The sequence below is a fragment of the Medicago sativa genome, chromosome 2 (assembly GCF_051527215.1).
Source record: "Medicago sativa cultivar Bolivia chromosome 2, Bolivia_mono, whole genome shotgun sequence".
NCBI classification, from domain to species: domain Eukaryota; kingdom Viridiplantae; phylum Streptophyta; class Magnoliopsida; order Fabales; family Fabaceae; genus Medicago; species Medicago sativa.
Genome location: NC_140750.1, coordinates 16842862 through 16908910, shown reverse-complemented (window position 1 = coordinate 16908910; position 66049 = coordinate 16842862). Strand labels below are relative to the sequence as shown.

General features: G+C 33.2%; 3 protein-coding genes, 1 long non-coding RNA gene and 1 pseudogene across 16 annotated transcripts; 2 read left to right on the top strand and 3 right to left on the bottom strand.

Annotated features, from left to right (window-relative positions):
- Nucleotides 1–10779: 10779 nt before the first annotated feature.
- Nucleotides 10780–20809, top strand: LOC146945036 (endoribonuclease Dicer homolog 2-like; annotated as a pseudogene). The gene is made up of 23 exons (XR_015026209.1): nucleotides 10780–10802; nucleotides 11171–11264; nucleotides 11359–11536; nucleotides 11670–11783; nucleotides 12230–12364; nucleotides 12493–12577; nucleotides 12695–12759; nucleotides 13041–13065; nucleotides 13465–13577; nucleotides 13738–13866; nucleotides 13957–14077; nucleotides 14173–14468; nucleotides 14554–14714; nucleotides 14809–15027; nucleotides 15183–15397; nucleotides 15530–15780; nucleotides 15870–16264; nucleotides 16398–16501; nucleotides 16663–16856; nucleotides 17605–17814; nucleotides 18440–18847; nucleotides 19374–19649; nucleotides 20215–20809. The product of XR_015026209.1 is annotated as an endoribonuclease Dicer homolog 2-like (transcript).
- Nucleotides 19344–26308, bottom strand: LOC146945035 (uncharacterized). Of its 6 annotated transcripts, none has more exons than XM_085743423.1 (6): nucleotides 26146–26308; nucleotides 25321–26013; nucleotides 23625–23717; nucleotides 21747–22592; nucleotides 21510–21668; nucleotides 19344–20983 (listed from the first exon to the last, which is right to left on the bottom strand). In XM_085743423.1, exons 3-6 carry the CDS (start codon nucleotides 23691–23693, stop codon nucleotides 20747–20749), a joined length of 1311 nt encoding a protein of 436 aa, XP_085599549.1. In that variant the 5' UTR covers nucleotides 23694–23717; nucleotides 25321–26013; nucleotides 26146–26308; the 3' UTR covers nucleotides 19344–20746. The 6 variants fall into 6 exon arrangements, with proteins under 6 accessions (XP_085599549.1, XP_085599550.1, XP_085599548.1 ...); XM_085743424.1 differs by having other exon boundaries at nucleotides 25321–25563; XM_085743422.1 differs by having other exon boundaries at nucleotides 25321–26308.
- Nucleotides 26309–27375: 1067 nt separating this feature from the next.
- LOC146945034 (uncharacterized) lies at nucleotides 27376–28329 on the bottom strand. Its single transcript, XR_015026206.1, has 2 exons — nucleotides 27938–28329; nucleotides 27376–27593 (listed from the first exon to the last, which is right to left on the bottom strand). It is a non-coding gene; the product is annotated as an uncharacterized LOC146945034 (long non-coding RNA).
- Nucleotides 28330–47386: 19057 nt separating this feature from the next.
- Nucleotides 47387–56695, top strand: LOC146945033 (endoribonuclease Dicer homolog 2-like). 4 transcript variants are annotated; one of them, XM_085743414.1, is made up of 22 exons: nucleotides 47387–47613; nucleotides 47991–48081; nucleotides 48176–48353; nucleotides 48474–48587; nucleotides 48955–49089; nucleotides 49229–49313; nucleotides 49431–49495; nucleotides 50188–50328; nucleotides 50488–50616; nucleotides 50705–50825; nucleotides 50921–51216; nucleotides 51302–51462; nucleotides 51557–51775; nucleotides 51931–52145; nucleotides 52278–52549; nucleotides 52639–53033; nucleotides 53160–53263; nucleotides 53425–53618; nucleotides 54040–54249; nucleotides 54414–54821; nucleotides 55347–55622; nucleotides 56185–56695. In XM_085743414.1, the coding sequence occupies exons 2-22, from the start codon at nucleotides 48005–48007 to the stop codon at nucleotides 56521–56523; spliced, it is 4134 nt and encodes a 1377-aa protein (XP_085599540.1). In that variant the 5' UTR covers nucleotides 47387–47613; nucleotides 47991–48004; the 3' UTR covers nucleotides 56524–56695. The 4 variants fall into 4 exon arrangements, with proteins under 4 accessions (XP_085599540.1, XP_085599539.1, XP_085599541.1 ...); XM_085743413.1 differs by having other exon boundaries at nucleotides 47988–48081; XM_085743415.1 differs by having other exon boundaries at nucleotides 47387–47892; nucleotides 47988–48081.
- A 4404-nt stretch (nucleotides 56696–61099) lies between these two features.
- LOC146945032 (uncharacterized) lies at nucleotides 61100–64152 on the bottom strand. Of its 4 annotated transcripts, XM_085743418.1 has the most exons (4): nucleotides 64020–64152; nucleotides 62901–63749; nucleotides 62253–62411; nucleotides 61100–61568 (listed from the first exon to the last, which is right to left on the bottom strand). In XM_085743418.1, exons 2-4 carry the CDS (start codon nucleotides 63747–63749, stop codon nucleotides 61332–61334), a joined length of 1245 nt encoding a protein of 414 aa, XP_085599544.1. In that variant the 5' UTR covers nucleotides 64020–64152; the 3' UTR covers nucleotides 61100–61331. The 4 variants fall into 4 exon arrangements, with proteins under 4 accessions (XP_085599544.1, XP_085599546.1, XP_085599543.1 ...); XM_085743420.1 differs by lacking the exon at nucleotides 62253–62411; XM_085743417.1 differs by lacking the exon at nucleotides 64020–64152 and having other exon boundaries at nucleotides 62901–63982.
- Nucleotides 64153–66049: the final 1897 nt, after the last annotated feature.

Genomic DNA, 66049 nt, shown 5'->3' with positions numbered 1-66049 from the left:
ACAACAACAAAGGAAGCCATCAGCTCTTGAGGAAACTATGATGAATTTCATGAAGATGACTCAAGGCAACTTTGAAGAGATGAAGAAGAGTCAAGAAGCTGAAAGAAAGAACAATGAAGCTTCTAGGAAGATGCTTGAAACTCAACTGGGGCAATTGGCTAAGCAGTTGGCTGAACAAAACAAAGGCGGATTCTCAGGTAATACTAAAGATAATCCTAAGAATGAGTCTTGTAATGCCATTGAATTGAGGAGCAAAAAGGTTTTGACACCTTTAGTTCCAAAAGCTCCAAAGAAGGTTGATGAAGTAATTGAGATAGAGGAGAATGATGTAGTTGAAAAAAATGTTGAGGGTGTAGTTGAAAAAGAAAAAAATGATGAGGGTGTAGTTGAAAACGAAAGGAAGAAAAAAATAGAGGGAGAAAAAAGTGAGAAGTTAATTGATGAAGATTCAATCTTGAGGAAGTCGAAGAGTCAAATTTTGAAAGATGGAGATAAACCACAAATTGTTCCATCATATGTGAAGCTTCCATACCCTCACCTTTCAAAGAAGAAAGAAAAGGATGAAGGCCAATTCAAGAAGTTCATGCAACTTTTCTCACAACTTCAGGTGAATATTCCTTTCGGTGAAGCCCTTGATCAAATGCCGTTATATGCTAAGTTCATGAAAGACTTGTTGACTAAACGAAGGAAGCCTAAGGATGATGAGAACATTGCACTTTCTGAGAATTGTAGTGCTATTCTTCAAAAGAAGCTACCACCTAAGCTGAAGGATCCTGGTGCTTTTACTATCCCTTGTTCAATTGGACCGGTAGACATTGGTAGAGCTTTATGTGATTTGGGAGCAAGTATAAATCTGATGCCACTCTCAATGATTAAGAAGCTTAAGTGTGGGGAACCAAAACCAACAAGAATGACCATTACTTTAGCTGATCGGTCGATCTCTTATCCCTTCGGTATACTTGAAGATGTACTAGTCAAGGTTAATGACTTGGTGTTTCCAGCGGATTTTGTGATCTTAGATGTGGCTGAAGATGAGGATATGCCACTCATTCTAGGAAGACCTTTCCTTGCAACTGGCCGTGCTTTGATTGACATTGAGAAAGGAGAGCTAATGTTGAGATTTCATAAGGAGCAAGTAGTGTTTAATATATTTGAGGTCATGAAGCACAAAGATGAAAATCCCAAGTGTTACCGGATTGACATTGTTGAAGAAATAGTTAAAGATGACTCTTGTGAACATCAACCAACACACCCTCTTGAACGTGCAATTGTGAATTCTATAACAAAAGGTGAAGATGATGAAGATCTTGAAGTAAGTGATTGTGTGAAGCAACTAGCAGCAAGCAAGCAAGAGTTGGGTCCGGTAAAAATAGAAGAATTAATGGGTAAGCACTCTATGGATGCTCCTATTTTGAGTGGAGAAGGAGAGAAAAATCCAGAATTAAAAGAACTCCCTTCTCACTTGAAATATGTTTTTCTCACTAAGGATGCCTCTAAACCAGTAATCATCAGAAATACCTTGACACCTTTGGAAGAAGAAAAATTAATGAGGGTGTTAAGAGACAATCAAGGAGCTTTGGGGTGGAACATTTCTGATTTGAAGGGTATTAGTCCAGCTTATTGCATGCATAAAATACACATGGAGGCTGAATACAAACCGGTAGTTCAACCTCAAAGGAGACTTAACCCAACAATGAAGGAAGTGGTGAAGAAAGAGGTGCTGAAGTTACTAGATGCAGGTATGATCTACCCTATCTCAGATAGCTCATGGGTGAGTCCAGTTCATGTGGTACCCAAGAAAGGAGGAATGACGGTGGTAGCAAATGAAAAAAATGAATTGATACCTACCCGCACCGTCACTGGTTGGAGAATGTGTATAGACTACCGGAGGTTGAATACCGCAACAAGAAAGGACCACTTTCCATTACCATTCATGGATCAAATGATTGAGAGATTAGCTGGCCAAGCCTTTTATTGCTTCTTGGATGGGTATTCGGGGTATAATCAAATTGCAGTGGCTCCGGAAGATCAAGAAAAGACTGCCTTCACTTGTCCATTTGGAGTGTTTGCTTATCGAAGGATGCCCTTTGGGCTGTGTAATGCGCCGGCAACCTTTCAAAGGTGCATGCTTTCCATCTTCTCTGATATGATAGAGAAGAACATTGAGGTATTTATGGACGACTTTTCTGTTTTTGGTAAGTCTTTTGATCAATGCTTGTTCCATTTAAATGCTGTACTTAAAAGATGCACCGAAACTAACCTTGTTTTGAATTGGGAAAAATGTCATTTTATGGTAACTGAAGGTATAGTTTTGGGGCATAAAATAAGTGCTAAAGGCATTGAGGTAGACCAAGCCAAGATAGAGGTTATAGAGAAACTTCCTCCACCAATCAATGTTAAAGGAGTGAGGAGTTTCTTGGGGCATGCCGGTTTCTATCGGCGGTTCATAAAAGACTTTTCTAAAATTTCCAAACCCCTCTGTAACCTCTTAGTCAAAGAAAATGAGTTTAATTTTGATTCTGAATGTCTAAATGCTTTTTCTTTGATTAAAAACAAGTTGGTGACTGCACCAATAATCATTGCACCCGATTGGAATTTACCTTTTGAACTTATGTGTGATGCAAGTGATTATGCTGTTGGTGCAGTCCTAGGCCAACGCAAGAACAAATTTTTTCATGCAATTTACTATGCAAGCAAGGTTTTAAATGAAAATCAAGTTAACTATTCCACAACTGAAAAGGAGTTGCTTGCGGTAATCTTTGCATTGGAAAAATTTCGTTCTTATCTAATAGGCTCCAAAGTCATTGTTTTTACAGATCATGCAGCTCTCAAATATCTCTTAACTAAAGGGGATTCAAAGCCTCGACTGTTGAGGTGGATCCTATTATTGCAAGAATTTGATCTTGAAATTCGTGACAAGAAGGGAGTCGAGAACGTGGTAGCTGACCACCTCTCAAGGCTGGAGAATGATGAGGTAACAAAGAAGGAGAAGGCCATCAAGGCCGAGTTCCCTGATGAACAGCTGTTTGCTATTGGAGAAAGACCTTGGTTTGCTGACATGGCAAACTTTAAGGCCGGCAACATAGTTCCTGATGATCTGACCTACCCTCAGAGGAAAAAGTTCTTCAAAGATGCAAACCACTACTTGTGGGATGACCCATATCTGTTTAAGGTAGGTACTGACGGTTTGATTAGACGTTGTGTTGCAGGTGAGGAAGCACATAGTATCATGTGGCACTGCCATAGCTCAGCTTATGGAGGCCACCACAGTGGAGAAAGAACAGCTGCAAAAATTTTGCAAAGTGGATTCTGGTGGCCCACCCTTTTCAAAGATTGCCACGACTTTGTCACAAGATGTGACAGATGCCAAAGGACAGGTAACATATCAAAGAGGAATGAAATGCCCCTAAAAGGAATCATTGAAGTTGAACCATTTGATTGTTGGGGTATTGATTTTATGGGACCATTCCCTTCCTCTTACTCTTATCTCCATATTCTAGTCTGTGTTGATTATGTCACAAAGTGGGTTGAAGCGATACCATGTGTTGCTAATGATGCCAAAACGGTTGTCAACTTCCTTCAAAATAATATTTTCACTAGGTTTGGAACCCCTAGAGTATTGATCAGTGATGGGGGGAAGCATTTTTGCAATAATTTTCTTGAAAATGTGCTCAAAAAGTATAACATTAAGCACAAAGTTGCAACTCCCTATCACCCACAAACTAGTGGTCAAGCAGAGGTTTCAAACCGACAGCTGAAACAGATTCTGGAGAAGACAGTTGCGTCAAATAGGAAAGATTGGTCTAGGAAATTAGATGACGCACTGTGGGCATATAGGACAGCCTTTAAGACCCATCTTGGGTTCTCACCCTATCAGTTAGTATATGGGAAGGCATGTCATCTTCCAGTCGAGCTAGAACATAAAGCTTATTGGGCCATTAAGGCCTTAAATTTTGATCAAGTAGCCGCTGGTAAGAAAAGAATTTTGAAACTTAATGAACTTGAGGAGATGAGGCTTAGAGCGTATGAAAATGCGCTCATCTATAAAGCCAGGACAAAAAGGTATCATGACAAAAACTTAGTGCCTAGGGATATTAACTGTGGACAGCTAGTTTTGTTGTATAACTCCAGGTTGAAGCTGTTTCCTGGGAAGCTCAAATCAAAATGGTCTGGACCATTCTTGGTCAAAAGTGTGTCACCATATGGAGCTGTTGAACTAGTGACACCTGAAGGAGATCGAAGTTTCAAAGTAAATGGACAAAGAGTTAAACCATACCTAGGTGGTGACCTACCAAAAGGAAGGGTGGCACTCATTCTGAAGGACCTCTGAGAATCCTTAGCAGTCAAGCTAGTGACGATAAAGAAGCGCTGGGTGGGAGGCAACCCACTACATGTTATTTTCAGTCATTTTTCTTTTGGTGTATTTTCTTTTTATTTTCTTTTTAATGTCGAAGTCCATTGAACTTATTTCCCTATTGTAATTGCTCCTGCACTTGTTTATTATTAATGAATTTGTTTTGTTTCATGTGACCTATTCCAGTTTAGTAACAGTTGTTTGATGAAACGGTGTTCCAAAAGTTCTAAAGGAGGGGTGACTTGATTCAAAGGCGAAGTGTACGGCGTTGCTAGGTAGTCACATACTCCCAGAAATCTCAGCCATAAGGTTCATTGCCAAATCTTGTTTTTCAATTTACTTATATTTAGATTAGTTTTCCATGCGACTACATTTCTAGAACTTGCATTGTTTCTCTATTATTGATTGGTCTCTGTCAATTACACACTGAGGCAAAAGTGCTTGGTCCTGTGAGCCTTTTTGAAGCCTACCCTGTTTTAATTTGTTAAATTTATCCTTTCTTAACCAATTGTGAGCCGGTAGGATTAGAACTTTTTGTTCGGTGACAAACTACATTACAAGCCTAGAAACTTTTAGGACTTGTCCCTTAATGTATTTTCTGAGTTAAGGCATTGTAGAATGTTGCTAAAGATTAAGTTTGGGGTTGCTATTGGAATTTGCAACCAACTAAGTTTGGGGTGGGGGTACTAGAGAATTAGAGAAGAAATATGAAATTGACATGAAAAATACACACAAAAATGGTGTATCCAAAAAAAAAAAAAATATGAAATTGAATGATGAAAAAGGGACAAAACAGCTAAAATCCGAGTAACTTCAAACTCGAGTGTCCCTAAATGTTAAAAATGTTCTCTAGTACCTTTGCATTGATTGTATTTCCACAAGGTGAATGAAGGAAGGAATGAATTTTGTGCTTTAACTTCCGTAGGAATGCCTAACTCAAATTTTTTGTAGCCTACTTATCCAAATATATCCCACCTTTCACCTAAGCCCCGTTATAACCCTAAGACCTCAAAAGTGTGTAATGATATTGACTTTGATTGATATTTAGAAACTTTTCAAGCGTATGGTAATATGTAGACCTGCATGTCGACTGGTAGAACCCTGTTTCAATTTGATGCGAGGAGTTGTGAATTGGTGGATGCGAACAAGTCAAACTAGCTCATCTTTAGCTAGAAGGAGAATGAACTTTTGGGTACTATCGTTTTGTCAGGTAACTGTTATTTTACTGTCATTTGTCACTGTTGCAAGCAAATTCCTTGAGGACAAGGAATGGTTTAAGTTTGGGGTTGTGATGACATCCTGTCATTACGTAATATTAGGGACTTATTGTGACATTTTGATAGAGTTCTCATGCAATTTATACTGTTCTGGAGTGCAATAAGCTTAAAATTTGAAGTCTGTTCGAAGGAAATCGCGCCACGCCAATTTCAAGCCGTGCTGCGATTTTTGAAGCAAAATTACATCCTCCCTGTTTGAGGGAAATCGCGGCACGCCATAATACAAGGCGCGGCGCGATTTTGATGGGTCAGGCCCATAACTTCTATAAATACTGCACTCAAGCTGAAGAACAAGGGTTACGATTTTGGAGAGCAAAGTGCGATTTTGAGACATCGGAGACGGCTAGAAGGGCGATTTCTTCATCCTTTTACCAATTCATGTATGTTTTAATTATTTCATTGATTATGCTATTTGTAAACTCGATTATGAGTAGCTAAATCGCTTAGAGATTAGATCCGAGATGAATCTTTGTAACCCTAATTGACACATGTTGCTGTGAAACTCTATTTTGTTTATGAATTCAATTCTAGTTTATTCAATTCAATTGTTCTTAATGCTTTTTATATCTTGATCACATATAACTTGATTTTGTGAGAATGAATGACCACTGACCATGGCTTTCAACTTAGACCTAATTGAATTGTTCTAATAAACAGGGTTAGTCTAGGAATAGATAATCGTTTGTTAGTGATAATAGGTTAACGTTCGGTAAAACCTTCAAGAATTATTAGACCACCTAAGGAATTAGGGGCTGTAGTTTAAGAAGAGGGTCCTAACTCAAGGGATTGATTAGGGCTATTTTGTTAATCATCGTAAATTAGAAAAGGATTCATAACAAATAGGTGCAGTAGACCAATTAGGGGAACTTAGAGGATTCGACGGATCTGATCTCATCTTTCTCTCGTATTATATTAATCAAATCTATTCTCTTTTATTTGATTTCATAAAATCAAACCAAATCTACTGCCTAGTGGCAAAACAAAATAAACTTTACACATCCTAATTATATAACGAAATTGAATTATTGAAGTTAAAAACAGTCCTCGTGGGATCGATATTTTTACTACTTCGATAGTATTTGGTGCACTTGCCAGAGATCTATCACTCCTCAACTGCATCATTCCCTTCTGGATGATGCTCTTGGTGTTGCTCGCATGAGATTGTAGTTTGTTTTTGTTTTTATCATTTCTTCTTAATAAAAAAAAAAAACTAGTTTCAATTATATAACTTGAACCATAATGTTCATCAGTTTAGATTATACTATCTGAACTCTTTCAAGATGTCTTGAAAACCGATTTTGTTGATTTGTATATATGATTTTGATTGTTTCATATATGGGCCAACTCCCGGACCGTGTTAGAGGCGACACATCTATAATTACAATATCTGCAAGGCGAGAGCAGTTACATCATGCCTAAGTGGAGGGTTGGGTGAGATTCTCATGTTGTGCATCTCTCAAGGTACTTTGCATAGTTTTGCATATGTCACATAAAGGAGATGCACATATGCACTAATCAACTAAAGAGATAATATTTGGATGACTTTGAATTTAGATGATTTTGGTGATTTTATTGTATTTAAATGACAGATAAATTGATTAAAATTAATTATTTTGATGAGAAAGAATAATTGATTAGTAAAGAGATATAGACTCACTAAAAAAAGATAAAAACAAAGTCATCACACTTAAAGTCATCCAAATAAGAACCAAAACAAAATACACTCACACAAGTACTCTCTAATGGCGTCAGACCACATAATATACAAAATATGAAAATACAATAATTTGTCGTACAACTCTCAAGGAAGATGCACATGGCCAAATACGCACACATAGAAATGTTCTATACTCGTGTATTGTGCAACATTCTGTCTGCACATGTTTTAAAATTTAAACTATATAATAAAGGCTTAAATACGTGTTTAGTCCCTACAAATAGGGCTCATTTGAATTTTCGTCCATGTACTTACTAATCCTTTTAAAACTGAGTTTTGGACCCAATACCATTTGATTACTTATGTGACACATGATTAGTGACGTGGTGATGATGTGGCATAATATGACTAGGAAAGGATATGGATGACTACATTTATTTGACTTCCATTTATGCATAAATTTTGAATTTATTTTGAATTTGCTTTAAAAGTTTGAAAATAACAACTCTGAATACCTTTTTACAAGAAAAAAACAAATTCAGAATAAATTCAAAATTTACGCATAAATGGAAGTCAAATAAATGGAGTCATCCATAACCTTTTCTAGTAGTCAAACAAATTAGGCTAAAATCGACTTCGTTATCTTACTCTCGACCCTCTTATTTATTTGTCATTTTACATCATTCATTTACTCAATTCATTAGTTGCATAACACATAAACCCTACCTTTGCGCCGCTCGTCCAACATGACTCCACCGTGTGCTTCTAAACCATCATCGTCCACAGGTACCAACTTTGTCTGTCGCTTAATGTTTTTTTTACAAGCTTCCCCTTTCCATGCGCCTCTTTTCCATTTGTTTTACTTTTTTTAGGATTGTTGTTGTTATTATTGTTTAAATTTTGAGATCTATATACTTTATATTACTTCTTGGATGAAATATTTTTTTTAACTCACTTTGAATGATAGATTGTTGCAAAATTTGGTACCAGCAAAGGATCTGCAGGGTTTAATGTGCAAAAATGATTGTTCAAATTTAAGGTTCTTCTCGCATTTTCTTTTAATCAATTCTCATTTCAAAAATAAAAATAAAAATTTAACAACTTATTCAAAACAAAAAAAAATTGATGTATTAACTAAAGGAGAATTTGGGGGAGGATGGACAAAACCCTCAATCATTCAAATCCCTTTCTTTGTAATGTAGCCACACGATTGGTGGTGTGATTGCCGCGTCTTCACCACACAAAACCCCTTTTGAGGCTTAAAACGCAACCACTGACATCACCACGTGCGAGTTGATTCGGCTTCAGCGCAGGTTAGCTATATCCGAGCTCGTTTCTGGATCCATACTTTGAGTCGAGTTCATTTGGTTTTGTAAGCAAGGGATCATAGCTCAGATCTATATGTCCTTCTCCTTCGTCGTCGCGTTACTTCGTCATTTCTCCCCCTTTGGATTTGTTTCGTCTGATTTGAGTTTGGATCTGGGTCTCTCTCTCTCTCTCCCCCCCTCCCTCCCTCCCTCCCTCTCTCCCTGGTTCAAGTGGTTTTCAAACAATTGTTATTGGTGGCTCCACTACGCATATTAGTTATGCACAATTATTTTATCAGAGTCACTCTTTATGATTAACACTAAGGATTGTTGGCTAGAAATGGTTATACATGCTTGTTGTTTCGATGTTGTGAGTCCTATGTGTGTGGATATGTATCTGTGTTGGCGGTCAGACCCATTCTCCCCTTTACCGATCTGGATTCAATGTTTGAAACGTTCACACATCAAAACACTTGGGCTAGCCTCATGGTGTTGGCTTGAGACCTTGGAGTATGCTCCTCTCAAGGTCTCGTGTTTGATTATCTCTAGTGTCAATTTCATTGCGCTAGTTTGACTTTTTAAAAAAATGTTCACCCATCTCTTTTTTGCAATTTCGTTTCAAGCTCGTGTGTGGATATCCACTCCATATTAGCATTTGTGTTTACCTTGTTGTTATATATTACTCCGTCCGAAATGAAATATAAGCAACTAAAGTAGTTGAAAAGTTGATGTATATGGACTAAATTTTTAACCATATACCAACTATCACTTTTGCTTATATGGACTACATTTTTACCTTTTTTGGGCCGTTTGTTTTTTGTTTCCATCGAGTCAAACTTTATGTTTCCCCAATTTCTTTTACTATTTTCCTTTAGTTTAATCTACTAAAGCTGTAATAGATCCATATACATCTCATTTTCTAAACAAATTTCTTCACTAAATAATCAGTAAAGACTACTTAACTATGCCTTAATTACCGGTGATACTCTCCTCCCTTCTCAAATTGGTTTGTCACATAAAATGAAGGAAAAATTTGAAGAGAAATTGGTGAAGAAACATCCACAGACAAAGCATATGACACCACAAAACCACAAACAAATAAAAATTTCACAAAAACAAATATAGATATACATTTGAATTTGTTTTTTTAGAGGGCCCAATTGAATTTGTTGTTAATTTAATGTCTGCCATCTTGAATTAGTATTAACAACATACTCTTTTATCACGTAATTTGGTTCTCTTTAACAAATAATCATAAACAAATAATCATAAGTATCTATATTTTAATATCAGACATATCTTAAATATATTTAAAGAATTATTGTATCCGTTTTAAAAGTAGTGTCATTTTAGCAAGATAAAATTGCTACAAAATGAATGTCATTCTCACTTTTCAATATACTATTAATTACTTTTTTCCAACCTTAAAAGTGTCATGTCCATAGACAACATTATTGCATTTCTTAATATATGTGTAACAACCTTAAACGACACTCATTTTAAAATGGAGAGACTATTTCTAATTCTTAGTCATGATACAAAGTTTTCACTATTGTTTAATACTAATGTCTTTTTTTGGTGGTGGCCGGGGTGTGAACCCCGAACCTTGCATATTTTATGCATTGTGTCCATACCAACTGAGCCAAGTTCACGAGGACTAATGTCTAATGTTCATAAAAAAAATCTATTAAATACATATTTAAATTCTCCTAGTCCTAGTCGAACATAATTTTTTTCTCATACCCAAAACCCATATATCCAATCTCCTATAATTTTATTTTAAGGATTTGAAATCCTTAATCATTTGAACCGTTGGTTAGAAGTTTTATCAATTAATCAATGTATGCAATTTGAACAGCTATACTCAAAAAAAAAAACAGTAACTTAGTGACGAAGTAATACAAAATTAGTAGTGTGTGACTGTGTATGATCACATCACAAAGGAATCCAATTCGAAATTCAATTCAAGAATCCAATTCCTCACAACACAACACAACGTGTAATGTGTATGCATTTGTTTCTTTGTTCTTAAATTGTGTCTTTTGAAAACAACTTCAAACGGTTCTATCTTTTGCCTTTCCTCTTCCTCTAAGGAACCCTCTTTCTCTTTTTCTATAAAGATACACTCTTTATTCATTAGGGTTTTTCTTATTCATACGTATCTGGGTGGTGGTGGTGCTTACCACCCATTTCATTGCTTTCAAAAGGTAAAGGTGGAATCTTTTTCACTTTTTCTCATGACCCTTTTCTTTAATTTGTCTTTTGGTTTCTGGGTTTAACTTATTTCTTCCTTCAGAACAAGAGAGAGAGATTTGTAATTTTTTGCTTTTATTTAAGATCAGAGTGACTATTGCACTAACATTTCAAATTGAAGTTGTGTCTGGTGTCTGACTTGTGTCGGTGTTTGTGTCCAAGTCGTGTTGGTGTCTGAGTTACATTTGATCACTTCTATTTTCTTAAATTATTAACGGTGTTTACAAGTTAGTGTTGTGTTTGATGTACATGTTACTGTCATTGATTCATCTTTAGAGTAGTGTATTTTGATTTTTGATGATTTTTTATTTGATTTATGTAGTAGATTCATCAAAGACTATGGAGGAAGCTCTGGTGGAAATGGATGACTTTGATGAGCAGCAGATCAAGCCTAATGCACTTCCATTTGCTAGAAAGTTAGTTTTGTAAAACAAAACCCTTTTCATTGTAATGTTGATTGCTTGGGTTGATGTTTTGGGTTGTTGAGTTTTTGCTTTTTTGTTTGTATAGCTATCAGCTTGAAGCATTGGAAAAAGCGATCCGTGAAAATACCATAGTGTACTTGGAGACTGGTTCTGGAAAGACTTTGATAGCCATCATGCTTCTTCGAAGCTACGCTTATCACCTCCAAAAGCCTTCTCCTAACATTGCTGTGTTTTTGGTTCCCAAAGTTGTTTTGGTTTCTCAAGTATGTTGCTGCTACTTTGATCTCTTTTATATAATTTTGCATATTTGAGATACATTGTCCGATGAATGAATGATTTTTATGTAATGATCAAGGATTCACCGTGCTTGTTTGTTTGTTCACTGTTGTATTGTAGCAAGCTGAAGCTTTGAGAAATCACACTGATTTGAAAATTGGAATGTATTGGGGAGATATGGGTGTTAATTACTGGGATGGAGATCTATGGAAAGGAGAAATGGAGAAACATGAGGTGAGGGGTCTCTGCATTTCTATTGCGACTAATGGATGTCCTTCTTATTTTATATAATATTAATCTGGTTTGTAGAACCATATTCTATTTGTTTGTCGGAACTCATGTTTATCTCATATAAAATAAAATACGAAATATTCTTCTAAACTTATTTGTTTGTACTATGCAAATTCCAATAGAGCAAGAAATAGGCAATTTTCTTTATTAACTTTGTGTTTATGTCCGCATCGTCTTGTATAAAACAAATACATACCTAATGAACCAACTAATATTGCTCTTTTGGAATTCATTCCTTTCATGCTCTCTTGTATTCTGTTTTTCTAAGGTTTGATTTGATTGACTTGAATATACATATCATCATTGTTACTATAGTTTTAGGAAGATGCGTCTGAATTTTATCTTTCGATAAGTGTAATTACTGTTGGTAATGCTTTTGAATGTTACAGGTGCTTGTGATGACTCCTGCTATACTGCTTTCTTGCTTGAGGCACAACTTTATCAAACTGTCAATGATAAAGGTTTTAATTATGGATGAATGCCACCATGCTGCGGGTAAACACCCATATGCTTGTATAATGACTGTAAGTCGTATACTCTTTAGACAACTATAATAACATAGCGGAATTCGAACAAATTGATATTGTTTGATGAAATACTATTTAGTACAAATTGTTTGAAGTGGTAGTTACTTTTGTCTGATTATGTGCAGGAGTTTTATCATCATCAATTGAAATCTGGTATCACTGAGCTTCCTCGGATTTTTGGGATGACTGCATCCCCAATTAAGTCGAAAGGTATACAAGACTAGAGAAAATTTCTATTAATTTCTTGTTTTTCCCTGCTTACTTATCATTGTCAGTTATTCTCTCATGTTCAATTTCCTTTTTCTTCACTTTTATTTTTTAACACAGCTGCGAATTCTGAATCGACCTTGTCCAAATCTATTCGGGAACTAATGACTCTAATGCATTCAAAGGTTGTTTTTATTTTCTTCCTCTCTGTGTACAATTTTTTCTTACTCGTATGCATTTATCGTGTTCAGTGGCAATACTTTATCCCCTTATCTTCTTTGTGAATATCATCATAAGAAAATACATTACAGAGCCTATGATAGGGCCTACTGTTATGCATGGATGCTCAAGTGAAAAAAAAAATTTGTGTAAAGATGTAACCAAAAGATAATGAATGATATATTTTCTTAGTTGTTATTTTATTTGCCTTTTTTTTAGTTGTTATGCATGGATGCTCAAGTGAAAGGTTTTCTTATGTAAAGATGCAACCGAAAAATAATTAATGATATAGTATTATCTTAGTTGTTATTTTATTTGCCTTTTTTTAGTTATTTCTAGTAGTTACTTCCTTAGTTTATTCCTGTAAAAATATGTAAAACTCTGCAAATATGTGTCTATAATGAGACCACACACCTTGTATTTATAATGGTTTTGCAATAAAGTTCATTGAATGCTTAATGAGTAAGCACTAGCCTAGGAAGTTGTATATTCTTGGAGTAATAACAACAAATCTAGGAAGTTGTACAATTAAAGTAATTTCTTAAGATTCTTAATTTTAACAATTCCTTTGTGAGTATTACTCTTTTGTTTTGAAGCACAACTCAATATTAGTGTTTGGTCTTGCCATGTTTTATTTCTCTAATATATTTCTCTAATATATCTGTTTTATTTCTCACAGTTCATACCAACATCTACCCCAAAATTCCGGTTTTACAGGGACAATGGGATTTCATATACGGTATTCAAAGAATTAGCCAAAAGGCTTAACGAGTTAAAATGACAGGTGTGTACATTTAAGCAAATCGTTAATGTTCAGATATATAGTTCAAATTAAACAAAAATTTATCTTCATGTTATGTCACTGACTCCAAATTCTAGTTGTGCATATTTTTGTCCAATTTTAATTGATTGTTTCCTTGAAATGGGTGTATTCTGTTTTTCAGCACGAGCGTTACATCACAAGTTCAGATTTGACTAAATCAGCTGTCCAATCTGCTCACAAAAAAATAGCAAGGATTTTTGATGCCTCAATTTTTTGCTTAGAAGAGCTTGATATTTGGTTGGCTTTGAAGGTTCTTGCCCTTCTGCTACTGTGACTTTATGTGTGTGACTCTATTTATGTTCATGTCTGCTTAATTGACATCAACTGTTTTTTGTGATAGGCTGCGGAGTCCTTATCTTCCATTGAAATTGAAACATTCATATGGGGTATCTCTGGGGATCAGATTGTTAAAAAATTTAGTTCAGCTACTATGATGACACTGCAAAGTTGCTTACCATCTGGTAATAATTCTACAAGCATTGAGAAAATACATGAAATTTTACTTAAATCTTTTGTTTGCATTCTTTTATTAATTTTTAAAAATGTTCTTACTCAGATCCTCAGTGGACTATTGGTGACAATATGAATTCCAATTTGGAAATGGGGCTATTGACCTCCAAAGTATGCTGTCTTATTGAATGTCTACTTGAGTACAAGGGTTTAACTGAAATGAGATGCATAGTTTTTGTGGAAAGGGTCATAGCAGCTATTGTCCTTGAGGTTCTATTGAACGCTTTGCTTCCAAAATACAATAGCTGGAGGGCTAAATACATTGCAGGAACCGGTAGTAAACTGCAAAACCAAACTAGAAAAATTCAAAATGAGATTGTGGAAGAATTTCGTAAGGGATTGGTATGCTGCTTTCTTAGTTAATCCCTCTGTATTGTAATAAAGCAAAGACAATTATTACTTATTAAGGAAATATTTTAATCTGTAGGTCAACATAATTGTTGCAACATCAATTCTTGAAGAGGGTTTAGATGTCCAAAGTTGCAATCTGGTTATTAGATTTGACCCATCTCCCACGGTGTGCAGCTTTGTACAGTCCCGAGGCCGTGCCAGAATGCGAAATTCAGATTACATATTGATGGTAAAAAGGTAATTATTGTGTTATTCTCCTTAGTATTGTGATTTCTAAATGTTTTGCAGTAAATTCTCCACAAAACATCTTTATTTTGTTCCAAAATTACAGTGGCGATGCAGTTACACTTTCTCGATTAGAGAAATACCTTGATGGTGGGCAAATGATGAGGAAGGAGTCCTTGCGTCATTCTTCCCTTCCATGTGAGAGTCTTGAAAGTGATCGATTTAACGAGCAAGCTTACCGAGTTGCAAGCACTGAAGCTGTTGTTAATCTTAGTTCCAGCATTACTTTGATATACTTATATTGCTCCCGTCTCCCTTCAGATGGGTTAGTTCGTCTATTGCTGCCCCCATTCCATATTAATCTTTCTTTGATTAATAATAATAATGAACCTTAAGATATGCTTCTTTTGCATTAATCTGGTCCTCTTCAATTTTTTATCCCGATCTTCATCATTCACCTCAATGGGTTTAAACTATCAGGTACTTTAAACCGACTCCGATGTGGGACAAACAAAAAGGAATATTAAATCTTCCTAAGAGTTGTCCTATACAGGCTATTCATGTACAAGGTGACACAAAGTTCTTAAAGAATATTGCATGCCTTGAAGCATGCAAACAGCTTCATAAGATTGGAGCGTTGACAGATAATCTCGTTCCTTCTATTGTCGTTGAAGAAGCAGAGGTGGAGGAATTTGGTAACTTTTTGTGCCTTCTATTCATTTTGCTTTTATTATTGCCTTTCATTTTTCAAACTACTTGAATGTAGAATTCTATTTAACCATATAATAATTCTCTGAATGACATTGACATCAAACAAAATCTTACAGGGAAAGAACCATATTCCGAAGAACAACCAAGTTATGTTCCATTTGAATTGGTGAATCGCATGTCGAACAGTAGTAACACAATCTACTATTGTTATTTAATAGAGCTAAAACAAAATTTTAGCTATGATATCACTGTGCATGACATTTTGCTCGCAACTAGAGTCGAGCTTGATCCAGAAATGTGTTCCGACAGAGGTAGTCTGGCCGTAAACTTGAGATACATAGGAAACATTAATCTCTCACCGGATCAGGTATCTCTCAAGTATTTCTTTAATTGTATCAGACATATTTGCAAGTGTTGGGAAAAGTCAAGACAATTATGATTTGTTTTCTTTTCCAGGTTCTTTTGTGTAAAAGGTTCCAAGTTAGTATCCTTGGAATTCTTCTGAATCGTAAAACGGATAAAGAAAGTCTTTCAGAAAAATTCTCTCTGGAAGATGATCTTGAGATAGATTATCTCCTGCTGCCGTCTATTGCTATCGAGGAAACACCATCTGTTGATTGGTTAACAATCAGTTCCATACATCCATCTGCAATTCAGTGTCGGTATCATGGGGCCAAGATATTGACTGAGAAGGGTTTTGTTTGTGGTTGCATATTGCGAAATGCTTTGATTTGTACTCCTCATAATGGTCGTACTTACATCACCACTGATATGATGGAATTGGACGGAAACTCACCTCTGCAAGTAGGGGATGGTGAAGTTACTACTTACAAGAAGTACTTTGGACAGAAGTAAGTTAATTTTTGTGGTAGATGTTTACTCTCAACTCTCAAGTTAATTTATCAACTCTGGTGCCTTATATATTATCCGGTCAATTTATCTATTTTGGTGCATTATTTTAATTTATCCTTTTCTGAGTTTCAGGCATGGCATTCAATTGCGTTTTGAACATCAACGCCTACTTAAGGCAAGACACGTTTTTCCAGTAAAAAATTATTATCATGGAGATAAACAAGCGAAGGACAGAGGTTTGAGCTTCGAATTTTTTAAATGTTTTTTCCGGTACTTTAATCTTTCCTTAGTGGTGTCCATAATAGCACGGAAGATTTAGTTTCTTCTGTTGTCGCTGTCCAAATACTAAAACTATTGATGTGTAATCTGATCTTAATCCTGTGTTTTTCTTTTTCAGATGCAAGCAAGACCTTTGTTGAATTACCTCCTGAACTCTGCTCTATAATCATGTCACCAGTACCACTTAGCACGCTTTATACATTTTCATTTATTCCATCGATCATGCATAGACTTGAGTCGTTGCTTGGTGCTTATAACTTTAAAAAGATGCATTTGGATTATTGCCCACAAAACAAGATTCAAACATTCAAGGTGGGCTAGTTTTTTATTTCTAGTTTTTTTTTTTTTCCAAGTAAAGAATTTTGTATCTATCTCTGAAGCATGGGTACTCCAAACACGGAGAAGTACCGGTACCGGGTACGCCCCCGTACCGGGTACGCGTATGGTACTCGTAACTTAGTGCCGAACCATACCTATTTTTACTTGGTTATTTTGTCGTAATTGGTGCAGCAAAAATGTACGGGCGTTGACAAAATAACCAAAATTATCTTTCTTTTGATGAAAATAGTAGAGGGGATGCATTAAAAAAAAATAAAACTCAAGCAATATGATGATAGAAGTGTAGTAATTAACATGAAAAAACATTTTTTTTTTGTTTTATGCCAACGTACCCATACCTTCATTTTTTAAAATTTGCCGTATTACGTACCGGTACCAGTACCCTTACCGGGTAACGTACCCGTACCTATGCATCATAGGTATCTATCTATTGATTGTCCTTAATAGCTAAAAATTTGTAGAGAAAACATATTTTTTTTCCCTGCATTTTTCTCTTACAATAATTTGTTAATAATGGAAGTGGTTCTGAAACAAAAGTTGTAGTAGAAAACACTAAACTCTGGACGTTGAAAGTAAAGAGTTCATTCTGCTCTACTTTTATACTCCACTGCCTTGGCTAATACACACTGCATATATTGAGAAGACACTTGGTTTTCTTGTAAGTTGTCAAACATTTTAAAGATATTTGCACTGATGATGGTATCGGCATTTTGCATTTTAGGTATTGGAAGCAATGACCACAAAGTCATGCAAGGAGACCTTTCATTATGAGTCACTAGAGACACTTGGAGATTCTTTTTTAAAATATGCTGTTAGCCAACAGCTCTTTAATATGTATCAAAATCAGCACGAGGGTCTTCTTAGTGTGAAGAGGGAGAAGATTATTTGTAATGCTGCGCTCTCTAAGTTAGGCTGCGATTTTAGACTTCCGGTATTCTTTCTCTCCCTCTCTTTCTTATGATATTCTTCAATCTTTTATGCTTTACATCTCTTATGAAGCTATCTTTTCAGCATTTTTCATATTTTATTTGATGTTATTTCATAGAACGTCTATCTGTATATAAATACTTCACTTGTAAGACTGATTTCCCATATAGTTTTATTGAGATATGATGTAATAAATAGAATATTTGATTGGAATATTATCTCCCTTATTTTCTTCTATGTAAATATATTCTTAATTTCCACGTATATATCTCTGATGTGATTAGTTAGGTATAAGGCCACATTACATTAATCTCTATAATCATGGGATTCTCTCTGTACAATTTTTTGTAAATGCCAAATGTTGAGAGCTATTCTTTCCAGCTATTTAACACCAAAAACATCATTCTCAACTAGTTGGTGACAGTTTGTAAAAGATTATAATTATAATTAGAATTTGGAACATGTACAATACTTACCATACCAGGCAACGTGTTCTCGAACTGTAATGCTTATAAAATGAGGATTATGTTGAATCAGTTGGCTATTCATTCTGCCTTATTATCTTGAAACTAAACTTGTGGATAATAATATTAGTTGTGTTATTGATTATCTATTCTTCTGAGTTGCAGGGCTTCATACGGAATGACCCTTTTGATCCGAAGACCTGGATCATTCCTGGAGCTAAATCAGGAAGTTTCAAATTAGAAGAGACAGTTTTCAATGGGAGAAAAATATATACTCGCGGAGATAGAAAATTGAAACGGAAAGTTGTTGCTGATGTTGTCGAAGCACTAATTGGTGCATTCCTTAGCGCTGGTGGTGAGATGGCTGCATTGTTGTTTATGGATTGGATTGGGATCAAAGTGAACTTTAATATCAATCCATATGAGAGGCAATTCATTGCTTGTCCCGACACTCTAGTTAATGTCAGATTTCTAGAATCCCTATTGAAGTATTCGTTCAGGGATCGTTCTCTATTAGTAGAAGCTATGACACATGGCTCGTACATGCTTCCTGAAGTGCCTAGATGCTACCAGGTACGTACTATTGTTATTATTCTTAGTATGGAAACAAGACATTAGCAGATATGTATCAATGTAAGACAAAGATTTCTTCAACTTAATACTGATTAGCTTACATTTTTTCAAGTCTTGATGGTCCTTTTTAAATATTAATCATTCACAATTTTCTTCATGATTAATTATGTTTTCCTCTTAGGGTCAGTTTGGATTGGTTTATATGAGTATATCTACTGGCAAAAACACTTTTAAGATTGTTTATGAGAGCTTATGGAAACAACTTATGACATGGTCATAAGTTGTTTTCAGCTTATCTGCATAATCTCTCCAGGATAGCTTATGAAAGCAGCTTATAGCATATACATAAATAGTTTCACTTTATTATATCTTTTGTCATAGAAATAGTTTTTACATAAGTACTTGTATGATAAAAGTTTATGATGTAAGCGCTTAATTAAGTTGTTTATCTAAATGTGGCATTTTTCGTGTTACTTATGTTTTTCTTTTGTCCCACTTTTTGTATGATATATTCCTTTTCCTGCAGAGACTTGAATACTTGGGAGACTCGGTGCTGGACTATCTCATTACCATGCATTTGTATCGAGTATATCCTGGCATGTCACCTGGGCAGTTAACAGACATGAGGTCTGCATCGGTGAATAATGACTGTTATGCAATGTCTGCCATTAAGGTTGAATTGCATAAGCATGTTCTTCATGCATCTCAAGAGCTACATAAACATATCGTAGCTACGCTTGATAAATTTGACGGTCAGTCTTCATCAAGTTTTGGATGGGAATCCGAGGCTACATTCCCCAAGGTTAGTTTGTCAAAATCTTTGAATAATGTTATTACTGTCAAATTAGTGTTTTAACACTACTTCAAAGTGAGGTTTTCTATAAAATGTACAAATTCATGTTTATCCTTAAATTTTGTGCATCCTTAGAGAAGATACCACCGCTATGGAACACAAACTGCATTTATGCTTTTGTTTTTAGTTTGATCTGTGCTATTTGGTATGGAAGTTTTTCTATTGAAGCTGTTATGAGTACCTAAACTTTACTTGTCCGGTCCGGTGATTGTGATCAAAATATGATATGTTTACACGTGTAATCTATGTAGCACCAACATATGATTATATTCAATTACTTCATTTTCTCAATTTATTATCGATATGTTTGTGTACTGTCTGGTGTTCATATCTGTGTTAGTGTTTCATGGCTTGTAATAGCTTTGCCTACTTTTTTAGGGTCATTAGTTCTTTTTGATACATAATGTAGAGATGTAAATGTTATTGGTGCGTTTTTCTACTTTGTGACTGTGATGACCAACTAGAATGTGGAAACTGTTGCAACACCAATTAAGAACATTCCTATTGTTTGCAGGTACTTGGAGACATCATAGAGTCTCTAGCTGGTGCTATATTTGTTGATTCAGGATACGATAAGGAGGCTGTGTGGAGAAGCATAAGGCCTCTTTTGGAGCCCCTTGTGACACTTGATACATTAACGATCCATCCGATTAGAGAATTAAATGAACTGTGCCAAAAAATGAATTATACTATGGAGGTGACCTTGTCCAGGAACGACGGCGTTACTAGCTGTAAAATCGAGGTAATTGCGGATGGGGTAATTCATGAGTTCGAGTACAAAGGTTCTGCCGACAAGAAAACTGCCACAAGACTAGCCTGCAAGGGAGTTTTGCATTCCTTGCAATTGAAGTAAACACAAGAAAAGTGATATACATAACTTGTGTATATCTAAGGAATTGTAGAAGCACAAGGATGTAATTTTTTAATTGTGGTATTAAGATTTCATGAAAAATGATAATTGGCAGCTTAGCTGAAAATTTAAATTAAGTTTGATAATATCAAAGTAATCCATTGTATAATTCTGCATACAAAGAATGATAGGAATGTTAAACATGGTAACGTGGTAGCTTTTCTGCCACCAAGAAATAGAAAAGTCCCATTACTCCAGAGTGTCTTATGTTGCTACTGTAGTTACTCTCTAATGTTAAAGTTTCACCATCAAATATCTTGATAGAACCTGGTTTAGGGTAACATGTTGACATTCCTACAACATATCCTTTTTCATTTCCTGCTCTCCTTCCTTTTCCATACTTTGGAATTGAAGTACATATAACTCTTCCATCCTGACATTAATGTCACAACCAAAATTTCAAAACTTTGATCCAATATTTAATTAAAATGATAAGAGTACAAAGAGTATAAGTAATCAAACGAAGTAACAGTAGCATATATAGTCTAATTATAAAGGTTGATCAAATTAATACAAAAGATCAAGACGTCTAATATGGGGGAAACTGCAAATTTAGAAAACATTTTTATTTTGAGAAATTATTTTTATACAATTGGTTTTAGACAACTTTTGTGACAACTTCTTAATAAGGTAACAAAGTTCAAATAGATTGTTAATTGTCCTTGGTAGATGATTAAGAGAAAACTTATCAAGTGTCAACACAACTTTATCATTCATGATAATATAGTTAACTACCTATTTGTACTTCGTTAACCATCTAAAAATTTGTGGTAAAAGTTGAACAATTTAATTTTTTAAATAACAGAACTTTTTTTTATTTTTAAGGTATGTATGCACCATGTCACTAGAGAGTAGTAGTATTCAAATATTACCAATGATTGCAATTATTTAATGTTCACCTTTCCATATAGAGTTGATGCAATTGCACCTGAATGTTGATGACCAACTCCATAGATGACATAACCGCCATTTTGCATTGGGAAGCTTGCTCTCTTGACATCAACACAACCACTACGATTCAAATAACTTGTGCTGCAAGGTTCTACTTCATATTCAAGCTGTACACATAGCAAAGAATCTCAATTACTCACACATGAAATAGAATTTTATATAAATTATATTTTGATTTAGCTTACCTTGCAATCATGGTTTAGTCTCTTTCCTTTGGACTTATCTGAAATCTTCAAAGTATCAGTCACATCAAATATATAAATCTTGAGAGGTACCATAAACTTTTCCCAATTAACCCACTTAACAGTGTATTTCAAATAAAGACTTTGTTTTGGTCCTAAAAACCCTTTACTCAGCTTACACTTACTATTATCAGGACAACATTGCAAACCACCTTTATAATTTGGACTCAAAGCTTCTCCATTTTCATCCTTTGTAACACTATACAAATCACACTTACACTCAGTACACCCCATTCTATCTTCCACACCCCTAGTATCAATAGCATGAATATTTATAAACCATTTTTCCACATACCCTTTTGGAATTTCTTCAGGATTGCCAACTTCTATGCCATAAGGGTCAGGAATATATGTATTTGTGCCTCTTGTTTCAGATCCAAGACCATAGTACTGTCCAAAGACATTCTCTTGACAAAATCCATTGTTTCTTTTAAAAATAATACCTTCTTGACTATTGTTTGTCACATTTTTAGGTTGGTGGTATCTTACAACAATCCAATGATGTAGGTAAGTTTGATGGAGAGGCATTGAGTTCCCTGATTCATCAACTACTTCAGCAAAGAAACTCTTGAGTGAAATATGACCTCTTGGAAAATCAACATCCATGAATACTTTATTTGCGACAGATCCTGGACTGAGTTCAATCTTAGGTGAGAAGAAAACTTTTGTTTGAATATTTTTTTTGGTCTTCCTAAATGCAGCTGATGAGAATGGTATGTTTGACAACAACACTAGTGCTAGGATTGCCCATGAAAGCTTCCTAGTTTGTGATACAAACCTCATGTTGATCTGTTTATACAAAACAATTAATTAAAAGCAATTGCATATAAAGAAGGCCTTAAGTTAACCTTGCCAAATATCTTTGAAAAAAAAAAAAGTTAACCATGCCAAATTTGATATTCACTTACGAAGTAAAATGAAAACATATATAGATTTGACTCCATTATAGTAAATATTTGAAGGGATCATTTCACTTTATAAATTAAGATTTTTAATCTGCAAATAAAAAAAGTAAAAGAAGTAAAATATGTAATTATGTTTTTTTTATTATAACTAATTGGTATGTTATTTTTTACTCAAAATCAAATTTCATTTTGAAGGATGGTGGATTTGGATTATATAGTGGAACAAACTATACACCCTTAGATTTAGTAATAGTAGCAATGAGTGTTGCAATTGCAATGACAGGAAAAACTTCAGAAATAAAATGTAAAAGAAACTACCCGTTTTATAAAACTATTATTTTTCTGAACCTATGTCTTTCTCACGCGTACTATTTGTTTTTTCTTCAAAATGCCCTTTGTTCGGATTCTATAATCCAAAAGGTATTTCGGTTTCCAAAATCCGAACGCCGCCTATATATAACTCAAAATCATAAATCTTACTTATTTTAACAGTTTCATAAAGTTTCCTTAAAGCTTCTCTCCCACAACCCCAAAATCTGAAACTCCCTCGTTGGATGATTTTTGAAGGTTTTTTGCTCAAAACTATCACATATCAAGCCTCTTCAAACATCAAACACAAGGTAAAGTCTCATTCCCTCGATGTATCACTATTGGGTTGATTTTTTTTTTTCATTTACTGAACCTGTTCGGATTTTACAATTCAAATCAGGTTGTTCACTGTTCGGATTTTAAAATATGAAGTGTAGTTTGTGCTGTTTTTGACAATTTTGTGGATTTTTGTTAATTAGATGTGAAACACCCCTACTAGAAAATTTCCTAGAATATCTAGCATGAGTGTTAAACTCGGCATCGGGTACATTAAAATTACAATAAATAAATATTCTCTGAACAAGTCATAGAATTTCTCGCATATTACCTCAGAAATAGTTCCACTAGCGTGTACTTTACATAGTCCAACTACTTCTGCTTCTTCATCACGAGCCATCCTATCGTATTACAACTTGTATATCTGAAATAAATAAAAAGGGATTGGGGTGAGACAAGATGTCTCAGTGAGTTCCACCTATCCTAGGCTGTAGGCAACCTCGGGGAACCTAGGATCGCCATCTGTTTCTAAACTTAACCCATTTTGGGTTTATACTATTTCATTTCGCATAACTGAGCGATTAGGGAATAACTAGAATCGCTGTCTGAAATACTACTTTAATTATATAATACATGTAGTCATAGTCATAACCTTAATCATAAACAAAATCTCCATAACCATAATAATAATCATGTATATATCTCCAATATATCATACTCTTGTATAGCTTATACTTTGACATACTTATCTAGGTATGTCACTGATTCTTTTCTAATATCAACTAGTTTCGGCTAACTAAGCCGGAGTTCCATAACTAAATTTCCTCATTTCCAACTATTGGCAAAATTTCTATGAAATATTTCTTCGCAGCTAATTCATTCTACACATAACTTTCATATTAATATGTGTATGCCATGTTAGTAATTATGTTGGAGGGTCCTTAGAATTTTTCCTTGGTTCCAAAATTTTATTTTTGTTCTCTTTCAAATATTATTCGAATAATTCTTGACTTAAAACTTTATATCATTAATTATACATTTCATTCGTTACTATGACCCGTACGTCATAGGCTACATTATCTCTCGTTGTAGCAAACGGATAAAAAGTTCATTACTATAACCCGTACGTCATAGGCTACATTATCTCTCGTTGTAGCAAACGGATAAAAAGTTCATTACTATGACCCGTACGTCATAGGCTACATTATCTCTCGTTGTAGCAAACGGAGTTTTTTCAATATTCTCATTTCTTTCTTTCTTTCTTTTTCTATGAGCATGTTACTCATTTCAATTTTTATCCTCATTTCCATTTTTCTGTGAGTTTCTATAATTCACTGTGAGCATATTACTCATAGGTTGCATTTCAAATTTTCTTTCAAATCATTTCTATAATTTTATACATCAATTGTCTTGATAGAATTTCCCTCCAACATTTATACTAGCATAAACATACTTATTAACATAAAAGAGGTTTTAGGATACACTAATAAGGATACCTAATTCAGAAATAGTCATTCCACTATCTCATATTTATTATGTTTCAAATGTACCATTCATATGGCATAATAGTCATGCTATAATTATCCCAACTTATTCTAATAATTCATAAACATTCCATCAATCACCATCTTAATCCAATTCCAAACAAGTTCTTAAATTATATATACACATATCGTATAACTTTATATGTTCTTTTTATTACTAATCATCCATATACTTCTTTAAATCCACTTACTATCAATGTCAAATACACAAGTAACAATATCATTACTAATAAACTCTAACAAATCATCTAATCTACACACTAATACTCATATAGGACATTTCACAAACATCTCATATGCATATTATGAATCATAATTCTTTAATAATGATGATGGTTCTTACTACCTTCAAAGTGACACGTATGAGATGCATATAAAATAAATTACTCAATCTAAGAGAAATACCACATCTGAACAACTAAAATAATAAAACATATGCTTGGATTTATGGTTACCAAGTTATAAAACTAAAGGGGAACTCACCTTAACATTTTCTAAAGTCTCCGCGCTGCTTGAGTCCTAATTAAGCTCCCGGTGTGCTCCGTAAGCACTTTTATCCGAAACATCTTAACTATAGCTTATGGCTTCTGCGTGTTCCGAATTCATTACAAACTTCAATCCGCACAACCAAACACTTATGAACAACTTTTAGATCATTTATTCAGCAACTTAAACTTCAAAATCGCTTATTTTGCACTTTCCATGCCAAAACCCGTATAGCTTTTTCTGCAGATTTTCAGCACTTAAGTCCAACTTCTAATGCGTTTTCTGAATTCATTTCTATTCCGAATCATACAAATCTTATATCCGAATTGAAGGGAATTAAGCGTACAATCTAAATATCCAATAATCACTTCATTCTGATTTACACAGTAAAAGATATGACTCGAAAACAGAAGCTGTCCGAACAGCAATTGCAACAGCTTCTAATCCTACCCGAAAACAGCTTATGACTTTTTGGCTTCTAGATTTTCATTCCAAACAGCACCCCAACAAATTTCTGGTGGTCCTAATAGCCCAAAATACATAATCATTCCAACTCAAAAGCTACAACTTAACTTCTTAAAACAGCTTAATTTTCTTACCTTGTAAAACTCCAATTTTACACATACAAGCTTCTAACTTTCTATCATTCTTCATATCATGTTTCTAAATGCCATTACCACACATAACCATCTTCAAATTACACATAAAACATACACCAGAGCTTGAATTAAATAAATTTCCATGAAAAGGAAATTATACACATGGTGTGTGTATGGTGCGGTTCATAAGGGAAAGAGAGAAGGAATGAATTTTGTCACTTACCTTGTAATTATACCACTCTTGAGTCCCCTAGAAACAACAAGGTTATATGTGATTTCCCATGAAATTTGAAAGAGAAATTAAGAATTGGAAAGTTGAAGGAGTGGGCGGTTTATGTGTGCAAAGATGGGGAAAATGTTACAGTGGTAGAAAGGTTGTGGAAGAAGAATGTAGAAAATTGTGGATTTTTCCACTTAAATAATCTTGAGTGGCAAAATTACAATTCTGCCCCTTGCTTAAAAAAAATCTTGAGGGATATTACAAGATGTATCTATGAATTTGCATGTTTAAGACATGAAGCACATTTGAAACGAAAGACCTATCATGTAGTAGTGGATCTTGAGTTTTTTTTTTGGGGGTGCCAAAATTTATGGAATATATATTTAGTTGTTTCAAACTATAGTTGAAATTATTAACTAGTCTAATGGTCAGTTTTTGCTTGAATGCAGTGTACGGGCGCAGGTTTGATTCCCCCTCAAGAACGTTTTTCTTAATAAAATTTAAAATAATATAATAAAATTAAAATTAAAAATAATATAATAAAATAGAAATATAAAAAGGAGATGAATTAGGACTCGAAGACGTGACATCCAGAAGAAAATCATATTGCTTATCCACTGTGATAGAGGGATGTCATGGCTCCCATGGGTCTTAGAGAAGATCTGTCACTGCTATCATGCATGCTTCTGTAAGGCAAGACCGGATGGCGAGGAATGAAGTGGAAGCGAGAGTGGGCTTGCACGAGGGAAGGGGCAGGGGTCGTCGTGCGGATGGCTCCAGACCATCTCTGGTGAATGAGCTTGATCCCGAGCAGCACCAAATGGAGGAGAATGACGTGAAGGTTGAGAATACGGAAGATGATGAGTTGTGTAACGCCCTCCTTTTTATTTAATTATTTTAAATGAGTTTTGGAATATATTTATATGATTAGTGTGATTTATAAGATTTATGTGATTGATATGATTTTAGAGAAATTTATGAGACGTTGTGACTTATTTTAATGTTTAATAAAATAAGATTCGAAAATAAAATAAATATTAAGTTGTGGGGTTATTTTGTGTAGAAATATATTTGTTATTTGATGAAGAGATATATTTGTTATTTTCATAGTAGTTAATAGCGGATAGCGGCGCGTAGCGGCCGACCCCAAAAATGCTATAGCGGGATAGCGCCTAGCGCTATGACCGCTATTTCATCACTTTTGTGGACAAATTATATAAATAATACTATAAATTATAAACAAACATATATCTAATATAAAATTAAATATAACATTCAAATCTCATGACACATTCATAAATCACAGTAAATCTTTTTCTTATCATTCAAATCCTTCCAGTGATTAAATTGCCAAGCAATGTTGAGATTATCACCGGTCCGCTTATGTCTTTGAGCACATGAGTCAACAGACATAGAGTTTGATTGAACACCAGAACCTGATGCTGCCATGACTGTGTTGTCCACAAAAACAACAAAAATAAGGAAACAGAGAGCAGAATAGAGGATGAACAAAACAGTAGAGGAAAACAACAGAGAAAGATTGAACTAAATGTGTCCTGCGTCTGAGAGTAGAGTTTATCATAGAGATCTCACAGATAACCGAAGTCATTTGTGTTTTTTTCAATCATTCATGAGAAAACAGAGAGGAAGAACAAAACAGAGGATATGTTTATGAACAGATTGTGATACGTTTATGAACAAAACAGAGGAAGAACAAAACAGAGAGGAAGAACAAAACATATTGTGATATGTTTATGAACAAAACAGAAAGGAAGATTTATAGAAGAGAGCAAACCTGAGGAACGGCGGCTGTAAGGAGAAGATGAACAGATCTGCCGTTTGATGCGGTTTTGAGAAGATGAACAGTGAGAAGATGAGATGCGTTTTTGAGATGAGAAGATGCGGCTGTAAAGAATGAAAGAATGAAGAGAGAAATTGAAGTTATTAGGGTTTGACGAAAATGACAAAAATACCCTTGTTTTTTTTTAAAAACCAAGGACAAACTTGTATTTTCAGGTAAAATGAAATAGCGGTGCTAGACTGCAAAACCGCTATGCAGTGTTGCGGCCGCTATTGCGCCGCTATCTCATAACGCTACGCTATGGCTTATTGCATAGCGGTCCGGGACCGCACCGCACCGCGCGGCCGCTATTCGCCGCTATAGCGCCGCTATTGACTACTATGGTTATTTTGTGTAGAAATATATATATTATTTGGTGTAGAAATATATTTGTTATTTTGTGCAGAAATATATATGTTATTTAGTTTAGAAATATATTTGTTATTTTGTGTGGAATTATATATGTTATCTAGTGTAGAAATATATTTATTATTCAATGATTGAGGTATATTTGTTATTTGGTGTTAAAATATTATATACATATATATTTTGATGAAATATGCTATTATTTGTTATATGGTGTATTATTATATATTTAGTGGAAGACTATATTTAGTAGAGAAATATTATTTATTAGAATATGAAGATTATTAGTGTGAGTGGATTTGGGGGTTAGAATATAAAGAAGAATAAGTTGTTGGGACTAAATAGATTTGGGAAGAATATTTTAGTATTATAAATAGAGAAGCTTAGGTTGGAAAAAGTTTACCTTAAACCGCTTTTTGGAAAAGAGGAGAACAAGAAAGAAGAGAAGAGAAGAGAAAAGTCAAGAGAAGAGGAGAATACCTTAGGAAAGAAGAACGCTGCTGCTGATTCAGGAATTAATCTAAGGTGAGGGTGAGACTATCTTGCATTAATATTAAGTTGTTAAATCATTAGATTGCATCTAACAAGTTGGGGAGAGTTTGTGAGAATTTGAGAATTAGGGTTTTGAGAGAGATTTGATGATTAGAAGATGAAAACTTATTGAATTGATGTAGAAATTGTGTACAAACCTTAGATAATCATTAAGATGATAATTAGAATCAGTTTTGAGGTTAGCACCATGAGATTAGGTGAAACTTGAAGAAAATCTGCATTCTGCCCGAATTTTGATATTAAAACCTGTATTGATCGGTGCGGAATTGGTATTAGGTGTAAACACGAAAGTTGTAGGTATGGATGTTAGCTTTCTAACTCCGTTGGTCTCACGTCAAAACGATATATAGAACTTGAGTTATGGTCAAATTACTGCACGTAGGTCACAGTGAATTTTTATGGACTTTCAGCACAACTTTTCCGAATTTAAAATGAAAACTGGTATTGATCGGTACAGAACTGGTCTAAGGCGTAAACATGAAAGTTTTAGATAATTTTGTTAGCTTTCTAGTGGCTTTGGTTTGACGTGAAAATGATGTTTGGTCTTTGAGTTATGATGAAAATACTACAGGGAGGTCTTAACAAAATTGTACGGTGACAGCATTCTCTGTTTCATGTTTTTGCGTTTTGTTCATATGTTTCTGTTTTGAATTGATCTTTGTTGTAAACATGAAAGTTGTTGATATTTGTGATACCTTTCCAGTAGCTTTGGTTTGACATGAAAATATGTTGTGGATAATTTATTATGTTTTTACAAAGATACATAGTGAATTATTGTTGATGTTTAAATATGATGTTATATGATGTTGTTTATGATTGATGAATATGATGTTTTAAGATGTTGTTTATTATCATTTGATATTGTTATATTATGATATGACATGAATTATTTATGTGATCCATATGTTGTCAAGATGCTAAGATGTTAAGATGTTAAGACGTTAAGATGATATGAAGTTGTTAAGTCGTCGAGTCGTTATGAAGTCGTCAAGTTGTTAAGATGTCATAGATGTTCATGAAGTTTCTAAGACGTAAGATGTTGAGTCCATGCATACTCATTTATAGATGAGGGCTCATGCCCTGGAGCTTTTGCTCAACCACGACGATGGAGCTTTTGCTCAACCACGACGATGAGGGCTTATGCCCTAGGAGTATATTTATGCTCACAAGCGACGAGGGCTTATGCCCTAGATTGGTACCACATGCATTTGCATTTTCATGATGACTCAAGATGATTTAAGATGATAAGAGTTGCATAGTCGAGTTGAGTCGCATTGTCAAGTCAAGAGTCGAGTCGATCATGAAGTTGTTTATGACTATGATTATGAAGTCGATTATAAGTTTGATTAAGAAGCTGTTATGATGATTATAAGATGCTAAATGATTATTGTTTTTGATGTTCATGATTGTTTTGATGATGATGTTTGTTTATGAGTTGATGATTATGATTTGATGATTATGGTTATGATTAGTACTTGATGTTATATGATGATATTTATGTCTATGATTAAGATGCTATGATTAAAAGGAATATATGATAATGCTTATGACCAATATTTGTAGATATGTGATGATATTTATATGATGATATGATACGAAGTATATGACTAATATAGGAAGAATAGTGACACTAGTTAAGGAAATTTTAAGTTGTTAGATATGATTAATGAATTATAAGATGTTTAAGTTGTTGAATGTACTTTATATGATTTATATGCTTAATATTATTGTTTGAGAAATCTCACCCCTCTGCTTGGAAATGTTGCTCTTCGTATGGGTAACTTGCAGGTAACCAGGATTAGTTGTGGTCGTGAGTGGACTCCTCACAAGTGTGTCTTAGGTGCTCTGATATGTAACGGGATGGGATTATGTCTTCTATTTCTATTCCTTACGTATTACTTATGGATTTTTATGAATAAATGTTGAACAAGACTTATGAGATTTTTATGTTGAGGCCTGCGTGCCAAAGACTATTTTTATGATGTTGAACTAATTCCGCTGCGAAGTTTTGAATTACTTATGTTAAATGATTTGAAGAATAAATTGTTATTTATTCAGTTTATGAATTTTTAAGAAGTGTAGCATTCCGTTTAAAGTTGAAAAACTCTGATTTATTTATGAAATTTTTACGTTGGGAAAACGGGGTGTTACAATTGGTATCAGAGCAGGTCGGTCCGTCCGGCCAAGTAGATGAGTCGTTGTGTCGTGTCGTCATGTTTTCTAGTTATTAGTTATGCTTTTTTTTATGTGATCATGTTTAACTGACTAACTTGATGTGGTTTTTGTGTTTTGTTTGAAGAAGTAATGACTAAATTTATTTTCTATAGTGCTTGAATTTCGAGGACGAAATTCCTTTAAGTTGGGGAGAGTTGTAACGCCCTCCTTTTTATTTAATTATTTTAAGTGAGTTTTGGAATATATTTATATGATTAGTGTGATTTATAAGATTTATGTGATTGATATGATTTTAGAGAAATTTATGAGACGTTGTGACTTATTTTAATGTTTAATAAAATAAGATTCGAAAATAAAATAAATATTAAGTTGTGGGGTTATTTTGTGTAGAAATATATTTGTTATTTGATGAAGAGATATATTTGTTATTTTGTGTAGAAATATATATATTATTTGGTGTAGAAATATATTTGTTATTTTGTGCAGAAATATATATGTTATTTAGTTTAGAAATATATTTGTTATTTTGTGTGGAATTATATATGTTATCTAGTGTAGAAATATATTTATTATTCAATGATTGAGGTATATTTGTTATTTGGTGTTAAAATATTATATACATATATATTTTGATGAAATATGCTATTATTTGTTATATGGTGTATTATTATATATTTAGTGGAAGACTATATTTAGTAGAGAAATATTATTTATTAGAATATGAGGATTATTAGTGTGAGTGGATTTGGGGGTTAGAATATAAAGAAGAATAAGTTGTTGGGACTAAATAGATTTGGGAAGAATATTTTAGTATTATAAATAGAGAAGCTTAGGTTGGAAAAAGTTTACCTTAAACCGCTTTTTGGAAAAGAGGAGAACAAGAAAGAAGAGAAGAGAAGAGAAAAGTCAAGAGAAGAGGAGAATACCTTAGGAAAGAAGAACGCTGCTGCTGATTCAGGAATTAATCTAAGGTGAGGGTGAGACTATTTTGCATTAATATTAAGTTGTTAAATCATTAGATTGCATCTAACAAGTTGGGGAGAGTTTGTGAGAATTTGAGAATTAGGGTTTTGAGAGAGATTTGATGATTAGAAGATGAAAACTTATTGAATTGATGTAGAAATTGTGTACAAACCTTAGATAATCATTAAGATGATAATTAGAATCAGTTTTGAGGTTAGCACCATGAGATTAGGTGAAACTTGAAGAAAATCTGCATTCTGCCCGAATTTTGATATTAAAACCTGTATTGATCGGTGCGGAATTGGTATTAGGTGTAAACACGAAAGTTGTAGGTATGAATGTTAGCTTTCTAACTCCGTTGGTCTCACGTCAAAACGATATATAGAACTTGAGTTATGGTCAAATTACTGCACGTAGGTCACAGTGAATTTTTATGGACTTTCAGCACAACTTTTCCGAATTTAAAATGAAAACTGGTATTGATCGGTACAGAACTGGTCTAAGGCGTAAACATGAAAGTTTTAGATAATTTTGTTAGCTTTCTAGTGGCTTTGGTTTGACGTGAAAATGATGTTTGATCTTTGAGTTATGATGAAAATACTACAGGGAGGTCTTAACAAAATTGTACGGTGACAGCATTCTCTGTTTCATGTTTTTGCGTTTTGTTCATATGTTTCTGTTTTGAATTGATCTTTGTTGTAAACATGAAAGTTGTTGATATTTGTGATACCTTTCCAGTAGCTTTGGTTTGACATGAAAATATGTTGTGGATAATTTATTATGTTTTTACAAAGATACATAGTGAATTATTGTTGATGTTTAAATATGATGTTATATGATGTTGTTTATGATTAATGAATATGATGTTTTAAGATGTTGTTTATTATCATTTGATATTGTTATATTATGATATGACATGAATTATTTATGTGATCCATATGTTGTCAAGATGCTAAGATGTTAAGATGTTAAGACGTTAAGATGATATGAAGCTGTTAAGTCGTCGAGTCGTTATGAAGTCGTCAAGTTGTTAAGATGTCATAGATGTTCATGAAGTTTCTAAGACGTAAGATGTTGAGTCCATGCATACTCATTTATAGATGAGGGCTCATGCCCTGGAGCTTTTGCTCAACCACGACGATGGAGCTTTTGCTCAACCACGACGATGAGGGCTTATGCCCTAGGAGTATATTTATGCTCACAAGCGACGAGGGCTTATGCCCTAGATTGGTACCACATGCATTTGCATTTTCATGATGACTCAAGATGATTTAAGATGATAAGAGTTGCATAGTCGAGTTGAGTCGCATTGTCAAGTCAAGAGTCGAGTCGATCATGAAGTTGTTTATGACTATGATTATGAAGTCGATTATAAGTTTGATTAAGAAGCTGTTATGATGATTATAAGATGCTAAATGATTATTGTTTTTGATGTTCATGATTGTTTTGATGATGATGTTTGTTTATGAGTTGATGATTATGATTTGATGATTATGGTTATGATTAGTACTTGATGTTATATGATGATGTTTATGTCTATGATTAAGATGCTATGATTAAAAGGAATATATGATAATGCTTATGACCAATATTTGTAGATATGTGATGATATTTATATGATGATATGATACGAAGTATATGACTAATATAGGAAGAATAGTGACACTAGTTAAGGAAGTTTTAAGTTGTTAGATATGATTAATGAATTATAAGATGTTTAAGTTGTTGAATGTACTTTATATGATTTATATGCTTAATATTATTGTTTGAGAAATCTCACCCCTCTGCTTGGAAATGTTGCTCTTCGTATGGGTAACTTGCAGGTAACCAGGATTAGTTGTGGTCGTGAGTGGACTCCTCACAAGTGTGTCTTAGGTGCTCTGATACGTAACGGGATGGGATTATGTCTTCTATTTCTATTCCTTACGTATTACTTATGGATTTTTATGAATAAATGTTGAACAAGACTTATGAGATTTTTATGTTGAGGCCTGCGTGCCAAAGACTATTTTTATGATGTTGAACTAATTCCGCTGCGAAGTTTTGAATTACTTATGTTAAATGATTTGAAGAATAAATTGTTATTTATTCAGTTTATGAATTTTTAAGAAGTGTAGCATTCCGTTTAAAGTTGAAAAACTCTGATTTATTTATGAAATTTTTACGTTGGGAAAACGGGGTGTTACAAGTTGCCTCGGGAAGAGAGGTTGTTCATCATTGTGTGATTCTTGAAGTTTTTTGTTCTAAATCATCACATTTCAAACATTTTCAACAATCAAACATAAGGTAAGGTCGCATTTCTTGGATCTTTTGTTGCTTAATTTGTTTATTTTTTTCTTTTTGTGTGCTAAACTAGTTCCAATTATATAACTTGAACCATGTTGTTCACCAGTTTAGATTATATTATCTGAACTCTTTCAAGATGTCTTGAAAACTGATTTTTGTTGATTTGTATATATGATTTTGATTGTTTCATATATGGGCCAACGCCCGGACCGTGTTAGAGGCGACACATCTATAATTACAATATCTGCAAGGCGAGAGCAGTTACATCATGCCTAAGTGGAGGGTTGGGTGAGATTCTCATGTCGTACATCTCTCAAGGTACTTTGGATAGTTTTGCATATGTCGCAAAAAGGAGATGCACATATGCACTAATCAACTAAAGAGATAATATTTCGATGACTTTGAATTTATATGATTTTGGTGATTTTATTGTATTTAAATGATAAATAAGAGGGCATTGGACAACCAGACTGAACCCTCTCTCTAGAAAAATCTCTATGCCCTCTCTCTACACAAACACAACACCGCCTCACTTATCCTTTCCCTTCCCTCAATCTAACACCATGTAGCTCATTTTCTCGTTCGGGTGACTGTCGTCTCCTTTGTTTAACCCTCCTCCCTCGTTGTCCTTTGGATCGTCGTTGTTTGCAAGGAACAAGGGGAATTGTGAACCCAGATCCGAGTTGGTGACTGTTTGGCTTCATGAATCCAAAGTGGTTGTGTTTGGGTTTGGGTTCTGTTCGGATTTGTCGTGGGATTTGGTGTGAGATCTCATTGGGTCGCTGGATGCCGCTATCTGCTCAGTCGTGTTGTGTTTTTTGTTTGTATCGTTATTGCTTGTATTGTTTGTTGAAACAAAAATCTTTTTGATGAATGTTTTAATGATAACAAACCTTATGGAATAAACACTAAGTTTTATGAATGGTGATCTACTAATGTTTGCACTTGAGTCTTTTCACAGAAGTTGACAAGAAAGAAGTCTCTTACAAGTGCATGTATATACTCATTGAAAGAATACTAAAACGGTAGTATCACAAGCTCAAAGAAGATATAAAAAGAATATTGTTTGAATCAAATGAGTGTCCAGTGAAGATTCAACAAGAAGATGAACTTTCTTAGCAATTGATTCATCATTCTCACCACATGGTTTTCAACAATGCCTTAATGATTCAAGGAAGAAAAGGCATGCCAAAACTAAAACATCTCAAAGATACTCAATGGACAAGAAACATTGTGTGAAATCACCAAGAGAATTTATGAGATAAATCGCATCAACAACAAAATAATTCAAGGTTAATTAACCGAGAATATATTGTCAGAGAAGAAAACATTATCAACTCCGATGAAAGAATGTTCTCATGACAAGGATGCATATTACACTCAAAATCAGTCTCATCATTTCATCAAAATGATTAGAATCAACTTTGAAGAGAAACCAATTCATGAATGAATTATTTATTAATTCACTCATTAATGATATTGGTTAGAGAAATAACAAAGAAGAAAATTCATGATCATATGCTTGGAGATTCTATCATAAAAGACTTATGATGGTCCAAGAATCTTCCATCAGTACTCAAGATATGATTTGGAGAATAAAAATCAATCAAAGGAATTGTGCCTTTGAGAAAGGTTTCTCATGTTCTACAAATATCATTCTGGTCGTACAAAGTGAAGAAAACATCTTCATTTGATGGTTTTAAAAGGTAACAAAAATATTACAATTATTATTATTTTGTTATCTACTAATTCGTTTTGTGAGAATTTGTTTCATGAGAATGAACTGAGAACGTTCTGGCAAATACGATGAAAATGGAACAGTACATCAAAAGTGAACAAGTCTGCACAGCAAGAAATCATGGCAGAAATGTAACATTGAAAGATGTCTCTTGGGCCCAAATATGAGTTAGATCCATTTGGAAGCTAAAGGCCCATTAAGAATTAAATATCTCATGGAGGAGAGCACATGGCTTATTAAAGCATGACATCACTAAAGCAAAAGGACATGACATAAGCAGAAGTGGGCAACAAGTAAACAGCTCATTACAGCTGGTTCTCTCACTCGCAAGCAAGCTACAGTGCAAGCAAAGCTAGGCAAATCAGACAGAACATTCTGAGAACGTTCTGGCTACTTTTAAGAAGGAAAGAGAAATCAATTGAGACTTTAGACAGCTATCAAAAACGTGTCCAACAGCTCTATTTTCTCCCTTGATCACCAAGACACTCCTCATCTATAAATACAAGGGTCTTTGAAGGTTATAAACAAGAGTTTTGAAAGCAAACATTCTCTCAAGTGAAAATCATCACTACATACAAAACTCTTCACAAACAAAACAAACTCCAACTCTCTCACTATATCTTTGATCAACATCAAGAGTTTGTTCATCGAAATCTCAAACAAGAGTTGAGAAGCCTTTGAGGCTAAGAGATTGATTTTAACCATAATCCACTTTTTAAAGTGCAAATATCATAATCTCTTCATTTGTAACACACTCTAGATCATAACAGATTTGTGGATCACATATTGTGAGTGTGTTCTTATCATCATACCCTCAAACACGAGTTGAGTGTAAATTCGATCCCAAACCAATCTCTCATACAAAGTGTATTGTACTTCTCAAGTCTATTGGGCTTAATAGTTTGAGATAGAAAATACCAACCTTTCTTTTGCTAGTGCGCAAAGAATTGTAGAAGCCTGCTGAGGTTGATAATACAGGTGTAACAGACTGATCTGGTGTGATCAAGATCTTATAGTGCTAGTCAGAAGTTTCTGTTAGCAAGACAACTATAGTGGATAATCTCACACGAGGTGTGGGGACTGGAAGTAGCCGGGTTTGGTGAACCAGGATAATTCTCCTGTGTTATTCTTCTTCCCTTTCTCTTTTATTTAAAGCTACACAATATACACACACTATCACACTCATATTAATATTTATTAATCTCCAGAATATTCTGGTCCTAATTAATCATAACCAAATTAATCCAGAGTTCTCTGGTCCCAAATTAATCATTAATATTGTTGCATTATTTTATTCAATATTAACTGCCTCCAGAACATTCTGGTCCAAGATAAAACAACTGAATAAATATTTAACTAAAGTTTAAAATCAGCTTATAATATTGTTTTATCATTCTGTCTTATATTAATCATTCTCGAGAACATTCTGGTCTGTGTTAAAATAACTTTTTATTTTAACTTAATATTGTTTTATCATTCTGCTTTTATATTAATCATTCTCCAGAACATTCTGGTCCTTGATAAAATAGTTTTCACATTTTATCTAAAATATCATTTTTCTTATTCTACTTATATAATCATTCTCCAGAACATTCTGGTCCTTAACAAAACTATTTAATCATTTAAGGTATATTTAATACAGAACATTCTGGTCGTGTATAAATCAATTGTTATATATCTATTACTCTAATCTTGTTAGACTAACATTTACCAAGAACCTTCTTGAGTATATATATTTATTTAAGTTGCAGGACTAAATTTTAAAAGGGTCACAATTCAAACCCCCCTTTCTTGTGACTATTTCTTCCACTTCATTGTTATGTTGTATTGTTTGATTTTATATTTTTGAGTTTAAGATCAGAGAATTCGGGTAGTGTTAGATGTGGCCTTTTGCGGTGGTTCGACTTTGTAAACCCGAAATGGTCTGGTTCTTTTAACTCGAAAGGGTTGTTTCTTTGAAACCGGTTGAGTTGGTGGTCTTGTACTTGATTATCTGATATTCCAGGTCTGTTGAGATCTGCATGTTTCAAGACTTTAGGGTAGCCTCCTCTCCTGTATTGTCCTCTTATCCATTTCAATCTTTATGATTGTCCTCTCCTGTAATGCCTTTGTTTTGTTCAGGGGGTTGTTGGTACGTGGATCGTAATACCGTGTTGGCGGTCAATCCATTCACCTTTTATGAACCCTTTTTTATCTTACAAACATTGACTCATCATCTTTTTTGTAACCTGGTTTCGTGCATGTACACAGGTGTGTTGGGTTACGCCTTTGAGAAGTGTTGGTTTGTTAGGATTGATTAGGGTTGATCTGTCGGGTATGTATTATCTTGTTTTATTCCCATTTGGGTTGTAACTGGGTCAGGTCTAATGTCTTCCCAGTCTTTTTATCTCGTTCTTTTTATTTTATATATTTTTTCCATTTGACTTAAAAAAATGATAAATAAATTAATTAAAATAAATTATTTTGATGAGAAAGAATAATTGATTAGTAAAGAGATATAGACTCGCTAAAAAAAAAAGATAAAAACAAAGTCATAACACTTAAAGCCATCCAAATAAGTACCAAAACAAAATACACTCACACACGTACTCTGTAACGCCCTCCTTTTTATTTAATTATTTTAATTAGTTTTAGAATATATTTATATATTTATATGATGTATATGAGAGATATATGATTTGTTGAGATTAGATGTCTTTTTATAATTTAATTAACATATTTTGTTGAGTGATATTTTGTTATGTTATATGTTGGTATTTACTAGCATAATATATTTGTTAATTGTTATAGATATAAATATATATTTGTTATTTGATATATTATTATATATTTAGTAGAGAAATATTATTTATTAGAATATGAGGATTATTAATGTGAGTGGATTGGAGGTTAGAATAGAAAGAAGAATAAGTTGTTGGGCCTAAATAGATTTGGGAAGAATATTTTAGTATTATAAATAAAGAAGCTTAGGTTAGAAAGAGTTTACCAAAAACCGCTTTTTGGAAAAGAGGAGTAAAGAAAGAAAAGAAGAGAAGAGAAAAATCAAGAGAAGAGGAGAAGACCTTGGGAAAGAAGAACGCTGTTGCTGATTCAGGAATTAATCTAAGGTGAGGGTGAGACTATCTTGCATTAATATTAAGTTGTTAAATCATTAGATTACATCTAACAAGTTGGGGAGAGTTTGTGAGAATTTGAGAATTAGGGTTTTGAGAGAGATTTGATGATTAGATGATGAAAACTTGTTGAATTGATGTAGAAATTGTGTAGAAACCTTAGATAATCATTAGGATGATAATTAGAATCAGTTTTGAGGTTAGCACCATGAGATTAGGTGAAACTTGAAGAAAATCTGCATTCTGCCCGAATTTTGATATTAAAACTGTTATTGATCGGTGCGGAATTGGTCTTAGGTGTAAACACGAAAGTTGTAGGTATGGATGTTAGCTTTCTAATGCCATTGGTCTCACGTCAAAACGCTTTATAGAACTTGAGTTATGGTCAAATTACTGCACGTAGGTCACAATGAATTTTTATGGACTTTCAGCACAACTTTTCCGAATTTAAAATGAAAACTGGTATTGATCGGTACAGAATTGGTCTTAGGCGTAAGCATGAAAGTTTTAGATAATTTTGTTAGCTTTCTAGTGGCTTTGGTTTGACGTGAAAATGATGTTTGGTCTTTGAGTTATGATGAAAATACTACAGGGAGGTCTTAGCGACATTGTACGGTGACAACATTCTCTGTTTCATGTTTTTGCGTTTCGTTCATATGTTTCTGTTTTGAATTGATCCTTGTTGTAAACATGAAAGTTGTTGATATTTGTGATATCTTTCCAGTAGCTTTGGTTTGACATGAAAATATGTTATGGATAATTTATTATGTTTTTACAAAGATACACAGTGAATTATTGTTGATGTTTAAATACGATGTTATATGAAGTTGTTTATGATTGATGAATATGATGTTTTAAGATGTTATTTATTATCATTTGATATAGTTATATTATGATATGACATGAATTATTTATGTGATCCATATGTTCTCAAGATGCTAAGATGTTAAGATGTTAAGACGTTAAGATGATAAGAGTTGTTAAGTCGTCGAGTCGTTATGAAGTCATCAAGTTGTTAATATATTATGTTGTCAAGATGTCAAGATGTTAGGATGTCATAGATGTTCATGAAGTTGTCTAATTTGTACAAAAGTTATGTCGTTGCATAGTCAGAGATGGGGGCTCAATGCCCGACAGATCCTTTATGACCTTAGAGATGGGGGCTTAATGCCCGACGGGTCCTTTATGACCTTAGAGATGGGGGCTTAATGCCCTTGTGGTACCACATGCATAATGAAGATGTCTAAGATGATTTAAGATGATTTGAGAAGTAGAAGTTGCATAGTCGAGTCGAAGTTGTTAAGATGTTGAGATGTCAAGTTGTCAAGTTGTTAAGATGTCAAGTTGATAAGTTATTAATGAAGTGCTATGATGAATGAAGACAAATGATTTATGATAAGATGTTACATGAGTTATAATTATGTTGATATATGAAGTTGATTACGAATTTGATTATGAAGTTGTTTTCGGTAATGCTATGTTTTGATAATAATACTTATGTGAAATTACATGATGATTCTTATGATTATATTTGATATTAGGTGTTGATGCTTATAAATAATGTTTGATGAAATGTGGTGACGTTTGTGATTAATTTTGATCCTATGTGATGATCGTTGGAGACTATTATTTGATGTTATATGATGATGTTAAGATTAGTAATTGATAATATATGAAGATGTTTATGATTAGTATTAAGATAGTTTTACGACCAATATAAGAAGATTAATGACACTAGTTAAGGAAGTTTAAGTTGTTAGATATGATTAATGAATTATAAGATGTTTAAGTTGTTGAATGTACTTTATATGATTTATATGCTTAATATTATTGTTTGAGAAATCTCACCCCTCTGCTTCGAAATGTTGCTCTTTGTATAGGTAACTTGCAGGTAACCAGGATTAGTTGCGGTCGTGAGTGGACTCCTCACAAGTGTGTCTTAGGTGCTCTGATACGTAACGGGATGAGATTATGTCTTCTATTTCTATTCCTTACGTATTACTTATGGATTTTTATGAATAAATGTTGAACAATACTTGAGATTTTTATGATGAGGCCTGCGTGCCAAAGACTTTTTATGTTGAATGAACTAATTCCGCTGCGAAGTTTTGAATTACTTATGTTAAATGATTTTGAAGAATAAATTGCTATTTATTCAGTTTATGAATTTTTAAGAAGTGTAACATTCCGTTAAAGTTGAATTTCTCTGATTTTTAATTATGAAATTTTTACGTTGGGAAAACGGGGTGTTACGTACTCTCTAATGGCGTCATACCACATGATATGCAAAATATGAAAATACAATAATTTGTCGTACATCTCTCAAGGAAGATGCACATGGCCAGATACGCACACATAGAAATGTTTTATACTTGTGTATTGTGCAACATTCTATTTGCACATGTTTTAAAATTTAAACTATATAATAAAGGTTTATATATGTAACTCTCCGTAATAAAGGCTTATATATGTAACTCTCCGTTTTCCCAACGTAAAAATTTCATAATTAAAAATCAGAGTAATTCAACTTTAACGGAATGCTACACTTCTTAAAAATTCATAAACTGAATAAATAACAATTTATTGTTCAAAATCATTTAACATAAGTAATTAAAAACTTCGCAGAGGAATTAGTTCATTCAACATAAAAAGTCTTTGGCACGCAGGCCTCATCATAAAAAACTCAAGTCTTGTTCAACATTTATTCATAAAAATCCATAAGTAATACGTAAGGAATACAAATAGAAGACATAATTCCATCCCGTTACGTATCAGAGCACCTAAGACACACTTGTGAGGAGTCCACTCACGACCGCAACTAATCCTGGTTACCTGCAAGTTACCTATACGAAGAGCAACATTTCTAAGCAGAGGGGTGAGATTTCTCAAACAATAATATTAAGCATATAAATCATATAAAGTACATTCAACAACTTAAACATCTTATAATTCATTAATCATATCTAACAACTTAAACTTCCTTAACTAGTATCATTAATCTTCTTATATTGGTCGTAAAACTATCTTAATACTAATCATAAACATCTTCATATATTATCAATTACTAATCTTAACATCATCATATAACATCAAATAATAGTCTCCAACAATCATCACATAACATCAATATTAATCACAAACGTCACCACATTTCATCAAACATTATTTATAAGCATCAACACTTAATATCGAATATAATCATAAGCATCATCATGTAATTTCACATAAGTATTATTATCAAAACATAGCATTACCGAAAACAACTTTATAATCAAATTTGTAATCAACTTCATATATCAATATAATTATAACTCACGTAACATCTTATCATAAATCATTCGTCTTCATTCATCATAGCACTTCATTAATAACTTATCAACTTGACAACTTGACATCTCAACATCTTAACAACTTCGACTCGACTATGCAACTTCTACTTCTCAAATCATCTTAAATCATCTTAGACATCTTCATTATGCATGTGGTACTACCAGGGCATTAAGCCCTCTTCTCTAAGGTCATAAGGACCTGTCGGGCATTGAGCCCCCATCTCTAAGGTCATAAAGGACCTGTCGGGCATTGAGCCCCCATCTCTAAGGTCATAAAGGACCTGTCGGGCATTAAGCCCCCATCTCTGACTATGCAACGACACAACTCTAATGCAACGACATAACTTTCGTACAACTTAGACAACTTCATGAATATCTATGACATCCTAACATCTTGACAACATAACATCTTAACAACTTGATGACTTCATAACGACTCGACGACTTAACAACTCTTATCATCTTAACGTCTTAACATCTTAACATCTTAGCATCTTGACAACATATGGATCACATAAATAATTCATGTCATATCATAATATAATTATATCAAATGATAATAAACAACATCTTAAAACATCATATTCATCAATCATAAACAACTTCATATAACATCGTATTTAAACATCGACAATAATTCACTATGTATCTTTGTAAAAACATAATAAATTATCCACAACATATTTTCATGTCAAACCAAAGCTACTGAAAAGATATCACAAATATCAACAACTTTCATGTTTACAACAAAGATCAATTCAAAACAGAAACATATGAACAAAACGCAAAAACATGAAACAGAGAATGCTGTCACCGTACAATTTTGCTAAGACCTCCCTGTAGTATTTTCATCATAACTCAAAGACCAAACATCATTTTCACGTCAAACCAAAGCCACTAGAAAGAAAACAAAATTATCTAAAACTTTCATGTTTACTCCTAAGACCAATTCTATACTGATCAATACCAGTTTTCATTTTAAATTCGGAAAAGTTGTGCTGAAAGTCCATAAAAATTCACTGTGACATACGTGCAGTAATTTGACCATAACTCAAGTTCTATAAATCGTTTTGACGTGAGACCAACGGCATTAGAAAGCTAACATCCATACCTACAACTTTCGTGTTTATACCTAAGACCAATTCCTCACCGATCAATATCAGTTTTAATATCAAAACTCGGGCAGATTGCAGATTTTCTCCATGTTTCACCTAATCTCATGGTTCTAACCTCAAAACTGATTCTAATTATCATCCTAATGATTATCTATGGTTTGTACACAATTTCTACATCAATTCAACAAGTTTTCATCATCTAATCATCAAATCTCTCTCAAAACCCTAATTCTTAAATTCTCACAAACTCTCCCCAACTTGTTAGATGTAATCTAAAGATTTAACAACTTAATATTAATGCAAGATAGTCTCACCCTCACCTTAGATTAATTCCTGAATGAGCAGCAACGTTCTTCTTTCCTAAGGTATTATCCTCTTCTCTTGACTTTTCTCTTCTCTTCTCTTCTTTCTTGTTCTCCTCTTTTCCAGAAAGCGGTTTAAGGTAAACTATTTCTAACCTAAACTTCTCTATTTATAATACTAAAATATTCTTCCCAAATCTATTTAGGCCCAACAACTTATTCTTCTTTCTATTCTAACCTCCAATTTTACTCACACTAATAATTCTCATATTCTAATAAATAATATTTCTCTCCTAAATATATAATAATACACCAAATAACAAATATATATCTATAACAATTAACAAATATATTATGCTAGTAAATACCAACTTATAACATAACAAAATATCGATCAACAAAATATATTGACTAAATTATAAAAAGACATCTAATCTCAACAAATCATATATCCCTCATATACATCATATAAATATATAAATATATTCTAAAACTAATTAAAATAATTAAATAAAAAGGAGGACGTTACAATATACGTGTCTAGTCCCTGCAAATAGGGATCACTTGAATTTTCGTCCATGTACTTACTAATTCTTCTAAAATTGAGTTTTGGTCTCAATCCCATTTGATTACTTATGTGACACATGATTAGTGACGTGGTGATGATGTGGCATGATCTGACTAGAAAAGGAAATGGATGACTCCATTTATTTGACTTCCATTTACGCGTAAATTTTGAATTTATTTTGAATTTGCTTTCAAAGTTTGAAAATTACAACTTTGAATACCTTTTTACAAGGAAAAAGCAAATTAGGCTAAAATCGACTTTGTTATCTTACTCGCAACCCTCTTATTTGTTTGTCATTTTATATCGTTCATTTACTCAATTCATTAGTTGCATAACACATAAACCCTACCTTTGCGCCGCTCCCATAATGACTCCTCTATGTGCTTCTAACCCATCATCATCTTCAGGTTCCAACTTTTGTCTGTCGCTTAATGTTTTTTTATATCGCTTGTTGTTGTTATTATTGTTTAAATTTTGAGATCTAGAAACTTTATATTGCTTCTCGAGTTGAATATTTTTTTTAACTCATTGTGAATGATAGATTGTTACAAAATTTGGTACCAGCAAAGGATTTGCATGGTTTATTGTGCAAAAATGATTGTTCAGATTTAAGGTTCTTCTCGTGTTTTTGTTTAATCAATTCTCATTTCAAAAATAAAAATAAAAATTTAACAACTTATTCAAAAAAAGTTTGATGAATTAACTAGAGAAGAATTCGGGGGAGGATGGACAAAACCCTCAGTCATCCAAATCCCTTTCTTTGTAATGTAGCCACACGATTGGTGGTGTGACTGTCGCGTCATCACCACACAAAAGCCCTTTTGAGGCTTAAATCCGAGATCGGCGCGGGTTAGCTATATGCGAGCTCGATCCCGGATCCATACTCTAAGTTGAGTTCATTTGGTTTTGTAAGCAAGTGATCAATAACTCAGATCTATATGTCATTCTCCTTCGTCGTCACTTTACTTTGTCATTTCTTCCCCTTTGGATTTGTTTTGTCTAATTTGAGTTTGGATCTGGGTCTCTCTCTCTCTCTCTCTCTCTCTCTCTCTCTCTCTCTATCTCTCTCTCTAGTGGTTTTCAAACAATTGTTATTGTCTATTCTGTCATTGGTGGCTCCACCACGCAAATTAGTTATGCACCATCATTTTATCCGAGTCACTCTTTACGATTAACGCTAAGGACTGTTGGCTAGAAATGGTTGTAAAGGCTTGTTGTTTCGATGTTGTGAGTTCTATGTGCATGGATATGTATCTGTGTTAGCGGTAGATCTATTCTCCCCTTTATCGATCTGGATTCACGGTTTGAAATGTTCACAAATCAACACACTTGGGCTAGCCTTGTGGTGTTGGCTTGAGACCTTGGAGTATGCTCCTTTCAAGGTCTAATGTTTGATTCTCTCTAGTGTCAATTTCATTGGGCTAGTTTGACTTCTTAAAAAATGTTCACCCATCTTTTTTTTGCAATTTGGTTTCAAGCTCGCGTGTGGATATTTACTCCATATTAGGATTTGTGGCTACCTTGTTGTTATATATTAGCCGGTCCAAAATGAAATATAAGCAACTAAAGTAGTTGAAAAGTTGATGTATATAGACTAAATTTTTAACCACATACATTAACTTTTCAACTATGACTTTTACTTATATGGACTACATTTTTACCTTTTTTGGGCCATTTGTTTTTTGTTTCCATTGAGTCAAACTTTATGCTTCCCCAATTTCTTTTACTATTTTCCTTTAGTTTAATCTACTAAAGGTGTAATAGATCCATCTACATCTCATTTGGTAAAAAAACAGTAAAGACTACTTAACTATGCCTTAATTACTAAGTAATACTCTCCTCCCTTCTCAACTTGGTTTGTCACATAAAGTGAAGGAAAAATCTAAAGAGAAATTGGTGAAGAAACATCCACATCAATATGACAAAGCATATGACACTGCAAAACCACAAACAAATAAAAATTTCACAAAAACAAATATAGATATATGCCATTTGAATTTGTTTTCTTAGAGGACCCATTTGAATTTTTTGTTAATTTAAAGTCTGCCATCTTGAATTTGTATTAACAACATACTCTTTTATCACGTAATTCAGTTCTCTTTAACAAATAATCATGAGTATCTATATTTTAATATCAGACATATCTTAAATACAATTAAATAAATATTTTCAAATCTACAAAGTTTTCACTATTGTTTAATAATGTCTAATCTCCATCAAAAAATCTATCAAATTCATATATAAATTCTCCTAGTCCAACAGTACCCACAGTTTCAAAATATAAGTAAAATTCACTTTTTAAGTTTATTCATTTAATGATGTATGTCGTCCATATTATAAAACGGATAGAGTGATTTTTTCTCATACCCAAAACCCATCCAATGTCCTATAATTTTATTTTAAGGATTTAAAATCCTTAATCATCTGAACCGTTGGTTAAAAGTTATTATCAATCAATCAATGCATGCAATTTGAACAGCTATACTCTGACAAAATTATAAACCTTCTTTCCAATTTTCCCTCAAAAAAATAATAAAAAAAACCTTTTTCCAATTTAACATAGTATGTGAAAAATAAAGCAGTGACTTACACATTGTGACGAAGTAAAGTAATACTCCCTCCGGTCCTATATATAAGAAAATATTATTTTTTTAGGTACATTGAATAATTAATGTATCTCGTTTACAATGAAGTCCATATACATTAATTATTAAATGTATCTAAAAAAAGAATCTTTTATTATATATAGGACCGGAGGGAGTACAAGATTAGTAGTGTGTGACTGTGTATGATCACATCACAAAGGATCCACTTCGAAATTCAATTCAAGATTCCTCAAAACGTGTGGGGTCCCAATAACACTCAATAAATGGAGTACTACACTACACAGTGTGTGTAAAGTGTATGCATATATGTTTCTTTGTTCTTAAAATGAATGATGTCTTTTGAAAACAACTTCAAACGGTTCTATCTTTTGCCTTTCCTCTTCCTCTAAGGAACCCTCTTTCTTTTAGTTTTCTCTTCTTTTTTTCAGAATATTTTTGTCTATTCTTTCATTAGGGTTTTTCTTATTCATCCGTATCTGGGTGGTGGTGGTTACCACCCATTTCATTGCTTTCAAAAGGTAAAGTTAGCATCTTTTTCACTTTTTCTCATGACCCTTTTCTTTAATTTGTCTTTTGGTTTCTGGGTTTCACTTATTTCTTCCTTCAGAACAAGAGAGAGAGAGAGAGATTTGTAATTTTTTGCTTTTATTTAAGATCAGAGTGACTATTGCACTAACATTTCAAATTGAAGTTGTGTCTGGTGTCTGACTTGTGTCGGTGTTTGTGTCCGAGTCGTGTTGGTGTCTGAGTTACATTTGATCACTTCTATTTTCTTAAATTATTAACGGTGTTTACAAGTTAGTGTTGTGTTTGATGTATGTGTTACTGTCATTGATTCATCTTTAGAGTAGTGTATTTTGATTTTTGATGATTTTTTATTTGATTTATGTAGTAGATTCATCAAAGACTATGGAGGAAGCTCTGATGGAAATGGATGACTATGATGAGCAGCAGATCAAGCCTAATGCACTTCCATTTGCTAGAAGGTTAGTTTTGTAAAACAAAACCCTTTTCATTGTAATGTTGATTGCTTGGGTTGATGTTTTGGGTTGTTGAGTTTTTGCTTTTTTGTGTGTATAGCTATCAGCTTGAAGCATTGGAAAAAGCGATCCGTGAAAATACCATAGTGTACTTGGAGACTGGTTCTGGAAAGACTTTGATAGCCATCATGCTTCTTCGAAGCTACGCTTATCACCTCCGAAAGCCTTCTCCTTACATTGCTGTGTTTTTGGTTCCCAAAGTTGTATTAGTTTCTCAAGTATACTGCTGCTACTTTGATCTCTTTTATAATGACTTTGCATATTTGAGATACATTGTCTGGTGAATGAATGATTTCTATGTGATGATCAAGGATTCACCGTGCTTGTTTGTTTTGTAGCAAGCTAAAGCTTTGAGAAATCACACTGATTTGAAAATTGGAACGTATTGGGGAGATATGGGTGTTGATTACTGGGATGGAGATGTATGGAAAGGAGAAATAGAGAAACATGAGGTGAGGGGTCACTGCATTTCCATGTCCTTCTTATTTTATGTAATATTAATCTGGTTTGTAGAACCATAAACTATTTGTTTGTACTATGCAAATTCCAATAGAGCAAGAAATAGACAATTTTCTTTATTAACTTTGTTTTTGTCCACATCGTCTTGTATTAAACAAACGCATACCTAATGAACCAACTAATATGGCTCCTTTTGGAATTCATTCCTTTAATGCCGTCTTGTATTCTGTTTTTCTAAGATTTTATTTGATTGACTTGAATATACTTGTATTCTGTTTTAGTAAGATGCTTCTGAATTTTATCTTTCGATGCTCTGTAGATAACTGTAATTACTGTTGGTAATGCTTTTGAATATTACAGGTGCTTGTGATGACTCCTGCTATACTGCTTTCTTGCTTGAGGCACAGCTTTATCAAACTGTCAATGATAAAGGTTTTAATTATGGATGAATGCCACCATGCTGCGGGTAGACACCCATATGCTTGTATAATGACTGTAAGTCTTATTTTCTTTAGACACCTATAATAACGTAGCAGAATTCGAACAAATTGATATTGTTTGACGAAATACTATTTAGTACAAATTGTTGCCAAATTGTTTGAAGTGGTAGTTACTTTTGTCTGATTATGTGCAGGAATTTTATCATCATCAATTGAGATCTGGTATCACTGAGCTTCCTCGGATTTTTGGGATGACTGCATCCCCAATTAAGTCGAAAGGTATACAAGCCAAGAGAAAAATTCTATTAATTTCTTGTTTTTCCCTGCTTATCTATCATTGTCGGTTATTCTCTCATGCTCAATTTCCTTTTTCTTCACTTTTATTTTTTAACACAGCTGCGAATTCTGAATCGACCTTGTCCAAATCTATTCGGGAACTAATGACTCTAATGCATTCAAAGGTTGTTTTTATTTTCTTCCTCTCTATGTACAATTTTTTCTTACTCTTTATATGCATTTATTATGTTCAGTGGCAATTCTTTATCCCCTTATCTTCTTTGTGAATATCACCATAAGAAAATACATTACAGAGCCTATGATAGGGCCTACTGTTATGCATGGATGCTCAAGTGAAAGGTTTTCTTATGTAAAGATGTAACCAAAAGATAATGAAATGATATATTTTCTTAGTTGTTATTTTATTTGCCTTTTTTTTAGTTGTTATGCATGGATGCTCAAGTGAAAGGTTTTCTTATGTAAAGATGCAACCGAAAAATATTTAATGATATAATATTATCTTAGTTGTTATTTTATTTGCCTTTTGTTAGTTATTTCTAGTAGTTATTTCCTTAGTTTATTCCTGTAAAAATATGTAAAACTCTGTGCAAATCTGTGTCTATAATGAGACCACACACCTTGTATTTATAATGGTTTTACAATAAAGTGCATTGAATGCTTAATGAGTAAGCGAAGTTGTATATTCTAGGGGTAATAACAATCAATCTAGGAAGTTGTACAATTAAAGGAATTTCTTAAGATTCTTAATTTTAACAATTCCTTTGCGAGTATTACTCTTTTGTTTCGAAGTACAACTCAATATTAGTGTTTGGTCTTGCCATGTTTTTTCTCTAATATTTTTGTTTTTGAATTGAAGGTTTATACCTGTGTCTGCGATGCTGTCATCTCACAGTTCATACCGACATCTACTCCGAAATTCCGGTTTTACCGGGACAATGGGATTTCATATACGCTATTCGAAGAATTAGCCAAAAGGCTTAACGAATTAAAAAAACAGGTGTGTACATTTAAGCAAATCGTTAATGTTCAGATATATAGTTTAAATTAAACCGAAATTTCTCTTCATGTTATGTCACTGACTCCAAATTCTAGTTGTGCATATTTTTGTCCAATCTTAATTGATTGTTTCCTTGAAATGGGTGTATTCTTTTTTCAGCACGAGCGTTACATCACAAGTTCAGATTTGACTAAATCAGCTGTCCAATCTGCTTACAAAAAAATAGCAAGGATTTTTGATGCCTCAATTTTTTGCTTAGAAGAGCTTGGTATTTGGTTGGCTTTGAAGGTTCTTGCCCTTCTGCTACAGTGACTTTATGTGTGACTCTATTTATGTTCATGTCTGCTTAATTGACATCAACTGTTTTTTGTGATAGGCTGCGGAGTCCTTATCTTCCATTGAAATTGAAACATTCATATGGGGTATCTCTGGGGATCAGATTGTTAAAAAATTTAGTTCAACTACTCTGATGACACTGCAAAGTTGCATACCATCTGGTAATAATTCTACAAGCATTGAGAAAATACATGAAATTTTACTTAAATCTTTTGTTTGCATTTTTCTATTAATTTTTAAAAATGTTCTTACTCAGATCCTCGGTGGACTATTGGTGACAATATGAAATCCAATTTGGAAATGGGGCTATTGACCTCCAAAGTATGCTGTCTTATTGAATGTCTACTTGAGTACGGGGGTTTAACTGAAATGAGATGCATAGTTTTTGTGGAAAGGGTCATTGCAGCTATTGTCCTTGAGGTTCTATTGAACGCTTTGCTTCCAAAATACAATAGCTGGAGGGCTAAATTCATTGCAGGAACCGGTAGTAAACTGCAAAACCAAACTAGAAAAATTCAAAATGAGATCGTGGAAGAATTTCGTAAGGGATTGGTATGCTGCTTTCTTCGATAATCCCTCTGTATTGTAATATAGCAAAGACAATTATTACTTATTACGGAAATATTTTAATCTGTAGGTCAACATCATTGTTGCAACATCAATTCTTGAAGAGGGTTTAGATGTCCAAAGTTGCAATCTGGTTATTAGATTTGACCCATCTCCCACGGTGTGCAGTTTTGTACAGTCCCGAGGCCGTGCCAGAATGCGAAATTCAGATTACATATTGATGGTAAAAAGGTAATTATTGTGTTATTCTCCTTAGTATTGTGATTTCTAAATGTTTTGAAGTAAATTCTCCACAAAACATCTTCATTTTGTTCCAAAATTACAGTGGCGATGCTGTTACACGTTCTCGATTAGAGAAATACCTTGATGGTGGGCAAATGATGAGGAAGGAGTCCTTGCGTCATTCTTCCCTTCCATGTGAGAGTCTTGAAAGTGATCGATTTAACGAGCAAGCTTACCGAGTTGCAAGCACTGAAGCTGTTGTTAATCTTAGTTCCAGTATTACTTTGATATACTTATATTGCTCCCGTCTCCCTTCAGATGGGTTAGTTTGTCTATTGATGCCCTCATTCCATATTAATTTTTCTTTGATTAATAATAATAATGAACCTTAAGATATGCTTCTTTTGCATTAATCTGGTCCTCTTCAATTTTTTATCCCAATCTTCATCATTCACCTCAATGGGTTTAAACTCTCAGGTACTTTAAACCGACTCCGATGTGGGACAAACAAAAAGGAATATTATATCTTCCTAAGAGTTGTCCTATACAGCCTATTCATGTACAAGGTGATACAAAGTTCTTAAAGAATATTGCATGCCTTGAAGCATGCAAACAACTTCATAAGATTGGAGCGTTGACAGATAATCTCGTTCCTTCTATTGTCGTTGAAGAAGCAGAGGTGGAGGAATTTGGTAACTTCTCGTGCCTTCTATTCATTTTGCTTTTATTATTGCCTTTCATTTTTCACACTACTTGAATGTAGAATTCTATTTAACCATATAATAATTCTCTGAATGACATTGACATCAAACAAAATCTTACAGGGAAAGAACCATATTCCGAAGAACAACCAAGTTATGTTCCATTTGAATTGGTGAATCAAATGTCGAACAGTAGTAACACAATCTACTATTGTTATTTAATAGAGTTAAAACAAAATTTTAGCTATGATATCACTGTGCAAGACATTTTTCTCGCAACTAGAGTCAAGCTTGATCCAGAAATTGGATGCATGCAATTTGACATGTGTTTCGACAGAGGTAGTCTGGCCGTAAACTTGAGATACATAGGAAACATTAATCTCTCACCAGATCAGGTATCTCTCAAGTATTTCTTTAATTGTATCAGACATATTTGCGAGTGTTGGGAAAAGTCAAGACAATTATGATTTGTTTTCTTTTCCAGGTTCTTTTGTGTAAAAGATTCCAAGTTAGTATCCTTGGAATTCTTATGAATCGTAAAACGGATAAAGAAAGTCTTTCAGAAAAATTCTCTCTGGAAGATGATCTTGAGATAGATTATCTCCTGCTGCCGTCTATTGCTATAGAGGAAACACCGTCTGTTGATTGGTTAACAATCAGTTCCATACATCCATCTACAATTCAGTGTCGGTATCATGGGGCCAAGATAATGACTGAGAAGGATTTCGTTTGTGGTTGCATATTGCGAAATGCTTTGATTTGCACTCCTCATAATGGTCGTACTTACATCACCACTGATATGATGGAATTGGATGGAAACTCACCTCTGAAAGTAGGGGATGGTGAAGTTACTACATATAAGAAGTACTTTGGACAGAAGTAAGTTAATTTTTGTGGTAGATGTTTACTCTCAAGTTAATTTATCAACTCTGGTGCCTTATATATTATCCGGTCAATTTATCTATTTTGGTGCGTTATTTTAATTTATCCTTTTCCGAGTTTCAGGCATGGCATTCAATTGCGTTTTGAACATCAACGCCTACTTAAGGCAAGACACGTTTTTCCAGTAAAAAATTATTGTCATGGATATAAACAAGCGAAGGACAGAGGTTTGAGCTTTGAATTTTTTAAATGTTTTTTCCGGTACTTTAATCTTTCCTTAGTGGTGTCCTTAAAAGCACGGAAGATTTAGTTTCTTCTGTTGTCGCTGTCAAAATACTAATACTATTAATGTGTAATCTGATCTTAATCCCGTGTTTTTCTTTTTCAGATGTGAGCAAGACCTTTGTTGAATTACCTCCTGAACTCTGCTCTATAATCATGTCACCAGTACCACTTAGCACGCTTTATACATTTTCATTTATTCCATCGATCATGCATAGACTTGAGTCGTTGCTTGGTGCTTATAACTTTAAAAAGATGCATTTGAATTATTGCCCACAAAACAAGATTCAAACATTCAAGGTGGGCTAGTTTTTTATTTCTAGTTTTTTTTTTTTTTTCTTTTCAAATAAAGAATTCTGTATCTATCTATTGATTGTCCTTAATAGCTAAAAATTTGTAGAGAAAACAGATTTTTTTTCCTGCATTTTTCTCTTACAATAATTTGTTAATAATGGAAGTGGTTCTGAAACAAAAGTTGTAGTAGAAAACACTGAACTCTGGACGTTGAAGGTAAAGAGTTCATTCTGCTCTACTTTTATTCACCACTGCCTTGGCTAATACACATTGCATATATTGAGAAGACACTTGGTTTGGAACTTCCTCCGCTTGCATTTTTTGGTTAATTTGTCTTGGTGGTATCTGAATGTGCGATTTTCTTGTAAGTTGTCAAACATTTTAAAGATATTTGCACTGATGATGGTATCTGCATTTTGCATTTTAGGTCTTGGAAGCAATGACCACAAAGTCATGCAAGGAGACCTTTCATTATGAGTCACTAGAGACACTTGGAGATTCATTTTTAAAATATGCTGTTAGCCAACAGCTCTTTAATATGTATCAAAATCAGCACGAGGGTCTTCTTAGTGTGAAGAGGGAGAAGATCATTTGTAATGCTGCCCTCTCTAAGTTAGGTTGCAATTTTAGACTTCCGGTATTCTTTCTCTCCCTCTCTTTCATATGTTATTCTTCAATCTTTTATGCTTTACATCTCTTATGTTGTATCATTTGGCTATTCATTCTGTCTTATTATTGAAACTGAACTTGTGGATAATAATATTAGTTATGTTATTGATTATCTATTCTTCTGAGTTGCAGGGCTTCATACGGAATGACCCTTTTGATCCGAAGACCTGGATCATTCCTGGAGCTAAATTAGGAAGTTTTAAATTAGAAGAGACAGTTTTCAATGGGAGAAAAATATATACTCGCGGAGATAGAAAATTGAAACGGAAAGTTGTTGCTGATGTTGTCGAAGCACTAATTGGTGCATTCCTTAGCGCTGGTGGCGAGATGGCTGCATTGTTGTTTATGGATTGGATTGGGATCAAAGTGAATTTTAATATCAATCCATATGAGAGGCAATTCATTGCTTGTCCCGATAATCTAGTTAATGTCAGATTTCTAGAATCCCTATTGAAGTATTCGTTCAGGGATCGTTCTCTATTAGTAGAAGCTATGACACATGGCTCATACATGCTTCCTGAAGTGCCTAGATGCTACCAGGTACGTACTATTGTTATTATTCTTAGTATGGAAACAAGACATTAGCAGATATGTATCAATGTAAGACAAAGATTTCTTCAACTTAATAGTGATTAGCTTACATTTTTTCAAGTCTTGATGGTCCTTTTTAAATATTAATCATTCACAATTTTCTTCATGATTAATTATGTTTTCCTCTTAGGGTCAGTTTGGATTGGTTTATATGAGCATATCTACTGGCAAAAACACTTTTAAGATTGTTTATGAGAGCTTATGGAAACAACTTATGACATGGTCATAAGTTGTTTTCAGCTTATTTGCATAATCTCTCCAGGATAGCTTATGAAAGCAGCTTATAGCATATACATAAATAGTTTCACTTTATTATATCTTTTGTTATAGAAATAGTTTTTACATGAGTACTTGTATGATAAAAGTTTATGATGAAGCGCTTAATTAAGTTGTTTATCTAAATGTGGCCTTTTTCGTCTTACTTATGTTTTTCTTTTGTCTCACTTTTTGTATGATATATTCCTTTTCCTGCAGCGACTTGAATACTTGGGAGACTCGGTGCTGGACTATCTCATTACCATGCATTTGTATCGAGTATATCCTGGCATGTCACCTGGGCAGTTAACAGACATGAGGTCTGCATCGGTGAATAATGACTGTTATGCAATGTCTGCCATTAAGGTTCAATTGCATAAGCATGTCCTTCATGCCTCTCAAGAGCTACATAAACATATTGTAGCTACGCTTGATAAATTTGACGGTCAGTCTTCATCAAGTTTTGGATGGGAATCCGAGGCTACATTCCCCAAGGTTAGTTTGTCAAAATCTTTGAATAATGTTATTACTGTCAAATTAGTGTTTTAACACTACAAAATGAGGTTTTCTATAAAATGTACAAATTCATGTTTATCCTTAAATTTTGTGCATCCTTAGAGAAGATACCACCGCTATGGAACACAAACTGCATTTATGCTTTTGTTTTTAGTTTGATCTGTGCTATTTGGTATGGAAGTTTTTCTATTGAAGCTGTTATGAGTACCTAAACTTTACTGGTCCGGTCCGGTGATTGTGATCAAAATATGATATGTTTACACGTGTAATCTATGTAGCACCGACATGTGATTATATTCAATTACTTCATTTTCTCAATTTATTATCGATGTGTTTGTGTACTGTCTGGTGTTCATATCTGTGTTAGTGTTTCATGGCTTGTAATAGCTTTGCCTACTTTTTTAGGGTCATTAGTTCTTTTTGATACATAATGTAGAGATGTAAATGTTATTGGTGCGTTTTTCTACTCTGTGACTGTGATGACCAACTAGAATGTGGAAACTGTTGCAACACCAATTAAGAACGTTCCTATTGTTTGCAGGTACTTGGAGACATCATAGAGTCTCTGGCTGGTGCTATATTTGTTGATTCAGGATACGATAAGGAGGCTGTGTGGAAAAGCATAAGGCCTCTTTTGGAGCCCCTTGTGACACCTGATACATTAACGATCCATCCGATTAGAGAATTAAATGAACTGTGCCAAAAAATGAATTATACTAAGGAGAAGACCTTGTCCAGGAACGACGGTGTTACTAGCTGTAAAATCGAGGTAATTGCGGATGGGGTAATTCATGAGTTCGAGTACAAAGGTTCTACCGACAAGAAAACTGCCACAAGACTAGCCTGCAAGGGAGTTTTGCATTCCTTGCAATTGAAGTAAACACAAGAAAAGTGATATACATAACTTGTGTATATCTAAGGAATTGCATAAGCACACTAATTTTTTAATTGTGGTATTAGGATTTCATGAAAAATGATATCAAAGATTGCAATTGGCAGCTTAGCCGAAAATTTAAATTAAGTTTGATAATATCAAAGTATCCATTGTATAATTCTGCATACAAAGAATATGTACATAATTAATAAATATGTACATAAAAGTGGCCGCTGTATATTGCATCGCTACTTTTTTAATTATAAAAATTAACATAATTATAAAAATTAACATAATTAATAAATATGTACATAAAAGTGTGTTACTTCGCTTTCGTATTATAAGAAATAGAAGATTTCATCGAGAGAGAGAAAGACAGAAATGAGAGATATTGGTGGAACTTATTTTTAAAAATACTTTTAACTTTGTCAATTTGTTTATTTACCTTCTATCATTGCATGTGTATAAAATTTGGCAAATTTTACCGTACACCCAACATATTTGAGTGTACCGGTACACCAAACTTTTAATTTTATAGGTAAATGAGTTGTTTTTTTGAAGAAAAATATTATTTTTTATCATTTATAATTATAATGATTAAATCTTATTCATCAAAAGTCTAAACGAAATAAAATTGATTTTTTTTTTTTAATTTTTATCGCTCATACTAGAGAACTTTGATTATTTTATACGATAATATGTAAAAAATTACTATGATTCTTATAAACAATGAATGATGTATTTTTCTTATGAAATCATATTTTCTAAAATATAAATGTCGACAAATAACTATTTATTTCATAAAATTGATCGTTAGTTTATAGATTTATGAAGCAAGAGTACTGGTACATCTCAATTTATGAGTGTACCGTAGAAGTTCTCATAAAATTTTCCATTATCGCGCAATCTTATGGGAAAAGACACATTTACGTGTTGGGTGTGTTAGTGTGTATTTCCCTTCTACTAGACTTTTCACCCGTGCTATCGCACGGGTCTGATATAGATGAAGATTATTTTTGAACAAATGATTTTTAAATTGCTAGTTGCGACTAACATGTATGACATTTATATTATATTCGCAATAAGACAATCGAATATAATGACATGAAACAAAATAAATTTATCACAACTTTACACTAATATAAGATTTTATCTTACAAAAGTAGTCTAAGTTATAAGTTTTTGCTGGATGGGGTAATAGGAACGTGATCACTACTTGATATTTTTTAGACAACTTGATCACAACTTAATCATATTAATGTCCTCCACATGTTTGATTGTTTCCTCTGTGATCCAATTCAGTTCACTCTCTATACATCCAATAGCTTATTTTGTTGTTTCAAAAAAAAAAAAAACCAATAGCTTGTCGCAAAAGTGTGTCTAGGAAGCTTATTAATGCATTGTTCAATATCAGTGATTTATGATTTTTAAGATTGAATTAGTAATGTGACATAAACACACTTCAGTGGAATACAATTGTATTTTACTCTTTATTCTCTTTCAATTTTACTAAAAGTGTGCCAATTGATTAGGAACATACCTAATATGCAAAACCTGTAGTTTTTGAAAACTTGGAAATAAATTGATACTTCACTTGCTGTTAAAAAATAAATAATTTGATACATCAGACAACAATAGAACCCTTATAAGAGTGTGAAAGCCACTGATCCAAGATGACATCACTTCACTATAAAAAATCACGTGGGAGTGCTCTTGGCTTAAAACAATATGACTTTTTTAGGAGAATTGATGGTTGTTCTTTATATAGTTAGTAAAATTAATGTATTAGAATATTTCAGCATAACTATAACTATAGTTTACATAAGTATTCAACACCAATAAGTTGGTCACGGACTTACACCATTACAATGTGGGAAAAAGAGTGTTATAACACCAAAGCCACTAAAAAAATTCATCAAGACACATTATTTGCCTCAATTGAAAGAAACTTGATCACTTATACTCAACAAACTATACAGAGGCAACTTCTGCCACAGAGAAGCATGAGTTGCACAGTTATAAGGCACCTCTCACAAAATACAACAGTCTAAATGAATTCGGCAAGCTGAAAAACAGTGATATGGATAGTCTGCTAGCTACGTCTCTCTTGATTGATACATCAACTCCCCACTGAAGATACAATACAGCAACCAAAATCCTGAAACAGTATGCATATATCAACACTGCAAAAACTACAACACACTACTCAGACAGAACAACTCCAACTCGAAGACAGGCTAAATCAAAGGCAAAATGACCAAACTATCATGACTTGACTTCCCCTTTTTTGGATAAGAAAACATGTCAAAAACAATAAGATTAAAGAAAACATGTAGATCATCTCATCAAATATAGCTTTAGTTGACCACATTATGCCAGGTTTTGGTTGTGATATGTCAGGGTAAAAACAACATACTCTATTATCATATATCTTTTCTCTATCGAGACATGAAAAACTCAGGGCATGTGAAAAAGTAAAATACATCAAAACAACTTCCAAAATTCCTACAGGAACCAAAAAACATGATAAGTAATAAGCCTCCAAATTATTCATCAATGTATATCTAAAGACTAAAGAAAGCAAAATATAATCAAGCATCATTCTCATAGTTAGGGTACGTAAAACAGTAATTGTAGCCATTAGGGTTTTGGAAAAATTAGGGCTTCAAAATTGGCTTGGGACAACTTTTATATATAGATAGATAAGCTTTCGGGTTAAATTTTATAGATAAATAGATTAACGATTTAGTTAGGGTAAAACAGGAATTGTAGCCATTAGGGTTTTGGAAAAATTAGGGCTTCAAAATTGGCTTGGGACAACTTTTATATATAGATAGATAAGCTTTCGGGTTAACTTTTATAGATAAATAGATTAACGATTTAGTTAGGGTAAAACAGTAATTGTACCCATTAGGGTTTTGGAAAAATTAGGGTTAATAGGGTTAAACAAATTGGAATTAAGCATTAGGGTTAAAACAGTAAATTTAAGCATTAGGGTTTAGGTTAAAATTAGGGCTAAAATAAGCTTTCGGGTTAACTTTTATAGATAAATAGATTAACGATTTAGTTAGGGTAAAACAGTAATTGTAGCCATTAGGGTTTTGGAAAAATTAGGGCTTCAAAATTGGCTTGGGACAACTTTTCAAAATTGGCTTGGGACAACTTTTATATATAGATAGATTAAACAAATTGGAATTAAGCATTAGGGTTAAAACAGTAAATTTAAGCATTAGGGTTTAGGTTAAAATTAGGGCTAAAATAAGCTTTCGGGTTAACTTTTATAGATAAATAGATTAACGATTTAGTTAGGGTAAAACAGTAATTGTAGCCATTAGGGTTTTGGAAAAATTAGGGCTTCAAAATTGGCTTGGGACAACTTTTATATATAGATAGATAAGCTTTCGGGTTAACTTTTATAGATAAATAGATTAACGATTTAGTTAGGGTAAAACAGGAATTGTAGCCATTAGGGTTTTGGAAAAATTAGGGCTTCAAAATTGGCTTGGGACAACTTTTATATATAGATAGATAAGCTTTCGGGTTAACTTTTATAGATAAATAGATTAACGATTTAGTTAGGGTAAAACAGTAATTGTACCCATTAGGGTTTTGGAAAAATTAGGGTTAATAGGGTTAAACAAATTGGAATTAAGCATTAGGGTTAAAACAGTAAATTTAAGCATTAGGGTTTAGGTTAAAATTAGGGCTAAAATAAGCTTTCGGGTTAACTTTTATAGATAAATAGATTAACGATTTAGTTAGGGTAAAACAGTAATTGTAGCCATTAGGGTTTTGGAAAAATTAGGGCTTCAAAATTGGCTTGGGACAACTTTTATATATAGATAGATAAGCTTTCGGGTTAACTTTTATAGATAAATAGATTAACGATTTAGTTAGGGTAAAACAGTAATTGTAGCCATTAGGGTTTTGGAAAAATTAGGGCTTCAAAATTGGCTTGGGACAACTTTTATATATAGATAGATTAGGGTTAAAACAGTAAATTTAAGCATTAGGGTTTAGGTTAAAATTAGGGCTAAAATAAGCTTTCGGGTTAACTTTTATAGATAAATAGATTAACGATTTAGTTAGGGTAAAACAGTAATTGTAGCCATTAGGGTTTTGGAAAAATTAGGGCTTCAAAATTGGCTTGGGACAACTTTTATATATAGATAGATAAGCTTTCGGGTTAACTTTTATAGATAAATAGATTAACGATTTAGTTAGGGTAAAACAGTAATTGTAGCCATTAGGGTTTTGGAAAAATTAGGGCTTCAAAATTGGCTTGGGACAACTTTTATATATAGATAGATTAGGGTTAAAACAGTAAATTTAAGCATTAGGATTTAGGTTAAAATTAGGGCTAAAATAAGGTTTCGGGTTAACTTTTATAGATAAAAATAGATTAACGATTTAGTTAGGGTAAAACAGTAATTGTAGCCATTAGGGTTTTGGAAAAATTAGGGCTTCAAAATTGGCTTGAGACAACTTTTATATATAGATAGATACAACTAGTGTAAACTGTAAAGTAGAGACATGAGATGTTAAAAATCTACACATGATAAAGAGTTATCAATGATCCAAGTAAAGAGAATAAATCAAAAGGGTACTGAAATGATAGGGTACAACATTACACACAGAAATTGTTCACACAAGATTAACTAACTAACCAACTTCACAATTGGTAGCTTAACCGAATACAACATAATAACAAAAGCAACTAAATGATAACATAAATCTAACCGAAATTTAAATTAAGTTTGATACTATCAAAGTAACCCATTGTATAATTCACCATACAAAGAATGATAGGAATGTTAAACATGGTAATGTGGTAGCTTTTCTGCCACCAAGAAATAGAAAAGTCCCATTACTCCAGAGTGTCTTATGTTGCTACTGTAGTTACTCTCTAATGTTAAAGTTTCACCATCAAATATCTTGATAGAACCTGGTTTAGGGTAACATGTTGACATTCCTACAACATATCCTTTTTCATTTCCTGCTCTCCTTCCTTTTCCATATTTTGGAATTGAAGTACATATAACTCTCCCATCCTGACATTAATGTCACAACCAAAATTTCAAAACTTTGATCCAATATTTAATTAAAATATTAAAGTAATAAAGGTTTTACAAAGAGTATATTAATAAACGAAGTAAAAGCAGCATAGATAGTCTAATTATAAAGGTTGATCACATTAAGGAAAAAGATCAAGATGCCCAATATATAATTGGATGGGGGAGACTTCAAATTTTGAACTCCTTTTCATTTTGAGAAATTATTTTTGTACGAACAGTTTTAGACAACTTTCGCGACAACTATTTAAGGGATTAACATAGTTCAAATAGATTGTTAATTACGTTTTGTAGATGATTAAGAGATATATTACATGTCGAAACTCATGAAGTGGCAACGCAACTTCATCGTTCACGACTTTCAATGTGGTTTAACCATAATTTACATGTGTTAACTACATGTAAATTTGAATATCTTAAAAATTATGGTTAATCACGTTTGAACACATAGATGATTAATGAGTTTTTATACCAGATATTTCCCTTAATCATCTTAACGTAATTAAATACCTATTTATACTCCGTTAACAATTTAAAAGTTGTGGTAAAAGTTGAACCATTTTAATCTTTCAAATAACACAACTTTTTTACTTTGAAGGTATGTATTAGAGAGTAGTAGTACTCATTCAAATATTAACAATGATTGCAATTATTTAATGTCACCTTTCCATATAGAGTTGATCCAATTGCACCTGAATGCTGATGGCCAACTCCATATATGACATAACCACCATTTTGCATTGGGAAGCTTGCTCTCTTGACATCAACACAACTACTACGATTCACAAAACTTATGTTGCAAGTTTCAATTTCATATTCAATCTGTATATGTAACAAATAATGTATGTTACTCACACATGAATTAGTATTATTATATATATTTTCTTGTTATATTGAGATTCAAATAGGATTTTAATAATTATGCATCAACAATGTAAAAATATTTTACATACACATCAAATTATATTAATTATATAGAGATATGAACAAGTATATTCGAAAGTAAAATTACATAACTTGAAGAACTAAGTATATATTTTCATGGGAATCCTTACTTTGGACTTATATCGAAAGAAAACAACATATAAGTCTACATATGAATTGCACAAAAGTCATAACATGTATCAAGCCGAGACTCTGATACCAATTGATGTGATTTCAACAAATTTGTAGTAATGTATAATTAATGATAAATACAATATATAACAAATGATCATGTTATGTCCTACATAAGGATAAATTACGGATGTGTACCTATCATGTTGTAGGAAAATGAAATTTTTATATAAATTATACTTTGATTTGGCTTACCTTGCAATCATGGTTTAGTCTCTTTTCTTTGGACTTATCTGAAATCTTCAAACTATCAGTCACATCAAATATATAAATCTTGACCGGCACCATATACTCTTTCCAATTGATCCACATTACAGTGTATTTTAAATAAAGATTTTGTTTTGATCCTAAAAACCCTTTACTCAGCTTACACTTACTATTATCAGGACAACATTGCAAACCACCTTTATAATTTGGACTCAAAGCTTCTCCATTTTCATCCTTTGTAACACTATACAAATCACACTTACACTCAGTACACCCCATTCTATCTTCCACACCCCTAGTATCAATAGCATGAACATTAATAAACCATTTTTCCTCATACCCTTTTGGAATTTCTTCAGGATCACCAACTTCTATTCCATATGGTTGAGGAATATATGTATTTGTGCCTCTTGTTTCTGATCCTTTACCATAGTATTGTCCAATAACATTACCTTGACAAAATCCATGATTTCTTTTAAAAATAATATCTTCTTCACTATTGTTTGTCACATTTTTAGGTTGGTGGTATCTTGTAACAGTCCAATGGTGTAGATAAGTTTGATGGAGAGGTACTGAATTCCCTGATTCATCTACTAGTTCAGCATTAAAACTTTTGAGTGCAATATGACCCCTTGGAAAATCAACATCATAATAAAATTTATTTGAAACAGATCCTGGACTTAGTTCAATCTTAGGAGAAAAAAAAACTTGTGTTTGGATATATTTTTTTGTCTTCCCAAAAGTAGCTGTTGAGAATGGTGTGCTTGACAATAACACTAGTGCTAGGATTGCCCATGAAAGGCTCCAATTTCGTGACACAAACCTCTTGTTGATCATCTGTTTAGAGCAACAATTATTAAAAACAATTGCATATAAAGAAAGCATTAATTTAACAATTGCACATAAAGAAGGCATTAAGTCAACAATTATTAAAAACAATTGCATATAAAGAGAAACGTTATCTCTAATAATAATAAGACATAATTGATGGACAAACTAAAACAAATCATGTGAGCTTTGATGGATAAAACTGAGAAGAGATAAATATTCATGTTTGTGTTAACTATGATGATGATGGTGGTGTTAATTAAGTGTGTAGGAGCATACCACAAAAAACTTGGGAGGAAATTCTTGAAACTAGTACTTAGCAATTACTAAAAGATGGTTCAAAAATGTGAAGCTTGAAACAAATATTTATTCACCAAAAGATGGAGTAAGGTGCCTTTTCAGATGTTCTAAGCTATGACATACAATAGGAGCACATCAATTGTAATAAAATACATTTTTTTTTTTTGACAAAATTGTAATGAAATGCATTAAAAATAATTAAAAAAATCCGATTGGTGATCAAAAACAAAGAAAACATCTAGACCGGTAATCCATAGCACAAAAAATGTGTTTTCCCCTGATTTTGGTCGCTAACATTTGATCGAACTTTGATTTCAGTCCCTAAAATTTTATTTTTTCTTTATTTTAGCCCCTCAACTAATTTTAGCAAAAAAGCATTTAGGCAAAAAAAATTGAGGGGGTGGGGGGATGGATGAATCCCAGCCATGTCATAAAAAAATTCACGGCAACAATCGCATGATAAGATTCTTTGCCACATCAACCCATCATACTAGAGGACTAGAATAGAAAGAAACTCAAATTATGAAGGTATAATCTATGTGTTTCCCAAATGTGCCTTTCAAAAAAAAATTATTCTTAAATAAATAATCAAATTATTGAGTTTTATGTTCCTCTTGTAGAACAATATGAGTGGCGAGCAACAAAGAATAGTCATAGTCAGTATCGCAAACTCTTCGCAAGATCAGTAAACCTCAACATATATAAGACAAGGTAAACCAACAGAAGGGATGGATTACAACGTATAAAGTCGAAGTATTTATAAGAAATACTATAGCACATCAATTGTAACGAAAGAGAAAGAAAATATCATGGCTAGTGGTAAAAAATGATGAAAACATCCTGGTTGGTGATCCATAGCGTCAAATTTTTTTTTCCCTTTCTCATTTTGATTTTGGTCTCCAACATTTGAGCAAACTTTGATTTCAATTCCTATTTTTTTTTTTTTAATTTCAGCCTCAATTAATTTTTGCAAATAAAAAAAGTAATTTTGAGGGGGGGGGGGGGGGGGGGATATGAGGATTTTTCTTGGGAAGATTAATCCATGTGACAACGATCACATGACAAGATTCTCTCCAACATGATTATTTCAAATTATACGTGTGTAATTTTTGTTTTTTTACATTGTCATTTTCAGACTTCACGTATATTACAAGAACTATTTCAATAATTATCCTTTCAATTTATCAGTCATCTCACTTGTTGTGTATTCAATTAAAACACAAACTACTACTTTGATGTGTGTAGCAAAATTATCAATATCAATAACCAAAATAATCAAACAAACATAAAATAAAATAAGATAAAGGAGAAGAAGAGAAACACAACGATATTTATTTACTTGTCTGATCCAAATTGCCCTACAACTGAAAGCGAAAGCAACTTTCAATCAACTATAAAAAATAAAATAAAAAACACATTTGTTTTAAGGGCCTAAACATTTAAAGGTCAAACCAAAACCCTACAAAAAAGGCAAAAGCTTGAAGAAAAAAAACAAGGAAGAGAAACTGCCGAACTAGTAAAAGATGCCATTCAACCACCCTTGAGTTCATCCTTAAAACAAATGTTATCAGCTGCCCTATTGAGATCCTTTTTAATTAAATTTGATAAATACTTTAATTAAGAAAAAAATTGTTAATCAAAGAAGAATATTTTAAGTTGTCTCCAAGTGATTCATTCGACCGTATTCAGTTAGAAGCATTAAAATTAAATTAAAATACATAATTTACATATACTGTCCATATATTTGGCAAACGTCAAAGCTTAGAACATCTCAAAAGGCACCTTACTCCATCTTTTGGTGAATAAAAATTTGTTTCAAGCATAACAATGTTGAACCAACTTTTCTTTCTTAATCAAAGAACAATATATTAAAGTTAGTGTTCAAGTGATTCATTCGACCGTATTAAGTTAGAAGCATTAAAACTTAAATTAAAATACATGATTTACATCTACTGTCCATGTATTTGGTAAGGCAAATGTTGTTTAGTACGATGCCAGTTTAACGAAAA

Coding starts and splice junctions, on each gene's coding strand:
- LOC146945032 (XM_085743417.1), bottom strand. CDS start 63,857: ATGCAATTGTTTTTAATAATTGTTGACTTAATGCCTTCTTTATGTGCA. Junction 62,412..62,900: donor GACTAAACCATGATTGCAAG/GTAAGCCAAATC, acceptor TTACATATACAG/ATTGAATATGAAATTGAAAC. Junction 61,569..62,252: donor GATCAACTCTATATGGAAAG/GTGACATTAAAT, acceptor CATTAATGTCAG/GATGGGAGAGTTATATGTAC.
- LOC146945033 (XM_085743414.1), top strand. CDS start 48,005: ATGGAGGAAGCTCTGATGGAAATGGATGACTATGATGAGCAGCAGATC. Junction 48,354..48,473: donor AAGTTGTATTAGTTTCTCAA/GTATACTGCTGC, acceptor TTTGTTTTGTAG/CAAGCTAAAGCTTTGAGAAA. Junction 55,623..56,184: donor CCGAGGCTACATTCCCCAAG/GTTAGTTTGTCA, acceptor TATTGTTTGCAG/GTACTTGGAGACATCATAGA.
- LOC146945035 (XM_085743422.1), bottom strand. CDS start 23,693: ATGGCTCGTGATGAAGAAGCAGAAGTAGTTGGACTATGTAAAGTACAC. Junction 22,593..23,624: donor CTAGTGGAACTATTTCTGAG/GTAATATGCGAG, acceptor TTGTATAAACAG/ATCAACATGAGGTTTGTATC. Junction 21,669..21,746: donor GACTAAACCATGATTGCAAG/GTAAGCTAAATC, acceptor CTATGTGTACAG/CTTGAATATGAAGTAGAACC.